Here is a 71,244-nt window from a genome sequence, read left to right as displayed (position 1 = left end):
TCTGCCTGTTGAAATGACAAAATTAGATGATTAATCTACAAGATATAAACTACCAAATAGAAAGAGGAAACAGAACCACTATAAGATAGTTGCCCATTTGTAGATTTCTTGACGTAAAAGGTGATCATAGAGTGACACATATCATTTTCCCAGAACTATCAGAAACGTAAGTCTAAAAAAAACTATTGTTTCTGAACTACCTCTAAACTCAAAAAGTCAACCACAAATCTTCACAGGAAGGCATCAATGCATTTGTTCCTCTAACATGGTGGTAAGAATGTATCACAGAATATTGCTTCTTAATTGCTGTGATCTTATATTAACTCCACTTTGCTTTGCACAATAACTCAAGTCTTTAATTACATCTCTTTGTGTGTGTACGTGAGTGTGTGGAAACAGAATAGATCTAGCTAGAGGATCTGCCTAATAATAATCTACATGTGTATGTCTCTTGCACATACATTATTTACAACAGCTGTGAAAAGGAAATCTAAAAATCTTATGAACTAGAGCATATAGAGTATTAACCTTAGCCAGCACAACCATTCTTTGATATCCTTCCTCACAAAGTCTTGTGAATGATCAATGTTTGGAGCAGCATGGAAATTATCACCACTACTTTTGTTGCCCCTACCCTGTAAAACAGAAGAAGGTACTTCTTTCTTATTCTGAGAATATATTGACAATATTCTGCCAGGAATATGAAACACAAACACACAAACTGCAGGTGCAAGTAAGTTTTAAAACATAACTGCATATTAGATACCTGAAAGTGTGGGTCATCTGCCACAACTGCCCGATCATCCCAATTTAAACGACCACCAAATAAGTTCCATACACCATTTTGATTTTGATAGTGTGCACAGCGGTGATTCAAAACAACATCTCCAAGAACTCGAATGCCAAGTTCATGGAATTTCTTTACAATCTCCTTCAACTCATCAATAGTTCCATATCTGTTATGTTGTAGCATGTCAAAACAGCAATATAGAAAACAGTATGAAAACTAACAGAAAAGGAATACTTATAATAATCGATAAAGTAATCTTTTGTTTGTAGCCATTCACCAAATGAGCACCAAGCAATGTAGACCTCTAAAATACTTGCACGTAGGAAGAGTCAGTTCAAATTATGTAAGATATGAAATGGACAAAAGAGTTAAGAGATAAATAAAGTTCTTTGGTACAGGATCATGGGAGTATTATTAATTGTTTTTAGTTCATACGGTACCTGGAATTTAGATTGTACAAATCTTTTGGCATGTACCCTTCAGGAGACACAGATTCTGTAGGTGGTGGCAACCAAATCACTGTGAAACCAAGTGAAGATAACTCTTCTGCTTTACTTTTGAGTTCCAAGTACCATTTACCAGATTTATGCGATTCCCAATTAAACCCTTGGCATACTATTTCAAACCCTGTGCCTGTCCCTGAGGATATTTTGATAGTGGCAGGACGTTTTGGTTCCTCAAATTCTGTCACATCTTCCTCTGTAAAAGTTGGAATCGAGCTTCTAAAGATACTGTAGGCTTCAGCAGCCAGCTTTTCAATTTCTTGAAGAATGCTTTCTTGTGCTTCTTTGGTTTTGGTCTTCAGAATTTCCTCAGAGGAAATGCCACTTACCAAATGCCTAATTTCTTTGATTATTCCATTGGTATATTCAGTAACAGAGCTTCCTTCATTCTCTTTCTCAGTTGTTCCAGGAACCTGTGCACCTTCAGGTTTTTCCTGTTTGGGAATAGAAGTGGACATACTCAAGCTTGAAAGGGGAATGTAAAAGTCATTTCCTTTATACTTCAACCAAGTATTCTCATCTATCTTGAGAACAAAAAGAAATCCTTCAAGTCCTTCTTCTAAAGTAAACAATCCATAGCATCTATTTCCACCGTCTTTTGACTGCAAAAGGTTACCCATTACATCAGAACCAAACCATACCAAAATCCTTGAACAAGAAACAAAATATAAATAAATATAAACAAAGACAAAATCCATCTTTTATTAGCTTGATGGTAAATTCTTGACGAAACACAAAACCAAAGGCATATTTCAAAGTTTCTAAAGAAAAAAAGAAGAGGGAAAGATAAAAGATAAGAATAATGCAATAAAATAAATGACGAAATCACCATATTGCATACATAAATTCTATAGCAAAAGCAAGCTCGCAAATACAATGCCGCAGCCCCACTTGAACACAATCATCTTCTTCAAACACTAACACTATCACAGCATCCTTGCAATGCACATAGGATAATGATGCAGGTAATACAAACAAAAATGAAGTAAATAATCACATGATTTAGAAAACAAAAGATTGCCCCATATTAATTTAGGAATTCCCAGTTTATTTTATTCTTTAACAATTAAACAAAGTTTTTCATTTGAAAATCTGTTATTGTGGTTCTGCATAAAAGAATCTATATCACAATTTTAATATTTAAAAAATAAATAAATAAATAAATAAAAAAGAAGAAGAAGAAAGACTCCAGTGCTAAACATGTTACAGAATAGAAAAATTACAAATCATGTATAATAGCAGTTAGTGGTATGTCAGAAATAGTAAAATATCTATGGGGCTTATGTTTTGGGCTTATGTTTTTAAAGAAATGGGAACATCAAAGTTTCAGCAACAAATAAATTAAATCAATTTTCAAGGAGAAAATCATTCCCTACCTGTAATAGAGTCCTCAGAGCCTTGTCCTTGAATACAACAGTATCTGGTGGATGTGGGGCAGCTGGAATTTCCCATTTTCGTGCATCATCCCTGCATACTCCCCAGTGAACAACTACATCTCGAGGTAGATCTGTTTCCAGGTATAGAAGATTTTTGTCTGTCTCAGGACATTTCCTAACAGAAACAGTGACTGAGTTATAAACAGGAACTTCTTTTGCAATAGCCATTTCTTCATAAAACCCTTCTAGGCGCCTGCTTTCTTTTCCAGGTTCTTTCGGTTCAATGTTGTTACTTTCATCTTTAGAATGAGATTCTTCTGCTTTGAGGAATATGTTTGAAAGTTGTCCCAGAGCTCCTAGAATTTAAAAAGTACCAGGAACTTGTCTGTCAGTTTGTAATCAAATATGGATAGAAGAGGAAGGTACTGCTTGTAGAAGAAGTGCACATCATAAATCCCTCATGCATGACACACCTCCTCCCCCAAACCATAGTAGGGATGCATGGATCTAAAAATTAACATAAGACAGCCAGTAGGCTCAATTTTTCACATTGATCCACTTATGGAACAAACACAGAAAGACATGTTGAGAAATAGATAAAAGTCTCAAATATTTGACTAGCTAATATCAATTATGACTCCACAGCTCAAGTCTGCAGAAGCTAGCAACAAATTAAAGTAGAAAAAGAGGCAGGAAGAGAACAGAAAATGTTTAAAAAAAAAAAAATAATCATAAAATTAAACAGCATCTAATGCCCATTTTCAGCAACTAATTGCATCTGATGTAAGGTAGAAACTCAACAGTAATTTATTAATGTTAAGTTTATTATAGTGTTAAGTGGATCTTTAGAAACTGCTTCCATCTGACAAATGTTCATTATGTTGTAACATATTGGACAAGTTCAACTCAAACGTTTGACTGGGGAAACCTCTCTATATTGCAATACACCATCTTTGTTATATATAAATCAGTTTAAGGATGAATACAAACATGGAAATGATTCCTTAGAACCCCAAATAAAACTCACAACATGTGGTGATTTCTACAACCTGGCAATACACCGAAGCCCCATTTTGCTCCAACCATATTGCCATCATCTTCCAGGTAGTCCACAAGTGGTATTTTAAAATCTCTCCCTCTGTGTTGATACCAAGCACCTGATTCTTCATCCTGCACCATCAAAATACCCCCAAAAAGGAAGAACATTAACTAATAAAACTATATTACTAATGAGCTTAGCGATTCTAACATTATAAACTGACATTTTCAACTAGTAACTGTTGAAAACCAGAACCTTCAAAACGAAATTTATCGCAGCAATCGCACTCTTGGAATCAAAATCAATCTTCACTTCTTGAAATGTCTGACCTTCAAAAGATGATGATGATTTTCGCAGGGGTGTCTCTATCGCATAGTCCTGGAAATTACTTTATATTCAGCTTCACACTTACAATCAAATTAAGGTCTGTATTTGAATGAGAAACCAATATGTACCTTGATACGCACTGAACCGTGGGGTATCATTCCTTTTGGAGGTTGATCCCATTCACTGCTAGTGTAGAATGATACATTATTAATCAATAATTTATCTGATCAGAAATCTAACTAAGGTATCCTATATTTCAAAATTATCTAAAATTCTATATTAATCAGCAAATAAATTTCAATGTTTGTTTGTGTGTTTTCTCTCCAATTGCCAGCATGACTAAAGAAATTAAGAATCATATATTAAACGAACACATACGTGCCAATGTCATCAATATAAGAAACTCCCCAATGAAGAATCCATTTTCCTGGAAGACTACAACCCACGGTGAGCTGCCATTTTCTTTCATTCTTACCATGACCTAATCTGATGAAGATCTTTCCCTCCACCTACAATTCCAAGTTGATCAAACCAATATTCCTATCACATTCAAATCTCAAATCCTGCTTTATTTTTATCTAACTAGAGAGAAACTTTAGCTCAAAAAACAAGCACAAGGAAAGAAATTCACATTCAAAACTCTGCTTGGTTGATCGAAAACAGAGAGAATAAATAACTAAAGTAAAGACGATCACTACTCATAATTTTTAGCGTGAGCAACACAAATCAATCAGCTAAAATCAAGCACTGCACATCCATGCAACTCAGAACGAATTTAAAATTCAAGAAAAAATTAACCCAAAAAAAAAAAAAAAAAAAAGCTTCAAATTTGATAACTCACTTTACTCCATAATAACCAAAGAAGTACGAGCTAGAAAATTCCTTTTTCCAAATACTTTCTCGTCAACCAAACAAACTCCACAAAAACGAAAGTATTAATTTAAAAAATAATAATAGTAAGTAGAAAAAAATAAATAATAAATAAATAATAAAAAAAAACAAACCAGTTCAGTTCTTTTGAGAGGAAAAGTTTCCTTGAAGAAGACATCAGTGGATTCAAAGGTCTCAACGACAGCTGTGACATTGGAAGTGGCTCTGATAGGAGGAGGAGATTTGGGAGGCTTGAAATCGCAGAAGAAGCTTCGGCCATGGGAGACGAACTTCTTGGAAGAATAGCAATCGAAGGAACAAGGATTGAATAGCTTCGATCTGTAAGAGGGCTTAGGGTTTTCTCTACGACAATGATGAAGAAGAGGCTTTATGTTAACGGTCGACATGGTCGGAGCCAAAACCAAGCTCCGAAGGACAAATACAGACGAGCTTCAGAGATTGCGTTCCACAAATTACTTTATTAGAAAAGGGATCAAATAATTATAATAAATAATAATTGCTAATTTTGTTTTTGTATTGAAGAAATTCCTTTCAGACTTGAACTTTTACTGACGTGGCAAGGATAAAGCTTTGTGCTTTTTGATCTAGATCCTTTATTTTAATGTTTTTATAAATAAAATACAAGAAAAGGTGAAAAAAAGTGTCCCTCTTAAATCATATTTCAAATGTGACGTCAATACAAGACCAAACATTTTTTTTTTTAACCCAAAAATTCTATTTTACAAACCAAAAGTAATACGTAATTTCAATTTGTTTCCTTTCTTTTGTTGTATTCAAATTTTAAAAAAATAAAATCCTTCTTGGCCTTTTTTTCTGTGATATTTAGACTTATTTTGGCGTCCTCAAAAAGAAAAAGAAAAAAAAAAAAAAAGAAAGAGCGCCAATTGTTATTTCTATGAAATATCTTCTTTGGTCTTGTAGAGTTTCTTTTTCTTAAAATATCTACTTTTTGGGAAAATTGAATGGCAATTTAACACTACTTGTACATCTTTTTCAGTGTAAACATCTTCTTTTATTTTATGTACGAGTTTTTACCAAAAAAATACTAATAATAATAATAAATTTCTAGACCCTTTTGTCAATTAATTTTTGGTCTTCTAATTTATGAACTTCTTTTAATAAGAAAAGTTGTTGGAAATTATTTTCTGACAAAGTTGGTCTGCACAAATTTAAGTAAGAATCTTTTCGTCAAAAAACCGAAAAGGTAACTGACTTTATTTATTTTGGAAGGTTAAGAGATACAATAACTTTTTCATTATTCCATTCAAGTCCAGTTTGGGCGGCAGAGAATTGGCAACATCTTTACGTTAATTTGAAGGGTCAATGTATGCTATCCCCATATGCTTCCCCCCACACAAAAAAAGACAAAACAAAGTGTACCATCCCCATAAGTAACACAAATTATCACTAAGATAATAAGTATAGCAATCCCAAAAGATTAATGTTTCATTTGATTAATGATTGGTTTTTGAATTTTTTTTTTCTTAATTGTGTACAACTTATTTATTTTATATTTATAGTTTTAGTTAAAATTTATTAAACATTTCAAATAACTATAAACTTAAAAAAAAAAAAGAAAAAGATATAATTGAATATAATTTGAGATGTTTTCAATTTTATGTCTATGCATTTTTTTCCTTTTAAGTTTTTAATTAATTAAGATACCTAATAAATTATAGTTGATATTAATCTATTTTAAAAATAAATAAGTTATACATAATTAAATAGAAAAAATGAACACCTTACCAAACCACATATTAATATATTCAATTATTATATTTCATTTTTTAATTTCATTCTTTCCATCTCACCGTATTTGTTGTGGTTTAGATCATTATAAAGCATGTGGTTGATGGAGTTAATTGAAAGGTGTTTATATTCACAATCTTTTTTCATTTAATTGTTTTTCTGGTGAAAAGTTTTCCATTAATTGTTGCTTCATTGTTGCTCTATGCTAATATCAAAGTTCAAAGATGCCTTATACATCTTTCTATTATTATTATTTCTGAAATTAGTTAAAGTTATATGTTTTATTTCACAACATGTTGTGAAAGAATTATTTTGATTTATTATATTATGATATATTAAATGAATGAGTTGGCATCAATAAATTTGGATATATGACCATATTAATTTATATGCATATATAGATATTTGAGGAAGTATTTGAATATGATGAATATCGGTACTATTTGATAAATTATATATATTGAATTATGAGTTGTATATTGGGATTGTAAATTATTGTGTACCACACTATATCATGATTATATATTTGTTGGATTATGATTGTGCATGCTTATTTAACCATCCCTGCGTAATCACTTATTTCTTAAAGTTAGATGGGAGGTCCAACTTTGCTACACCTTCGGTAGCCAACGATACACTGGAATGCTAGTGCGATTAGGTGACATGTTATGGTAATAGATATAGTACACAAAGATATTATTGTTGCACTATATTATAGTATATGGTTCTTTACATTTTTTATTACCGATAATTATAATTCATATCTAGTAAATATAATATTTTATTATAAGATGAAGGATATATTATGTTTTAAATTTTCTTATTTTACGATTTATGAAATTATTATGCTCGAGAAAATTTAAGATTTTGTGAAACTATTTGTCAAAACAAGCGAATTTTCAAAGAGTTAAGGTGAAATATTGAGAGAAATGATTTTTAAAAATAATATTTATTTTTGTAATATCATATTTATTCATTCATTGAGCTCATCTTATAGTTTTGTATTTTTTTATAAAGCTATTTCTCCTAAACCTTGATTGATAGTTAGTGCATACTATGTCTGGGCACCGTTCCATTATCATCACCTTCGCGTATTTCACTGTTATCGTATCTTCATATTTTTGCTACTACTTTATTGTCTTTTTCTTGCTTTTTTATAAGACTATTATATTTTATTTTATTTATCTTTAAATTCATTTATTTCTTTTAGTATACATTGGTAAATTAACCTAATATGTATGCTTATTCTTATTTTTCTTTTCTTTCGAATCAAAACCCTTGATTGATATGATCATGATTTTCAGAATTCCTATTAAAAATAATTATTTTTCTCTTTTATGCTATTAGATTATATCCAATTTATAAAAAGGTCTCACTGAGCTTTGGATATCAATTTAGTACTGTTTTCCTGGACGGGGCCATCTTGAATGCCCAAAAAAATCCTCAAGCATGGTCCAATCATATAACTATTGGATTTTAGTCATTATTACTGAATTTAGAGCACATTTGTTATATAGAATAATTATTTTAAATGAAATAGGAATACCTATTCATAGTAATTAAAAAAGATAAAAAGGAATAGTTATTCCTATTAATAATTTTGGTTATTAATTTAAATTTCATTTAATGTTCAGCTTTTATAAATATTTGTTCTTTTCAAAAATATCAAATTTGGTAAAAATCAATTAAAATCAAATTTTATAGTTATTTATATATTTTGATGTAGAATAATCAATCTATTCAAATATATTTTAACTATAATAAGTATGTTTATCCTTCAAATAAAGGAATACCAATTTTGAGTTTTTCAAAATAAATAACTATTTTTTAAAATAGAAAAATGTATTCCTATGGAATAAATATTCTTAAAATTAAAATATATCAATAATTGAAATGTTATTTATATAGAATAGTTATTATATTCTCATATCTATTTTTTACGCCAAACATATTTTTAGTAGTTTTAAAAATAAACAATTATAATTGGATCACATGTTCTTAATCTAATTTTATCTATAATTATTAATAGCGACTATTTGATCCACAAATGCATATATTAATTTCATAACCATCTTCAAGGTGTTGAAAAAAATAATAAAGAAAGAAATTGATCTAACTACAAAAAGTATCGCACACTTTTAAAATAATCTCTAAAATCTCTATAAAGATGTCGGTAACATTATCCTACAATTTTTAATTAACAGCAAGGCAAAAATAATAGCTAAACCTTATTTGAAAGTGAAGAATATTAACCTTAAATAGAATTACAAATCTCATAATTACATATAAATATATATACTAGGTTTCGCCCACGTACTTTGCAAGTGTGTTGATGTGTAACAATGTTAATCATACATATATATATATATATATATTTGACCTCCAAAAGCACCGCCGCTGCAAAAAGATTGGCAGATGTCAAATGGGTCATGGGCTCCACCGCCACCACCCATTCCTTAAGTGCGTCCTCACCATATTGGTGATTTAACGTTTCTCAGGATCACTCAGAACCTCATAAGCCTAAGCCAACTCCTTGAACTGTGTATACAAAAACCCCAATAAAATAAAATAAAAATAAAAATAATCACTTTTATGAATTTGAGAAGATAGAGATAAAGAACAAAGCGAGTATTGAAATTCATTGAACCTAATTAACCAAACAAATCCCCCCCAAAAAAAAAAAAAAAAATTCTACGTACATTCTGTTCCAGGACAACGCTCAAAAGGGAAAAAATAAATGGAATAAAAAATTTATTATCAATTAGAGATGGAAAGGGATAGTGTTAAAATTCATCTTTTTCTAGGTCTCTCTGACTTTACCAAAAACCACATGCAGAAAAAAACTTTCTTTTTCCTTTTTCCCCCATCAGCTGTGAATCATAACAAGACCCATTTGAGCTGAATAAGAAAGAAGAAGATGATGAAGAAGATCCAAATGAAGATGTAGATGTAGTTGACGATGAACATGAAGATTTGGTTCTTGAATACTGTCTCAGAATCACGCCAGAGAATGACCTTTCAAAAAAAAAAAAAAAAAAAGGAAAATTAAAAAAAAAATAGGGAAAAGAAGGAACACACTAAAAAATAAATAAAAAATAAAAAAATATATTTTTAGCAACAATTTTATAAGAACGCCGTCACCAAAAAAAAAAAAAAAGTAGACATTTTTCTGTAAAAATATCTGCTATTAGAAATTTTTTTAGCGACGCTCGACTTTTTGTTTTAGAGATGGTTTCTCAAAAAACCATCGTGAAAAACTAATTTTTTATTTTTTATTTTTTTTTTAGTTCTTGCTATTAAAAGTGCTTTACTAATTTTTTTTTCCCGATAAAAATTCAAATCAATCTCCATAAAAGAGGCTCTGAAATTTGTTGTTGTTGAATTCAAAGGAATCGACAATCAAAATGAAAAAAAAGTAAAAAAAAAAAAAGAAAAAAAAGAAGAAGAGAAACAATGCGAAATGGGAAGATAAGTGAGAGAAGAGAAAACATAAAGCAAGTTGGAAATTTGAGAAGAGAAAAAGGATCAGCTGCAAATGAAAGAATGAGATAGAAGGTGATTATTTGCAAGTAAATTCTCATAGTTATTTATTTTTATATCTATTTGCAAATATAATGGATTTTTATTATAAATTATCTATATTGAAAGTAATAATTATAATAATTGATATAAAACAATCAATAATTTTTTTTTTATTTTTTTCTCTCATCATCTTGTAATGATCGCATTTTATGAAAGGAAATTTGTCAATTTCCCTGTCTTGTTTCCTTCCTCAGTACATGCTTCAAATCCTTTGATTCTTTCTTTTGTATTTTCTTTTTATACTAAGATTAAAAAAGGAAAGACGAAGTAAATATAAAACATAAACTACCAATTTTAACTTTGAAAGGATACGAAAGCATAAATTACCGATTTTAACACTTACTTTAAATCATTGAAGTCTAAATTAAAAGGTTATTTATGTAATTTCAGGGGATTTGAAAGTACTAAACAGTTTTGGTTTTTTAACAGTGGTACAACATCGTTTTATAAATTTAATTAGAAAAATAAAAAGCACGAAAACTAAAGCCAAAAAACAGACCCAACCATTTTTTAACCATTTTAAATAGTAAAAATATAATTTTATATTATAAACTAAAGATATATATATATATATATATATAAAGAGAGAGAGAGAGAGAGAATGTGTGTGTAGGGTTCACATTAGAACAATTTAATGATTTTAACATCTACTAGATACATAACGAGTGCGATGCCCGTCATATATAATTATCATACATTTTTTGATAATAAATTATAAAAAATAATTGTAATCAAATCTATATTTGATAAATAAGATAAAATAAAATATTTAATTATTTTAAATTTATTTCAAAATTATACCATATATAGTAATATTAATTGTTTGATAGTTATGGAAAGTTATATCGAAAATTAATTTTATATATATTTGGTTATATTCATATATGGTAAGATAATGAATATAATAAATAATAACGGATAATAAAAAAAAAAAAAATAGTACTTTTGGAGGAAATTTGAATATAAAATATGCTGACATGTGTCACATATATATTTTTTTTATTTTTTATATATTATATAGAATATAGATTTACTCTATATTAGCCTTTAGATCATAATAAGTTTTAATTAAAATTCAAATAATGATCAAATATAACTTTAATGATATACCAAAATATAGTGATCAAATATAAATTTAATAACATACCAAAATCATATTTAAGAAATAATTTTAAACTTCCAAAAGTTGAAAAAAACTCTTAAGTTAGTTTTTATATTAAAAATTTTATTTGAACCTAGTCATATATGGTTCTAGTATCTATATTAATGTTAAAGTTTTTATTTCTTAATTTTTAAATTACACTAAGATTGAAATTTAAAATATTTATCACTTATCATAAAATTATGTTTATTAATTATTATATTAAAATGATTCATTTTTCTTGAATAAATTTTATATATAATATAAATTGATATTTGACTATTTTTTAAATTTTAAATCAAGATATCGCCTGATGAACAAAAAATTGAAATATGTTATTTTGATTTGCTGATAAAACTTATCCATTTTTTTTCCAATAGAAGCAAGCGAAGGAAAAGAGTTTTAGATACTTGCTTAATTCTAAGCATTCAACGGTTTTATTTTATAGAATGCTATTAGTACTTGCATTTAGAATTTAAAGAAAGACTATAATATTGAAAAAGAACCAATAACTGATGTAATACAAAAATTAATAAATAAAAATTTGAAATTAAAATCTTCAAATTATCTATACGTGAGTCTAACTATATATATATTTACAATGTTAATAAAAACAATTCCAATTGCTGAAAAAGACATTTACTTATTTTATTTTATTTTTGAGTTCAACTCGTTTGATTTTATTTTTGGCTGAATGACTCATTTGAATTTTGAGAAGAAAAAAATGTTATATACTTATAATAAAGATAAGATTTAGTTAGACTAATTATTTAGTAAGTGTTTAAGCAGAAAGAATATATTTATATTACTTAGTAAGTGACCCTTTTGGATCTCTCACGTGAAAGTTTAACGGTAAAATTGTGATTTCTGGAAAGGTTCATAAACCATATGGTATCCAAAATTTAGATGAGTTTTATCAAAATTTTCCGAGAAATAAATTATTTTAATAATAGGAAAATCATTGATCGGGAAGCTCGTGGGCACCGAGCAAGATTGTAACGAAACGGAAATTACCTTGCACACAAAAAAAAAAAAAAAAAAAAGAAAAAAGAAAAAAACCATGTTTTCTGAACGCAAGAGCAACACGTCAACAGGAAACAGAACCGAAAAGGCGAATATGCCCAGCCTTACTCTGTGTTCCGATTCTCGAGGTCATTAAACAAAAACTCTCAAAAATCAACGGCGGCAAGCCACGCCAATCGCTTCCCAAAATTCATGATCCAACGGTCTATATTCCTTCACCTTAACAAAATCTTAGGGTTAGCTCCTTCGTGCTCTACCATTTCTCTCCCTCTCACCAACTAAAAGCCAAAAGCACACGAACACAATAACTTTCTCTCATTTTCCTCTCAATTTTCTCGGAAAAAAAGAAGAAGAGAAATTACCATGGGGAAAGGTCCAGGTCTCTACTCCGACATCGGCAAGAAAGCCAGAGGTTCACCACATTAATTACTTTGATTTTTTTTTTCGTTTATTTTCTTCTTCATTTTTATGCTCTGTTTTCTAAATTATATCGTGGAATATATTGATTTTCAGATCTTCTTTACAAGGATTACCAGAGCGACCACAAGTTCACCGTCACTACTTACACTTCCAGTGGAATCGTAAGTTTCTATGATTCATTTCGATTATTATTTTTATCAATTTTTCTTTTTTTACCAAATAGATGCCTAAAATTTGGGAGTGCATACGAGGCTTATTTATTTTGTTTCATTTTGGTATGCTTGGCTGTTGAGAAAATCAGGAAAAGAAAGGAAAATAGAAGTTCTACGGTTTGTGTTAGATTTCGTTCTAAGTTTATTATCTCGCTTCAAAGTTATGGCATCTAGAGTAGCCACGAAAGTTTGTAAATATATATCGACTATATGCTGATTATATATATATATATATATATATATATACCTTAATGTTTTTCTGTAATTCAATGGACAAGAAAAGCAAGGAAATCGTAGTTTCATTTTTATTTCATTTCATTGTATGTCCAGTTGTGTCATTATTTGGTGAATATGATACGCTAACGTATTATTATCAATGACATAATTTATGTTGTAATTTTCTTCACTCTTTATGTATTTTTAGTAATTCGGTTAGGGTAATATTTTTGAATTCATTTTGCTTCTATAAAGGAATTTGTATGTACGTTTATTCTGTAATTAATTTTGACTTTGTTTTATATTCTGGTTATCTAATTGATTGCACTTTCTCAATTCTCAGGCAATCACTTCAACTGGAATTAAGAAAGGTGAGCTGTTTTTGGCCGATGTGAGCACTCAGTTGAAGAACAAGAACATCACAACTGATGTCAAAGTGGACACCAACTCCAACGTGAGTTACAAAAGCCAGTCCCACATATTTTCTTCTTTTCTTGTCTTTCATCTGGAATGTCACCTTATTGATTTAAGTTTTGTTTATATAAATTAGTTTTTATGTTAATCTGAAGCCACATACTCATGCAGTCACATTTGGTAGTGATGCCCTTGGATAGAAGCGACAGATCATTATGGTTTTCAAGATTTTGATAGTTGCAATTATTGCATGCCTGTGAAGACAAGTTAATATGTTATAATTATCTCATGATTTTGGCTGCAGATGTTACATTTCATAATGTTCATGTTTCTTCACCTGTTTATTCAATTATATACACAATTTTTTGTCTCAGTGTTTTAACTAATTATATCATGCTTAATGTCCTTGTATGTAATTTGGCAAGTGGTAGAAAGTTGTTTTGAATAAGCTGTACTAGAATTCTTATTTGTATTATACAAGTAGACATATTTCCCTGCTGACTGTTTATTTCATTTGGAAGTGAACTTTCTTTTGACTAGTAGACAACCCATTACTAGATATGCATAATGGAAAGTTATCTCATAATGACTATATAAATTTGAGTTCTTGATCTGTCGACTAATCTTAGTATTTGAACATGTAGCTTCTCACAACCATTACTGTTGATGAAGCTGCACCTGGACTCAAGGCAATCTTTAGCTTTATTGTTCCTGATCAGAGATCTGGCAAGGTGAGAAACATCTCTACTTCGGTGTGAACCTGTTTGATTGGCACACTGTACTGGCTTATAAATAAATGCATATTGACGCTCTCTAATCTAATCTATGTGATTTTAAAAACAGTTGGAGCTCCAATACCAGCATGAGTATGCTGGAATTAGCACCAGTATTGGATTGACTGCAAAGCCTGGTATCAACTTCTCAGGTGTGGTTGGAAACAATTCTCTTTCTGTTGGAACGGATCTTTCATATGATACTACCTCTGGGAACTTCACCAAGTTCAATGCAGGGTTGAATTTCACACATTCTGACCTCATTGCTTCCCTGACATTGTGAGTTTTCTTCCTGTAACCATTTTATGTATAAAAAAGGGTTTATTTCTGTCTACCTGAAGTTATTTCTGTTCAAAATTAGGACTTGCTGATCGTGGTCCCACGTGCATGTTCAGATCAGTGTGCTTCCCCTGATTATTTGTTTTGTGATAAATACAGGAATGATAAAGCTGACACTCTTACTGCTGCATACTACCATTCCGTGAGCCCACTGACCAACACTGCTGTTGGTGCGGAGCTCTCCCATAGCTTCTCAAGCAATGAAAACACCCTCACCATTGGCACACAACATGCACTTGACCCATTGACCACTGTGAAGGCTCGTGTGAACAATTATGGGAGGGCAAGTGCTCTAATTCAGCATGAGTGGCGTCCGAAATCTCTATTCACCATCTCGGGTGAGGTTGACACTAGAGCAATTGAAAAGAGTGCAAAGATTGGTCTAGCCTTGGCACTCAAGCCTTAGAGTAATCAACAATGTGCTACTGCTGGGAAGTTGGTTGTGTTTTTGCATGGTGGAGGGCAATAAGGTAGGTAGAATTGCACAATGTCTTCTCGAATGAACTTCTGTTGATGTGCTATTGGTTTCTTCATATCTTGGTGGTCATGGGTTGTATAAAATAATGGGCACAGACCATTGTCAAATTCCTTTTTCGATTTTCGATAATCCCATTGTTAATGGAGGGCATATTTCATTTTAGCCAAAAAAAAAAAAAAAAAATATTATGGAATTTTGATTACTTACTGGTGGTTTTTTCTTGGACTGAAGTATTTGTGCTCAAAATCAAATATCTGTAGTTTTATTTTCTGCCTTTATGTCCTGAAATATCTTGAACAACGAAACTTATGTTGTTTGATGGGAAAAAGCAAATATGAATATTACTTTTAGGTATGCGATTCAGCACCATGTAGTTTCTTTGTTGAGTGTGTAACTTTTTGATTTAACAACTTGTAGTGGATACTGGACACTAAGGAAAAAAAAAATGGAGAACAAATTGTAATTAATGTAGGTTTTGGTCTTTGTATTTTAAGTCTTCAGCTTATGAAATTTATCTGTTTAGGAACCCTATGAAGGGCTTACAAGTTAAAAGAGCCGTTTGAGGGGCATTGAAAGGGTTGTAGATTAGATTGCCCTTTCGCAATGGGAAATTGGCATTTTTCCTTTAAAATAAAAAAATGCTTATTCTTAATCAAAGCCCTTTTATTCTTATTTTCCTAAAATAAAAAGTGAAAAATAAAAAAGCCCTTTACTTTCAAAAAATAAACAAATAAATAAAAAGCCCTTCCATTCATACTTTCTAGTGCATGTTAAAAACTACATTTTGCCTGCGGTTTTCTCTCGACTGACACTTGCCCAAACCGTGTAACCAATTGTAAATAAACAAGAAACCAACAATAATATTTCATGATTAAAACGACAAACTTACAAGTGGTAGCACTAGTTGCTAGAAATACTTTGGTACATACTCTCATTAAATCTCGCATCTAATTTATACATCAATACTTATATGCGCATAATAAAGCAAAGTATTAAAAAGGAATGCACAAATCAGACACCAATCCTGTATACCAATACTCTCGACTTTCAGAGTTGCGCTAAAGAAAAACACTAATTGGCTAAAGGTGGTAATAGAAATATACACGCAAAATAAATCTCCTAATTTATTTATTCACACCAAGCAACGTCTTAAAAAGGAAGCAAAAGAAAATTTCTATTTGGCTTTAGGTGCTAATAGAACCATAAAGAAATATCACTAATTAGCCTGATTAGCGGAATTTCCCTGAAGGAGACCATCTCTTATCTGCGAGGCAATGTCTCTCACAGCACCAGGGCCATGTGGGATGAAAACCGAGCTGGACTTCGAAGATGCACCAATTTCCTTCATCGTGTCAAAGTACTGGGTCACAAGGACCATATCCATGACATCCTTAGATGTTGTTCCAGGAACGTTCTCGGAGAATGCAAGCACACTGTCCCTCAGTCCGTCTACAATGGCCTGGCGCTGCCTAGCTATACCGAGCCCACCCAGATACTTGGACTCTGCTTCTCCCTCAGCTCGCTTAATCTGCAATATCTTTTCTGCTTCAGCTTTCTCATTCGCAGCCAACCTTAATCTAGCAGCTGTTGGTCAGGAACCCATAATAAGCACGTTAAACTTTATGGAGAGACGAAGATAAAAATCAGTTAATTTCCTTGTCATCTTCTATAAAAATTATCCTTGGTCTTAGAAATGACAAGCCATGCTGAATGGTATGGTGTTCATATGTCAGAAGAGACCGAGTAATTCTACTTCATATTTGTCTTAAAATGATACAAATTAAAGACATCACATGTGAAAATACTTGCTATAAATATTGCTTAACAGGAAAAATGAAACTTGTAATATTGCCAAACAAATGACAATTATATGAAATTAATAATATTTCTAATGGATTGATTTGTAATTATCAGGGAAAGTCAAAGAAAATAGCATCCTGAGAGAGTCAATCACAAGTTATACCTGCATTGATCTCATTCATTGCTCTCTTCACATGCTCATCTGGTTCAATATCAACAATGAGTGTCTGGACTATCTCGAACCCATAATGCGACATTGCCTATGCATACAAAAAAAGGTACAATAAGTCAAACGTTTGTAGCTTAACTCTGAACCAAACAAAGCAGACAAATATATTACCTTTTCAAGTTCGTCTTCCACAGTTTTGGCTATATCATTTTTCTGTTCAAAGGTGGAATCAAGGTCCAACTTCGGAACACTTGCCCTGATAACTGAGCAGCAGACAGATATTTCAGAAGCATGTAAACTTTATTTGCCACCAGGGTAAAATGCAAAGCATTAGCAAGAAGTGCAGACCATAAACCTCAGCCATTGTGACATTACAAATTAAAATTACTGTAAACAACAAGGAGAGGCAAAAAGAGAAAAAGAAATAAAGAAACCAAAGGTTCAAATGTTCTTTTTCCTCTATGTTTCTTAAAAGCTTCATGAATTAGAAGAAGAAAAGAATTGCAATCGACTTCCGTGAGAAATTAGACTGTAATGAATAATTACATATTATTTTGAAAGTTGTTCATACGAACCCAATAGATGGTACCCAGGAAAATGGTTGTAATGACTCACAAGTTACATTCTTTGAAATCTAAATCTGCAAAAAAACTTGCATCAACCACTACTTTGATGAAATTACTATCAGTTTCAGAGCATCAATGATACCACTGAACATTTTACTTTCTGAAAACCATTAAGTCTGAAATATCTGGTTTCAAAATTCGTAAGGATGATAATGGCCTTGACAAAACAGAAACATCAAAAATTATTTTCCAATAATTAGCATGAATCTAAAAATTAATCTGTGCTGTGCTCTAGAACGGAAGTTTTAACATCATAAGCTCCCAGCTGCAAATCACCATGCATCAACCAAAGAACAACAACCACAATTCTCCACCATAAGGCATTTTGTAATTTCAAAATATAACTAGAAGTCTAAAATCTAGCTATGGATATGAAATATAAACCAAAAGGCAGACAAAAACAGAAATTCACTAACTTCCTTTATCTTATTTGAAGCTTAGGTTGCAATTCATACCATCAAAAACATAAGACTGGATCTGTGCTCTGGTATTGCTGAGCTTATAGAAAGCATCTGAAGCCTTCTCTGCTAAAGCACGGTATTGAACAGACGCAACCACATTCACAAAAACATTATCCTGATACATTCCATTAATCAGAAACTACTGATTAAATGCAGTCAAAAACTATAAATTGTTATTTACCATACAAATATACATGCTTTTAATGTAAAGAAGCAGGCTTTCTGCCTCCAAACTATCTATGCACAGAAAACTTATATTTTTTGTTAAACAATCAAATATTTTCAAAGGTCAAAGAAAACTGCTTCTTAATTTGTTTGTAATTCTTACCGAAAACTTAAAATGGCACAATTAAAATACTAACTAATTGTTTTAACATCGTTAAAAATGTTAAATGATCAAATTCATGTAAAAAAAAATTCATAATGCCACCCACTCAATGGCTTTGATAAAATATCATGTTTCTACCAAATTTTCAGGTAGTTAATATATGTTACAAATTTTATATAACTTATAGTAATTCAAATATGCTTGATAACTAATTGCCCAACAAACCTTCGTTTTTGTTTCACAACGAACATCCAACTGCTGCACACGTAAGGACAAGTGACCAGCTACCTGTCTCCCCACACACCAGGGCAAACAATGACAACCAGGTTCAAGTACCTGACTAAACTTCCCAAAAGATTCTTCAATAGCTACCGTAGATTGGTCCACTTGAAGACAACCAAGAGCTTGTCCCATTTTTTGTGCTATCAATTATACAAACAATAAGAAGATCAACAATTTGCATGCAGTTTTTCAAAGGTCACGATACCTGTACATTAATAAACTACACATAGTTCTCCGGGTGATCTTGTCATGAAATCAATAGATGTTTTGAAAACATGCAATAAAAACTGTCAACATTATAAAACATTTTCAATTCTCAATATCACCACATTCACCTAGGTAGTAACATTTCAAATTAAGAAGTACCATTTTAACTGCAATTTTACCTCCACAAAATAAATTTTTACAATGAACAAGTTCCAAAAGATACAGGTTCCGTCCAATCTCCTACTTTAAGGAAAATTGGTTCACAAGTAAGAATAAAAATACCCACTATTCCATTAACTGCGAAGACAGAGAGATCTTAAATTGCAAACAATTCAAAATATCCAGTAGTGAGAGTGAAACCAACACTAGAAATACATACTCATAAAATTTCTAGAACACACCAGGATCAGGGGATAAGGGAATAACCTTTTAAAATCAACGTGAAACTTAATAAAGGACCCTAAACAAAATGAAAACAAAAAAGAGAAGAGAAGATGAAGAAGGAGAAGAAGATTATTACAAAAAATTGAAAATAAAAGGCATTAACCAGCCTGTATTTAGAAGTCAATCCAAACAAGAAGGCATGATAGGAATAATAAAATGAATCTGAAAGGTTGTGTTATTCCTAACTAGATGTTGACATGCATATATAACAAAATACGGAGCCGACTATTCAACATTCCCCAAAAAAGAACTAAAAGGTCAAAGATAAAAATTAGGATAAGATACATGAGGGCATCAAATGAAACATTTGGCTATAATTTGAAGAAAGGACCAGTCAACGGTAAATCACCAACTCAACAGATAAGCATTGTATCAATCCAAAAAACAGAAGAAGAAGAAGAAGAGTACAACTTTTGATGAATAATACAGTTAACTTGCTAAAGCGAAGCAACCTCATAGAAGTTCTTAACCAATGGACATTTTGTCCCTTCCATCGTTCAAAATCTCATATAACTCAAAATTAGAACTTATAGAGACACAGACTACAAATCCATTCACAAAATTCAATATGATAATTTCATCAATTTTCACTGACCCCTTACGTTTCAATTTTCTTTTCCCATATAATTCACTAAATTCAAAACATTTTTTTTTTTTTTACTGTTTCGACAATAAAGAAGCCTTAGTTTTAATATTGTGTTTTTCGATTAATTAGCTCACTATCTTCCTATTTCTCCTGCAAAATAAAAACTGCCAAAAGATCAAATTAATATTTTCTCTACCTCTTTCTACCTCAAGAACAATTTAATTTTCCACGAATTATTTAACATCATCGCTCACACGTACTGAGAACACTTCCCCTAGTACTGGAAAAGCTGGAAAACCAAAATAAATAATTAAATAAATGCAACTATATATAATAAAACCGCAGGATTGTGGATGAGAAAAGAAGACAACGAAGAAAGTATAAACTAATAAAACTAACAAAGTATTATTTTCAACGTATCCTCCATTATTATAAGAATATTGTACCTTAGATAAGAAGCACAGTACTATTCCATTCAAAAATTCCAAGCAAATAAAACAAATTCACATACAACTCAAAATCTAACACCAACGTACGCTTCCAAATGGCTGTTCAAAATTAATAAAAAGTAAGAAAAACAAAATCATAGCGAAAAATTGGAACCAGAATTGTTGCAAGAAACGCGCATATTGAAAATTAGAAAACCTAATTCATAGCAAATATATATATATATATATATTTAGATATAATTCAATTCACCGGAAAACACCAATTCGCGAATGAAAATTCCTAATTCTACCATGTTCTTTTCGAAAAAAACAAAGAAAATTGGAAAAATTGAAAATGAGAAATGCAAAATTGAGGACATAGTGGTAAATCACCTAAAAGAAGGCGGAGTTCGAGAGCGCTGGATTGAGAAAGTGAGGAACAAAAGAGATAACAGAAAATCCTTGTGAACTGTGTTGAGTGTGTTTGGAATGGGAATCGGAAGAAAGGTTCAGGAATTTATAGGCATTTTTAATAACGCAAAAACGGCGAAGATTCCTAGCACTTTGCGAGACGTTTCTTCGCCTCTCCCAACGGAATTTCACGGACCCAAAATCATAAAATTTTCCGTTACTGCCGTTGACGGAACAGCCTTTTTTTTTTTTTGGGCCCGATTCGGGGGTTTTTTCGACATTTTGTTCTCCTCACATTTATTTTGCTTGTAATTCTGGTGATGTCCGTAACTCGGACAAACTTTGGAGTTTTTATTTTTTCTATATTTTGAGGATATGTCATAGTCGTAGTAACTCACAAGTTGCCTTCCAATTTGACAGTTTCGTCCTCTAATGAGCCAAAAAAAAGGGGTTATTTTTCTTCTAAATTTATATATAATTATGATCACACCAAAACATGATTACTTTTTGGTATACCTACATACATCTATATATATGAATTCTCATATCGAATTTTTTTTTTATTGATTATTAAATTGTTTTAAAAGTTCAATTTAAATATACACTAAGGATTTATATAAGTTTATAATATACATTTAATTTTTTAGGATTTTAATATTTTATTCAATTTATATAAATTATCATTTTTTAAGTTTTAATCTTTTAATATGTTTTTAGATTATTTAATATAATATATTTAAGTTCAAACCATTTAAAAATAATAAAATAATAATAATAAACTATTCAATCCAACTAAATCAAATCGCATCAAATCAAAATAATCAGTTGGATTTAGTCTTTATGCATTTTTTGGTTAGGTTAAAAAAAATTAATAAATAATTGTCCAAACTGACACCTACCCTTTATTCAAAAAAAAAAAAAAAAAAACTGACACCTACCCTTATAAATTATATAAATATATTATTTTTCTTGAGCTATCTTCTCAATTATAATGATGTTAGAAATGTCTAAATATATAAAAAAGTTGTTTTTTTTTCTTGGTGAAACAGTAAAATATTAAAATCTTTATAAAGAAGTTACAACATTTATTGGTATACCATAACCATATATGTTTATCAATTATATTTATCAATTGATCATCAATATTATATTAGTAAATAAAATGTTATAATCTTTATAAAGAAGTAACAACTTTTATTTGATATATCACAACCATATATTACTATGTTTAATTATATTTATCAATTGATCATCAATATTATATTAGCATATAAGTAAGTAAACAGTGATAAAAAATAAAAAATAAAAAACAAAAAACAAAAAAGATAGTAACTTGTTAAACACATGATTTAATGTCCTTAGCATTACTTTATAATGTAAAGCTGCAAAAGCTTTTGATTTAGTTCTCTTATGAACAAAACGATACAAGCTTTTATAGGGATACAATGAAAAGAGTTTCGATGACGACAAAAAGATTAAAAAAACTTAAAAAAAGAAAAACCCTAAAGTCAGCCGAGTGATTAATAAGTTGTATGACTTACCCAACATGTACGAATCACTTTTAGATGATTTTTTTTTTTAAAATCATCAAATATGTGATTTCTCTAATATAAAATCTATTATATACATACATATATATATATATATATATATATATATATATGTTGTATTAAACATCATAAGAAGTGATTTTAGCCTCTATGCAATGATTTTAAAGCTCTAGGATACTCCCAAACAGATTTGAGTTTTTTTTTTTCTAGAATCACCAAATGCAAAAATTTTCAAGAATAAAATCAGCAAAAATTGATTTTATAATTTTTTTTTTCTAAACATTATAGGTGATGTATAAGCTAATTAGGAAAGTGATTAATGAGTTATATGACCTACCAAACACTTTGGAAATGATTTGTAGGAATCACTTTAAGTAATTTTTCCTAAATCATTAAATATGTGATTTCTCTAAAATAAAATTATTAAAAATCACTTTTATTTATTTTTTCCTTTTTTTTTTTGGCAAACACCCTAGGAAATAGAATACTCCCAAATAGGTTTGAGTTTTTTTTATAGAATCACCAAATACACATTTTTTTTTTTAAAAATAAAATCAGCAAAAATTGATTTTATAATTTTTTGCCAAACATTATAGATAATGTATAAGCTAATTAGGAAAGTGATTAATGAGTTATATGACTTACGAAACAGTTTGAGAATGATTTGTAGGAATCACTTAGGTTATTTTTCAAAATCATTAAATATATGATTTTTTTTTTAAAATAAAATCATTAAAAATCACTTTTAGATTTTGTTTTTTTTGGTAAACACCTCAGGAAACAGCAATTGCTTTTAGCCCCTCTGCATTGCTCTTAAAAGTTCTACGAATTATTCCCAAACAAGTTTGAGTTTTTTTAAATAAAAAAAATATGAATATTTTATGTTTTTTTTACCAAACACTATAATTAATGTTTTTGTCATTATTGTTTTTTGTTTTGAAAGTGACCTTAACCATTTTAAAATTATTCTCAAATGAGCAACAACTTCGTTTATCAATTTATTTTTTCAAGCATATAATAAATAATTTCACATCATTTTATTACATTAAATGATAAATAGATTTTTTTTTTTTAAAAGCCTAGATAACAATAACAATTGAAGATAATTTCATATTCTAAATTCAATCATAATGTTAAAATTTTCCTTTCCAATTTATAATAATAATAATTGATAGATGAAGTTTGTATATATTTTAGTGTATTAGAAAGTTTGTAAACGTTTTTAGCGTCTATGGTATTGGAAAGCATCTGTACATACGTATTGTATAGTCATTTTAGCATCAAAATCGTTTGGATGGAAAACTATTTAAATCTTTATTTTAATTTCTGATTTTCTTAAATGGCCAATGTTTAAATATGCCTTTCAAATTCATAAGAGCCTAGCAAATACGAAAATATAGTAATTTAAAAGGAGGTCCATATGAACCATTATCAGAACTTCTACCATGCTGATCTGTTGTCCGATTCCAAAGTGGTTGTTGACCACTGACTAGTCATCCGGACCCACCTAGTGTCCAATAGAAAAGCAGTATTGTGTATATATCCAATCATGATCAGCAACTTTTTTTTTTTTTTTTAATAGTTTACACGCCAAAAATATCACCATCGAAAATTCCACGCGGCGGGAAAACGTGAAACACATACTTCCTCAGTCCATCGACTCCATCCCACCATCTTCTATGAGTCCCACTGAGCTAGGCACTTGTTTGCCTCTCTGTACAAGTCTTCGTGCTAATTGATGCTTAAGGTGAAAAATAACAGACAACTAACAAAGCACTTATGACGAGATTGGCTAAGGTGGCATTCGTAGGCATGGTTCAATGATAAAAAATATACCTCTAAAGTTATAAGTTGGATGAGATCGGTTCAATGAAATTTCATCTGTTTTAATTTAGAATACATTAAAATACATTATAATGTCTAATAATAAATACAAAAAGTAATTAAGGTGGTATATGATAATTCATTGGTTTCCTATTTTTGATTTTTTCTGTTTAATTATGTAAAGTTATTTCCTTTAAATATGTATTAATGTTAGTTAGAGTAATTAAAGTCAAATTGTTTTTCAATAATTTTTTTAAGCTTAAATTTGTAGTTGATTAAGACACTTAAAAAAATTAAATTAATAAGCAAATTGCAAACAATTAAAAATTAAGTAGAAATAACTTAAAAAAAAAAAACCAACTCAATACCAAACACCATTTAAACAAATTAGATATAATTAAAGTAAAATTCAAAAAAGTGATAAAGTTGAGGAATAGCAATTGTTAAATTATCATTGAATTAAAAAACTTAAATTATTAAAAAGTAAATTTAATATGCATATCTAGCCATTGTATAATATTTCTCCTTATTTATAGTTTATTTTCGTCCTTACAACTTATAAGTGTTACTTCAGTTAAATAGTTGATAGTATAATTTAAACCTAAATTTTTAGGATTTTGATCTCTAATATTATATTGAATTACTACTCAACTCAAAATCTAGGGGTCTTAACGATGGTCAATCCATCCCAATATCTCTTATGCTTTTCTCAATTGAGATGCTAGGGGCTTGTATGTTTCCATACAAACTTCTTGCTAATTGATTTTTAAGAAGGAAAAAAAAAATATTAAAGTACTCTGACAAACTAGAACAATCCAAATGAATATAATAAAGAATAATCATTCTAAAACCTTGGCTCGATTCAACATAAATTTCTTTACCGTCAGTATAATTTTCTTTTCAACATATTCATATTCTAATTTAAACAATTTTAGATTATTTTAAATTTTTTCATTTAATTATATTATTTTTAATATATGAATAATCAATATTAAAAAGAAAAACTTTTTGCTATGTGGAATGAACTATAAACTAATAAATTAATAATATATGCATCACTTTGTTTACCAATTTTTTGGATATTAACTGGTGTAACTAATATTGTACTTATATTTATATATGTTTAAGGTTCATACATATTAACAATAATATTAGAAGGACCAAAAAGTTTATAAAATAATTTACCAAATGATATGACTTAATTCTATTAATTAGGTATTAAGTTACATTTATCTCTTAAAATGTTCACTTATCTATATCTAGGTTATATCTATAGATATATATTTATTTGTTAACTAATAAAAAAAATGATATATTATCTTTTCCACATCATTTGGTAAACTATTTGGTGAATTTTTTAGTGCTTATAGCACTCTAAATATATTAATTTCAATAATACTAGAGTTATCAAAATATTTATCAAATTTATTTACCAAATGATGTAGCAAATGATGTGACAATATCTAATTGGCTTATTTTTTTAATTACTTATAGGTTCATTTTTGCATATTTATGTTATATAAATATGTCAACTAGTAATATTTTAAAATATATTATTTGGTAAATATTTTGGTACTTGTAACATTATCCTATTAATTTATAAACTCTATATATATATATATATATATATATATTTAGTCGTTATCCAAAATGTAAGTATTTATAAGAGTACTCATTATGTTAAGTGGAGTTAGCTTAATTGTTATGCCACTTATACTTACATCTGAAAAGATGGTGGATTTGAGATATCTAATAAAAACATTGTTGTTAATGAAATATATATATATATATATATATATATATATATATATAAAATAAAGTGAATATTTCATAAAGTTAATACCAATTCCATTATTTTGATATGATTGAATAATTGTCAAAGGAAATTACAAAGGATTTCATATTTTAGGCTTTCAACTATTTTTTTTTAATATAAATATAATAAATATTATGAACTATCATTTTGCCAGATAGATTTTTATATTTTAGTTATATATTAAGGTGGCTATTATAGTAGAGTTTACCGCTTGTTTGATAATGACAGCATCGCTCTTGAAACCCTTTCTAGATACCTGAGATAGCTCTACCTAGAAAAATTCTATTGAATCGGTACCAAAGAGTTTAGTGGGACTTTCCCGTAAATTAGATATAGATCAATAGTAAAATAGAAAAACATAAATGCTTTTCATAGAATTAATGTAACCTATTATCATATCCATTAAAGGTTTCAACTCAAGATCCAAGAAAAAAGTATAAAAATAAAAGCATGTATACTAGGTTAATTCATCAAAACATACTAAAAGAAGTAAATGCATTTGAAGATAAATAAAACAAACATAAACAATAGTCTCATAGGAGTGCAAAAAAGGAACAGTACATCTGCAATGGAAATGTAATAAAGATAAAGATGCGAGAGCGATAAAATATACGAAGGTGATAATGAATGATGCTTAGATATAATATGCACCAATTATCAAGCCTAGGGGAATAATTTATAAATATAAAATTATAAAACGAATTTAATGAGTAAACATGCAAAATATTATGAAAATAAATATTATTATTAAAAAAAATTTCTTTCAATATTTCACTTTCACTCTTTGAAAGTTTTGTTGTTTTAACAAACATTTTTCACAAAATTCATAATTATCCCTAAAACATAACAATTTCAATAAATCATATGATAAGAAAGTAATACCGATCAACTCCATAAGTTTTCATGAATAAAATAACACTTCAATAACTCATAATTTATATAAAAATTAATAACCATAAATATTATATCTCAATATACCATAATCTTTACCAAATCTATCATACACCCATACCTAGCATTGTTAAATATTGTAGACCTTAGTGGAGGGAAAAATTCTATACAACCCTTGGCATCTCAGAGGTATCGAAGGTGAAATCTCACAAGAACCTCTATATCATGTAATCATAGTGGGGGATGACAAAATATATAAAGCACATATAATCATATCCATCATATACAGTACTACAAATATACTAATGGTACACAACCAAAAATTCAAAACTTTATAAATTCAAAACTATATTCATCATAAACCAAAATATTATTTTTTCACTATTCCATCACATTAATAAAACCATAAATACCAAAATACTTGTACCCTCATATATAGATAATAACATACGAAACCATATTACTACCAAAATGTTACCACAGTCATTATAGAAACTAACAAATCATATAAAGCATTTATCATGTAATATGAAATCATATAAATTTATACTTCCAAAAAGGCATTAATAATATAAATGATATTTATAACCCCAAACATCAGAAAATAAAGTTCACTTAAAGAAATATAGCTCGCTTCTGATCCGCAGTCAGATAAACTCAAATCTCCATTCCGATGTCCAAAATATTTTCAAAATTACCCAATTAGGCATCATCATTCAATAAAATAAATTGTGTGTGTGTGTTCAAGGCCTAATTCGCCCTTACAACCTCAAAATCTTGATTTCTAGTGCTAAGAACCTAACTTCCCAAGATTTCCAAAAACCTAACCCTAGGAGTTTTGGAGTTTTTCAATCGAGGATCCAATTACTGAAATTAAGGCTTTCAAAATGTCCTAACAAACTTCAATTACACTTTTACAACTCGAGTCTAATCCTAGGTCGTCCAATTACAATCAAAATTTTATCCACTAATTACCCAACTTACCTGATTAAATCAAAAATTAGAAAACTATCTAACAATATAAAAAACTTGGAAATAGTATATTGTAGGAAAGCCAACAAGACAAAGATTATGATGGTGCACTCACATTGCTAGAATTTCATCGTTGGGAGCCAGAAAATCACCAAAAAACTACTACAAAGCTTGAATCTTCCGAGACAAAAAGAATCTAAACAAATGGACGTCAGGTATTGATTCAAGAGAGTCAAAATAGATAGGGTAAGGTGGTTAGTGGGTCTAGGTTAACCGGAAACTAGCTAGACCAGGGTTTGGCCGGAACTCTACTGCTGGTGACAATAATTGTCAGCACATCGCCGATCGAAATAGCCTTAGATTTTAGGCGTTGACATATCGGAGGGTGGGCAATCCTCTTGGCCAACGTGTGTCGTATAAATCCAATGGAAAGGATGTCATTTTCCAACTAGCAGAAAAATACAACTGTCAAAATTTAAATGACCACCGCCAACACATCAATGATCCAATCACCGTGAAATTTTATGGAGTTTCCAGAAGTCTTGTGGGCCCCTCAATTAGGTGTCACGTGTAGCAAAAATATGGTAGGAGATGGGTCAAACGGAGTGAAATCGTGGTGGTGGGTGGTAGTCTTGTTAGGTTTAAAATATTGATGATTTTATGTCATATTATAGCTTAATATTTGTTAGTTTGTGTTAATTTGTTATGAAAAAATACTTAATTATGTATTTTTCTTAATCTAGGTGAAAAAAGAAGAATTTTAAGAAAACAACCATAAAAATGGATTCCTTGGGTCGAATTATGGTGGAAAGCAAGATTGAGTTTGAACGGATCAAGCATTGAAAAGATTCTAAGAAGATTCTTTAAAAATTCTATAAAGATTCTATAGGGAATTTTATGATGGAAGTGGATGTCATATGAATCCTCACGATTTCAAATATTACATTAGTTTTGGATTTCGAGGTGCGACTAAAAAGATATCATCATTTAAAGTTTGAAATTTATAAAAAAGAATATTTCTAGTTAAATATCCACCATGGATTAAGAGAGAGAATCAAGGCAATCCAAGGGCCAAGATTAGAACAAGCGGATATAATTAGTTAATTTATCATTAATGAGGCATATGTCATGTCACATGCTTCATTTAGGGTAAATTAGACTAATTAACTATTTTTTTAGAAAGAATTAGAGAAAAGGAAAGTATTGGAGAGCAAGTAATATCAAGTTTCCTTTTTACACATCAAAATTCGTCAAACCCTTTTGATGGCCTAAAAAAGATATCTTCCAAAACTCTCACATTGAAAATAAAGAGAGAAAAAGGTTCCCAAGGTCCTATATATATAGCCCCCACCACATTGAAGGGAGATATACAAGTTTAGAGAGTTATTTAAGAGCTTTTAGGAAGCTTAAATAGAAACAAACCAAAATTTGGGAGTTTCTAAGGTTCTCTTAAGGGTTCTAGGATTTTAAACTTTTAGAGTTTTAGAAGATCCATTGAAGAGTTTGGAGAGGGTATAGAGACGTGGGCTTGCTTGGAGAAGAAGGCTACAACTTGGAGAGCTTTTGGAGGAGGATTTCTTTAATAGTTTTTATTCTCATTTCTTTCTTTTTAATTGTGAACATTATTATTATGTTCTTTATAATTATGGATGTTGAAATTATTTTTGCCATGAACTAATTTCATAGCTAGGGCTATAATGTAGCTCTAACTATGAAAGTCTAATTATTTTAATATATGTTGAATTTTATTTAATTAGTAATATGTTTTGTTAATAAATCATTGGTATGCTTAATGCTTTCATAGGCCGGACGGAATAAATGATTTTAATAATATTTGAGCTTGGAAAAGGATAGCATTATGGATCTCCAATGATTTACATGAATGCATAATTGGTTGGAAAATAGTTATGTCTCATGCCATATTATTTGCATAATCTATGCTTAATGAATTTGCATGATTTAATTTATAGATCGGAAGAAATGAATTAGGTTATATGAATATTATCAATTGTAAGTGGAAACTACTTTTGATTAATTTTGTGATTAAGTATGGTTAACAAAATTACCAGTTAATTAAATTCACATATTTAAGTAATTGAATTGGAATAGTTAGTGGTGAAATCAAATGCCCTAGTATTCATAATTATTAAACTCACTCTCTTACTTGAAATTGATCTAATTTAAATTTTTTGTTTTTTTTTAATTTAGTTTATTTAATTTTCAATTGCCATCTTAATTGCTGTTCAAATATTATCAAAACCTAATTATCTTTGGCACTTAATTCTTAATCCCTTGGGTACGACAACCCTATTTTTTTACTTTATTACTTGAAAACGATTCATGCACTTGCGAATTGATTTTACACATCAAGTCCAAAGTGGTTTTCTACTAGGGTTAATGTTTCTTACAGTTTTTTGGGTTTTCTAAGGGGTATTTTGGTAATTCTTGTCTCTCGTAAAAATTTTCAGATATGAGAAACCCTAAGCATTAATTTCTAGGCCTTAGAGACCTTGGCTCTACTATAGGACAAAATTCATAGATTTGGATATTGTAAAAGTTATACCATACGTGTAACTTTACAGAGCTATAACTTTCAATCTGTCACTGAGAATTAGATGTGTCGCTGGTCTACAAACTCATATTAATGAGCTCTACATAAATATACAAGAGTTAAAACCAAATTTCATCTCCAAGAAAAAATCAAACTTGATCCCACTTAAAAGTTCAATTTGATCAAACTTGATTAACTTTAGTCAAACTGCTCAAAAGTTTAAATTCAATATATCTTATGGGGGTAGGCCATCACAAATAAGGTTTATAATGTTTCAATAATAATAATAAATAATAATAAGATAAGGTTTATATATTTTTGGGTTTCAATTTTTTTTATCACTATAATAATTTCTTTTATCACCCCAATGTTTTGAATATATGACTTCTTAGTCACAGGTGCAAATGATTTATCAATTGAGCCAACATTACTTGATTTTTAAAGGATTTACTTAAATTGTATATAATTGGTTTATATTTTAAATTAGATTTATTATCTAGCTACAAATTTAAGGAACAAATAAATGGAAAATACTAGATTAAAAACATTTCAAATTGTTTATAAAAATGAAGCTCATCTTAATAAATGCTTTTGTTTTTACCGTTATAAATGGCTATCATATAGTAGGCATTTAAAGTTTCATTTGTACCGTTATAAATAGCTCATTTCTTTTTCTTTTCTTCTTTTTTCTTTTGGGTCAAAATCAGATCTAAAGACAACATCATTCAATTCATCACCACTTTGATTAATTACCTTTTTCTTATATTGTTTTGATTAATTACTTATTTCATTTCCTAGCCAGAATCCACCATAGACAAGATACTACAATTCCCTTCCCTCTATACAAAATATTTATTTTTTCTATAATTTAAATGATTGGTAATAACTCTCTATTCCATTCCTTCCTTAAGTCAGGAATGGCAGGGCGTATTCTCATATCTTGCTCTTAAGTTTAAAGCCTAACATTAAAATCCCTATCTTCCAGTTTATCAAATAATAATAATAATATATCACAAACCTTTGGTAAATATTATGGCCCAATAAAGATTTAAATAAATAAATACTAGTTGACAAACATCATCAAATTGAAAGAGTAAGCCTATTTGTCATGGGTGATGGTTTCTATTGGAATAAGAGATACTCTTTTTTTTTTTCTTTTTTTTTGGTAAATAAAAGGTAGTCATTATGAAATAAACTGAAATATTACATAATAATAACAATTGGATTTTTTATTTTATTTTATTAAACAAATATTTATCAAAAGAAAAATACTTAGGGCTTGTTTGGTATCCTGTATTGTATTGGAATGTATTGAATTTAGATTGGAATGAATTGGACTAGAATGAATTGTATAATATTATACTATACTACGTTTGGTATTATAATGTATTATACTATATATTTTTATTTTTATTAAAATAAAAATATTCACCATGCTTGAAAGAAGGAGAGAGAGAGAGAGGGGGGGGGGGATCGTCTCTTCTCAAAAACCCCAATCTATCATTCTTCTGGTCATCTAATCTAGATCAATGAAAAAAAAATTCTATTATTCTTGATAATCCAAATTTTATTCACTCAAAATTCTTAAACCATTTTTTTTTATTTAACATGCTTTTGCTTAATCAAGAACCTAGAAATTCAAGGAAAAGTTAAAGGAAATTGCTTTGGCTTTGGTGGTTGTCATTTTTGAATGAATGGAAGTTTGCAGTTGAAGCTCAAGGTCTTGAACACAAACTTCTTGCCGTCCCAGATTCTGATTGAAGAAGAAGAAGAAGAAGAGGGGTCGTTGACTGTAAGATTAAGGAGCTTGGTGTAGCTCAAGGCATGGAAATCCTTTGGGTGGAGGATAGAGGTGCGGGCCTCGAAAGTATTGCTGGTAACGTTGACGGTGGCCATGCGGCTGCCGACGAAGCTGTTTCCCTCGAAAATTGGAAGTGGGATTGGGAGAATAAGTACAAAGGAAGTGGGAAATGGAGGAGCCGCCGATGTCGACGCTGATTATGCAAACAATGGGGGGGCTTGGGGGTTGTGGTTATGGTTATGGTGGGAGTGAAAAGGAAGAAGACAGTGGGGGGTTTGGCTTTTTTCTGATTTTTCTCTCGTGTGTATGAGTTTTGTATTAGTTAATACAATTCATTGAGGTGTATTGGTTAATACATTGCAGGTTGTATTAAGGGTGGAGAAGGGTATTAGATAATTCAACCCATTTGCATTATCAAATACTATATTGGATAAAATAATACTATATAAAACTTTAATACACCGCACTAAATGCACCCTTAGGGAATTAAACTATTTTGTAATAATGATATATCACTTTACCAGTGTAAATATTAAGATTTTAATTATACAGCGAAGTCTTAGAAACTTTTTCATTATACGTAAAAAAAAGAAAAGAAAGAAGAAACTCTCTCATTATAATCATATTAATCAGTATTAATCCTTATGCGCTACACGGTATGTATAATCACATTAGATTATTTTAAAAATAATCTATAATAATTAATTATATTAAATATAATGATAACAAGTGAAATTTTTTTTTTACTAATTATCTTAATTTTATATATAATATAAATAATATATATAGATAATATCATAAATAATAATTAAATAATAATATTTAATCTTCGATGTTATTATATATTACATGTACGTTTACATATAAAATTTTAAATTATACTATATATTTTGTTTCAGTATATCTAATTTCTATTTATTCTTAATTTCTATGAGATTCGAACTTTAAATATTCACTGCATCTTGTTAACAGTAATCTGGTTGATAAAATTAACTTGTTTGGTCATATTTAAAAACTTATTTAAAAATTGTATTATTATTAAGTATATTTGGATTTTAATTTTTTTTTTTCAATCTATATTGCAAAAGTTTATCAAGAACTAAAAATTTGACCTTTATATATAATACTATTCATTTATGGAATTCAAATTCAAAAATATTTATATATCTAATTTTTTTCATATACATATCATTTTCATACCCTTTTTTTTTTTTTTGGTTCATTTATAGAATTCAAATTTAAATTCCAATTACTATACAATGTTCTCCACCTATGGAATTCAAATTCAAATTCAAATGCATTATTTGATTCCTTGCAAATAATTAATCTCTCTATATTAAATCCTTATAATATAATTTTATTATTATTATTATTATTATTGTTATTGTCATTGTTATTATTATTATTATTATAATTAGCATCATCATTTATCCTATAAACACATTTTTACTTTATACGATAATTTATTTATAGAATTTAAATTAAAAATGTTTATCTATTTATTTTTTTCCATCGATGAAATTCAAATTCAAATTTAAATGTTTTATTTGATTTCTTTTAAATAATTAATTTTTCTATATTAAACCCTTATAATATAATATAATTATTTTATTATTATTATTATTATTATTTAATTAACAATAATTTGGATTTAAAAAGAGATGTATCTATATATAGTTTCACTACCATATATGTCAATTTGTACATTATGATACAAATCAGCATCAAATTATATATAATTTATGGAGTATTGTATATATTTTATTTCAATATTACAGATAATTTGATTATGATTTACATTTAATATGCATGCCAATATTCATTATAGCAAAGTTTTCAATATATAATATATATTATTACAACAATATGTATAATATATAAAAGTAAAATATATATAATATATAATCTTATAATCATATTCGTATATGTAAAAATATTTAAAATATATTTGATTAAGGAACCGTATATATATATATATATATATATATATGCAAATATAATTAATATCATATATAATATTATAATAATAAAAAATACATATTTTATTCTTTCACTTTACATTTGAGATATATGATATTCAACTGATCAACTTACTGTTCATTTATCGTTTGTGGTAATTATATTTATATATTATAATAATAAATATATAGTTATTTATTATTTTATATATTTTTTAATACATTCATAAGAGATAAAAAATTTCATACTGTTTCAATCTATTATATAATATTATAATAGTAAAAACATATATATTTTAATATAAAATAAAAAATTTCGTATTTTTAAATAACTATTCTATGATATTCCATTTGATATTGATTAATATATTGATAAGATTATAAATTATAAAAGAAAAAAATATATTCTTTTATTGATGATTTTGAGGATAAATTGAAAGAATATAAAAATAACACGTGTCACTAATTATTTTATTTTATATATTATATAAATTTCCATATTATAACAATGTATATTTAACGAGAATCTGATCCAAAATTGTGGATGGATAATTTTATTTTTTCCTTTGTCTACTATTAACCTTTGACCTTGATCAAATTTGGTAATTTAGTTTTTGTCCAATCCTCAATTAGTGAATCTCTATAATTTATATGTATATACATTGGTGTTCAAGTGAAAGTATTCTCAATTAAATAGACTCCAAGCATGGACTGGACCAAGTATGGACCTACCCCTCAATTTTTTTATTTAAATGTTTAATATATTTTTTTATTAAATTGCAAAACTGAAAATATGCCCTCCTAATTTTACTCCCACACACCCCAAATTTAGTTTTACCGTTTTTTCTTCTTCTTCTTCTTCTTCTTCTTCTTTTTTTTTTTTTTTTCCCCCTCCTATTTCTTAGTTTTAATGCTTTTTTTCTCACTTATCTTTTTTCTTTTCATCTCTTATTTATTTACAATCATATTTATTAAATATAGTTATAATATTTATCTACAATATAATACTTTTTTTTTTGAAATAGAAAATATACTTATTAATAACAAATTTTAAAAAATAATGATCATTTACAACTACAATGAATACAATTAATTAATAACAGAATAATTATCTAATTAAAACAAAAAATTATAGTTATTTATAAATAATATTTTTTTAACTAGTATTTTATGTTGTTTTAATTATAGAGATTATTTTTGGTTAACTAATTTCTAACAAAATCTAAAATAACTTTCCTTTTTTTTTTTTTCTCTTTTTGCTTTAAGCTATGATTTTTTAATATATTTATTATGAATATCAAATCATTATCAAAATATTGAAATCATATTATTCTATAAAGTAGAATTAGAGGAAAATAAATAAAAAGAAATGAAACCTATTCAATTTATTAAAATAATCTAATCAATTGGGCTACCTACAATATAGAAAAAAAAAGTATAAAAAAATGTCCAAAAAAAAAAAAAAAAAAGATAAAAATGCCACTACATTACACAATGTGCTTTTTTAATAATAATTTTTGAATTCAACACTGATGGACTCAATAAATATTTGAAATTGTTGAATTATATGTATTTAATATATTAAATTTAATGCAACATGTAAATCAATGTTTCTAGGTAATCAAATCCATATATGCTCATCCGAGCCCGACTATATATGTAAAATGTAATTCCAGTACATTTGACCAACTTATGTCCCAAAAGAAAAAAAAAATAATAATAATAATAATAAAAATGGCAAATAGTATAATTTGTTAGTCTTCTTTCTGTTTTATTTTTTAAAGAGAAACGTTACCCATTTTCAAATTATCAAATTAAAACCCAACCCAACAAGTAATAACCGAGACTTAGACAATTTAGGGAAGGATGAGCTGGATGGTTGTTGGATTCGTATTATGGATAAGGATCACCAAGCCTTCCATTCTTGGAAGCCTAACATGTTAAAGACACTGCCACATTTATCAAAAAAACAAATAATAAAAGTGCCACGTGGATCATCATCCAGCTTTATCACGCAACAAGCTCCCGGCCCATCAAGAAAGGAAGGCCCATTTAACAGCTCCAAGATCTTTGTGGGTCCCACTCTTGTTATTCCCCCCTTCCAGGTTTTGTAACAAAATATGTATGACGTGTCAGTGTCACCTGCTGTAATAAGATACAGACTACAGAATAGAAGCGTGTGGAAGCAAAACAGAACAGAGGTCTGTGTTATCCATCGATCAAACAAAACTAAAAAACAAAATTCATGAAGCTTTCGACCATGGCGTCTCTCTACTCTTCAGCTATCAAAACCAGATACCAAAATTTCCCTTTTCTCGCTTCTTCTTCTTGTTTTCCTTCTTCTTCGTCCTCTCATTCCCTACACAATTCCACCAATTTCTTTTCGCTCCGTGGATCATCCTCTCCTGCTATTTCCATGTACAGCCAGAAACGAAACCTCTCTGCTGTTTCTTGCTCAATTTCCGATAATGGGTTTCAAGATTCTTCTTTCCAGGTTCCCTCTTCTTTTTGCTTTTTGGGTTTTATTCTCCTTTGTCATATAAGTCATCAGCGTGAAACTCAAGTCCAGTTGGTTTGAAATAGAATTGGATTGTATTGGTTAATTATTTCTTAATTGATATATCTTTTAATTTGTTGAAGTTTTTATTTTTTGTTATTAGTTTTTTCTAGATGCAGGAATTCGCATTTAAAGCTAGCAAACAAGCTTATATGTAGGCAATGATGTTTGTAACTTCACATAGCTAACATTTTGTGGCTTTGTAGATATGCTTAATGCATTTTTCTATGGAAATTTCAAGATTTTGTGATAATATATGCTAAGGTAGTGAATTTAGGCTCTGGGTTCTACTCTCTAGCTGATGACTTTAAGGTCTGGTCGATTCACTGGTCTGGTTCATGGATGAGATGGTTTTTCAAGTGTTTATCATTGAATTTCTTAGAAGTTGTACATTCTTGTGTCTAAATGAAATCATCGTAAAATGCTTAGGAATTCTGATTTTGTACTTCTTTAGAACCTAACTCATCCTTTATGCTGGTTGATTTGAACAGTCTTAAGCTTTTCCAATGCTGTTTATTTTATATTTTATTTTTTATGCAGGGAGGTGAATCATTTTTCAGAAGTGTATTGGCAAGTATGGAATCCGTGTACTTAAATAGGAATCCAACAGCGAAAGCAGTTTTGGAACTTGTTCATTCTGTTGATGGTGACCAAATTTGCTATGATCATTTTGCATTTAGGACATTTGGGGTATCCTTTTTCTTTTACCATTGTGTACCTATTTACTAAGATTTTCTTTTTGTTTTAGGCATTTGCGCTTGTTAGCTCAATCTTCTTCCCTTTTTTTTTTTTTTTTTTTGATATCGAAATTTCCTTCAATTTGGAACAATAGGTGAATGGTTATGGGATTGACTCCATGGCAAGCTTTTTCTTGGATTTTGGATACACCCCCAAGGAAGAGTTAAGATTTCCTGCCAAGAAATTGAAAGCACAATGGTTTTCTCCTCCCAGTACTACTGTTTCTGAAAATGGTAGCCGTGCTGCTGGACCTTTTCCAAGGATATTTATATCTGAGCTTCTTGTAGATCAAATGAGTCCAGAAACTCAGGTATGAAACTATGTTAAAAAACTAGATGAGAGAATGGTATGCACTTTGCACCAATGCTCTTTATACAAAGCAATTGTTCTATGATATCGAGTTTTTTTTTTTTTTTTTTTTTTTTTTTTTTTTTTTTTTTTCCTATTTTAAGTTTAGTTTATAAAGAAAATAGAATTTGCTATATCATGGCTGTGACTATAAATTAAAGTCGTCTCTTTTCGTGAAGAGCATAAATCAAAACAAATTGATTCAACTTTGAGGTTCATGATCAACATATATAATCTACCTGAAATGCAAATTTGTGTAAGACCATTTATGATGGTTATTTCCATCGTATGAAACTCTCTTTTTGTTTCCTCGTCTGTTCAAAAGATGCACACTAGACTTGTTACTGTTCATTGCTTGATGCTGTTCATTTCAACATTCAGGAAATAATCAAAAAGTATACTGAATTATCTGGTAGTGGAAATAAGCATGCTGCTCTAGCAAGTGCACTTGGATCTTTAACATGGGGAAGACCATCATATTCTGAATTCCAACAATTGGCTAGGTACTTAAGTTTCTTTCAACTTTGAGAATAATTAACAATTTTTATGAGCAAAATTTCATATTCTTGCTCTCAGAATATTGGATTTGGATATTGTCAGCTGCATATTGTTATTATTTATAGGATTGTATTTATTTGTTGGTGATTAAACTTTGCACATGTTGGTAGGAGCTTATCCTTTTGATTTGTGGAACAGGGAAAGTGAATACGCTGCCTGGACCCTTGTCAATGGGTATGCAGTGAACCATGTCACTATCTCCACTCATCGGTTGAAGTCTCATTTAAGAGATATCAAAAGCCTCAATCAGTTCATTGAAGAGAGCGGATTTAAGTTGAATTCAGAAGGCGGGAATCTGAAAGGTTGTTCTTTCTAAGGTTTTAATATACATCAGAGAATGATATAATATATGCAGAAACTACTAATGTGCTAGTAAAAGTATTTGATTGGAAATTAATGAATACCATTAATTCAATTAGCACAAGATGCATCAAGCTGAAACTGAATCCTAGACAAATGAAATTTCTTTGAATGTAAATTTTTACTATCATTATAAGTAGAATGTAACAATGAAAGTTGGTTATTTTTAAATGTTCTTCATTTTTCCATTACCAGTGAGTCCTGATGGTCTTCTGCTGCAAAGCTCAACTGTTGCGGATTCGACTTCATTCAAATTTTCCAATGGTACAACAGAATTAGTTCCCTGTTCCTACATCGAGTTTGCTGAGCGCTTGGTGCTGCCTCAATATAAGAATCTACCTGACAATGAGGTAACCAACTTTTCTGTTTTTATTTTTTTATTTTTATTTTTTTTCATGCTTTCTAGTTTTTCATTTGAAATGTGCTTTTAGTACCTTTATGCCACTTCTAAGAACTCTTAATTACTTGGTCAGGTTAAAGAGTATCACAGGCGAGATGGATTTGAAGTTGGAAACGCTGACAAAATCTTTGAGAGCACATTCATGGAGCAGCTGACCAGGAAAGCTGCATAAAATACAGACTAAACTGCTAACCAATGTCACAGTGAATGGACTTCACTTTTTGGAAGGAATTCATCAATACAGGAAGAAAAAAAAATGTAAATAAATAAGACACTCATTATATGTATATATATATATATATATATTGGGATGGGAAGTCGAAGTTTAGGTAATTGTCAAAGGAAATGGTGGGAACTGTCCCTGTACAAAAGAAACTCTTTTAAGAGATTAAGAAACTTGAATTATGGAATATTAAAATAAATATCTATATTTTACAAGTAATGGTTGAATTCTAGGTGTCATTTGATATCTAATCTTACAAAAAGAGAGGCAGCTTTTATTGAATAAAATGGTTTCATGCTTTGACTCAATACTCATCCCTTTTGAATTTTAAAGGGCTAATTGCTCTTTTATCCAAAAAATACCAGAAATTGAAAAAGAAGGGAAAGAATAAATTAGCGAGAAGCATTATTTTCCTTGGGTTTCACAACTACTATTGCATCTTTTGTCTTTTTAGTTTTTTTGTTTTTTTGTTTTTTTTTTGGGGTGGGGGGGGTGGAAAAAAACAAAGAATTAATTAGTAGTGGAAGAAAGGATTAAAATACGTTTTGAGTGTAGATAATATCTCACTTTCTGTGGATGATGTAGAAACTTTTCGTTGTCTACCAGCTAATGTGTAGGTGATGTGTCAAGAAGATGACGATAGTGTTATTTTGTTATCCAACTATTTTGAAGATTAAAGTAATAAACCATACTGCTATCTGAATGTGATCCAACCAACCCTGCTCAATCCACGTTTTGTTTTTCTTCTCGTCTTTCTCAAGCACTCCACTTTCTCCCTTTCCCCGCTTTCTTTTGTTTGTATTTCCTATGTCTCGGATCTTTTAAAAAACAAACAAGAAAAAAGTGGGCTTGGGAGAATCGGGTCAATCTCTTCCTCGAGGTGGAAGAATTTTTTAAATACAATGACATACAATGTGAACCCAAAAAAACACCCTACACTTACATGCAACATCAAAATAAAATAAAACATACAATGCCTATAATACATTTATTGAGAGTCCAATTATAAATGGTATAAAACATACAAAGCCTATAATATATTTATTGAGGCGGCACCTTGTCAACCGTGCATCAAATTATAAGTTTTTTTTTCCGTCAAAACACTGTTCCTGGTCTATCATCTCCATCTTCTCCTTTTTGTGGGGTTCAACACCAAGGAGCTTGAACCCCATACTAATCTTCTCAAAGTGTAAAACAACCAAATATAGACATTTTCAGGCTGTGGAGTGAAGCATTCTAAATAGTTGAATAAAGATGAGTTTTGTATAAAGGAAAACAAGGAGTTGTATTAACCAAGGAATAATAAGAAGATGACAAAGTATACATATAAAAAAAAGTAAGGGGAGGTAATAATCTTTAATACTTTCAAACAATGTGATGGTTAAGGCACATTTTTGCTCAACAAGCTTTCTCCTTCCTACCCTTACATTTTTTTTTTTTTTATCCCCTACTGGGATTTGTCACCACTCTCTAAGCACAACATCAAGCAAACATGTTTCTCTGTTGCTTTTTTCAGTTGTCCAAGAAGAAATGCTTTAACAAGAGATACATCTATACGGAGGAAGAGAGAAAAAAAAAAAAAAAAAAAAAAAGATAGGAACGAAAAAGGGTAAAAGAAATGAATGCTGAGATGGGGTGGAGAAAAGAAACAAGACAGCTGCCAACCCTACTGTTTGCCCTTAGGTTTTGGAGATTGATGGTGATATTGATGGTGATATGGAGAAGCATGGGAACCATTTGGTATTGAAAGGCTCCTTTGTTGCTGCCCATTCCTCGTCAGCAATCCTGCTTGTGTTCTGACACCATTTCTAGCATTCGGGCTGGATCCTACACGGTCTGCGTTCATGGTTTGGAAATAATACGATGAGCTTGCCATGTCCTTAAGGTTTGGCAATGGCTTCAAGGCTTCAACAACTTCACTCATTAAGGGCCTGGCTTTTGGATCCCGACTGAGGCAATGTGCAGCTAGCTGTGCGGCCTTTTGGGCTCCTTTTATTGAAAAGTGGCCTTCAAGCCGAGGGTCTATCAACCGATAGAATCTTCTTCTCTCCCCTAGATGTGGTCGAGCCCATTCTACAAGGTTATGCTCACCGTTAGGTCGGTTTTTATCCATTGATCTTCGACCAGTTAACATTTCAAGTAAAACCACACCGAAACTATAGACATCACTCCTAGATGTAAGATGTCCTGCAACAGATATAAATGAAGTTACTTGAGCAAGAATAAGGAGGAAAAGATACTATAAATAAAAATGTACTGTCAGCAGTTAGGCATCAATTGCAATTTAAACTTTCAACCAAGCTAATTAATATAACATATATCAACATGTTATCATGTTGAGTATGACTTCTCCACGGTCAAGACATAAAATTAGAGAACACAATAATCACAAACTAAAACAGGTAAAATGATGGGTTTGATATAGCAAGGGACATATGGGAAGGGATTATGAGGGACAGTCATTCACAGCTATCAGAACACGCATATCATATAGATATGATGGTTGTGGATGTTGTCCCTCACAGTGCCTCTCCGTAAGTCCCTTGCTATATCAAAACTGGGTAAAATGAATGATCAAAGATGCCAAAAAATCACACAATCTCATAATAAATGGATACTAGCAGATCATCCGCCCGAGGGTGGGGGGGGACAGAAAAAAACACTTTCAACAGCCATATTTAACAAGACCGTGGAACAATAAGAGTCCATAGACAATAAAAATAGCAAAACTCTGCTATGCAATATGTACAAAAAAATCAGTTAATCCTTCAGTTATAAAAAGAACTTGTAATTTATCAACTTAATGCCATCAGCTGTGAGCCAACAAGAAGTAATCTAATATAAAACCAAAATAAGAATTGTTTATTTCTATGCAAGTGGTAAACTTCGCAAAAGAATTCCCAGTACTTTAAGCTTCCTAGTAGTAAGGTGATTTTAAAAGAACCAAACAAAATCATTAGTATATGAGGGACACGTGCTGGACAAAAAGCAAAGGAACGGGCATCAGACAATATCAATATCATAACAACTGAATATGAAAATGATAAAATATACTAACATCCTACTCATTAATATATTCCCATAAAAACAAACATTATATGCTGGAAGCCCTTTTTTTTTTCCTTGGATAAAAATTATATGCTGGAAGCTTAAGAAAGAAACAAGCCACAAAAATGAGTTTCACTATGCTCACCAGTCATGACATATTCTGGGGCTGCATAACCATAAGTTCCCATCACACGGGTAGACACATGGGTTTTATCACCCTCAGGACCATCTTTGGCAAGTCCAAAATCAGAAAGTTTTGCGTTGTAATCCTGAAATAACATTTATTAGAAAGATGAATAACATGAAGGGAGATGAACAATATTTTGTTAGATGGATGAATTGTACCGCATCCAATAAGATGTTGGAGGTTTTAAAATCACGATATATCACGGGCCTTTCTGCTTCCTCATGAAGAAAAGCAAGACCCTTTGCGGCGCCCAATGCAATTTTCATCCTAATAGACCATGGAAGAGGCAATGACCCTGCACATAAGCATAATTACATCAGAAAATAAGATAAAGAAGAAGGCCACATTCCTGTTAGGTTCAAACTATCCTTGTGAAAAAATCACTATGATCAATCAACACAAAAATTCAGATATAGATTAAAACTGCAATCACTCAACATGTTATGTCCCTTGAGCACATATCCAAGTCATTAATTTTCCTAAGCTACTTTCAATTTGGTAGCATGAGAAGAGTAATTGAAGCACATAGCTTAGCAGAATTTTAGGCTACTCTCAAGTTACAGCGTACACTTTAGCAATATTTTCTGCCTATTACCGGATGCTATGCTGTGCTTGTGCATGATGCCCCCTGTGAATGTTATTTCTCTAATATAGCCAATATGTAAGTAAAATAATGGAGGGATACAGATAATTCTTAACCATTCTGCATCAATTAATTACAAAAAAGTATTTATCATTTCTACTGTAGACAAGCAATTTTTTAAAGTAAACATGTGGGTAATGGAGAGGAAACAAATGTGGGATAAAGGAACCTAGGTAAAATGATCTGAAATTATTAGTAAGAGAAGTTAAGACTTCTCTTTACCAAAAGACAACAAAGCAGAGGAATGAATGAAAAAAAGGTAATTGAATCATTAAAAGATGCATACTCCTGAATAGGTGGTTCTCCAAGCTCCCTCGAGGCATGAACTCATATACTAGCAGCCTTTGATCATCTTCAATGCAGTATCCTATAAGTTTAACTAAGTTGGAATGAACAAGGTCACCAAGAAAATTCACTTCAGCCTGTCACATACAATAAGCTGGAATTAAAAATCCCAAATAATGAAAAGAGATAATCCAAAAACTAAAAATCTAGATAATGAAAGTTCCATACCAGCCATTCCTTATGACCCTGAAGCCCATCATGGTTGAGAGTTTTAACCGCAACAGTAAGCCCTGTGCCTGGTTTTACTGGAGCAGTTCCATTTTCTTCAATCCACCCCTTGAACACACAACCAAAACCACCCTCACCAAGAAGACTTTCCGGTCTAAAATTTCTTGTGGCCAACTTAAGATCATTAAACGTGAATTTTCGAAGCCTTGAAGCAACTTTAAGTTCCTCTTCAAGTTTGGACATTGATGAGTTACTCTCCGCATTACTGGTGGTTGTGGATGAGACTATTGCAGCTGTTGGTTGATCTCTGCTCGTATCATTTGTGGATTTAGTTTCTGAAAATTCAAACAAATTAAGATATTAGATATAATCTGATTTAAATAATAAACCAGTTTATCTTTTAACAACCCATATTGCACTCGTGTCACCTCTAAGCAGATTAGAGGTTTAAGCATACACAAATTTGATATGATAGAGAAGACACACTTTATCAACTCAATCACACAAGAAGATAATCCCCAACTCCATGAGTTGAAAATAGTATGAGGAGCTAAGCAAAGCAACAAAATCTATAAAAAACAAGAAAATAAAAAATCAACTGTTCTGTAACTGGATATGTGTTCTCAACAAGAAACTAAAGGACTGAAGTTAGCAACATAGTTATAGATAAATTAGTTGACATAAGCATTAATAATCTGGATTCACAAAAAAACAATATTCAACTCCTAAGGAGACCAGAAATATTCTATAGAAGACATTCTTTAATTCGTAACGACAAGTGATTTAAGTTGAGACAGCTCCAAGCCTCCTACACAAGTATTTCGTTTTCAGTTGGTTCGGCCTGCAAGTTTACCATCCCAGTCACATCTACAAGATATCAAATTGAACAGATTTGTAAACTCTATGTTGAGCTCCTAAATTGCTACCATGTTTAGTTCCTTGCATTCCAAACAATATGATAGGTACTCTATTTGAAAGACAAACAATAAAATCCCGGTGTTTATAAACAACATATAAGCAGGTTATAAGTGCAAAGGTTTTAACTTGATAGGTGTATGACAAGTCAAAAGAAAGAAGAAATAGAAAGAAAAAGAGCACAAAAATCATAAAATTCAACATCCATCCACCTGTAATTAGGAAGTCAATCCTTAACAAGAATTTAAATATAACTTTTATTTATCTAATTTCGGGTATGCTTTCCTCTGACAGAAAATCAAAAACGACAGTTAGATTACTTCTCTGAAAACAGCCTCTACATCCAAAACTAACCTAGGTTTTTGTCGGCAAAGTCAATAAAATTAATGGACAATTCAAGCTTTTATATAAATCCATCATGAGAGAAGCTTCTTAGATAAACCTTAGTTTTGATGCAGCAAATAAGTAGGATTCTCAAGCAGAAATGAATGTTTGTTTTCCATTATCAGAGATTTTAAGGACCAAATTTGTTTGTCAATGGTAACTAAACATGCACCGCCTACAAAAGATAAAAACTTCACCCACAAAACACAAGCCTAAAATGAAAACAAATAGAACATAAAAACAATATCTTTAGGCTTTGGAAAAGTCAAACATAACCAAAACCACCAAAAAACAAGTTTCGAAGAATAACTTGAAAGGCATAACCATTGGAAAACTTAATAGTAAGGAAAAAAAAAAAAAAAAAAGATTTACCATAGTGAGTGCTGGTCCCACTGATTGAGCTATCAACTTTGGATCTTGAAGAAATGCAGCTGCCAATAAACCTCAGCCTAATCCAACACCCAGTTTCCTCTTCTTCCACTGAAACTTCATCTTTCTTCTTCTTCTTCCTTCCCTTTGATTTACACACATCCCAAGACTCCACTTTACCATTCTCAGCACCTAATCCCATATCAAACAAGCCCTAAAGAATCAAACCCAGATACCATCAAAAACCTCCCCCAACAAACCCCAAATATCCCCCTCCACTTCCACAAACCAGTCAAACTTTCTTCACACAAACCACATAAAAAACCATCATTTCACCCACAAAATTCAAAGCCTTTTTTTTTTTTTCTCCCCTTCAAAACCCAAAAAAATCAGCTTTAAAAATAAAAATAAGTAAGGAAAAAAAAAAAAAAAACAGTTGAAAGAAGAGCTAGATCACATATAAGCAGATCACTACTAACGAATCCTTGCTCAAATTTGATCAACTTGTCCAAAAACCAAACAAACTTTCACAACCGAAGGAAAAAAAAAAAAACACAAAAACAAAAAGGCTTGGGTATTTTTATTTATTTATTTTTTTTTCAGCAGATAGGAAATCACAAGCTTCAGTTCGACCCAGAAAATGTCTGTTCAGGGATACAGAAATCTCAGAAAATGGGACTCCAACAAGCTGACCAGTTTAAAGTTGGGCAAAAAATAATAATTTGGAAAAATAATATTATCATATATATATATATAAATAATAATTATTAATACCCCCAGAAATGCGAATTACCGAATGCTCTCTCTTTCTCTATCTATCTTTCTCTCTCTCTCTCTCTCTCTCTCTTTCTTTCTTTTTTAATCGAATCGACGACTAGAAAAAGCAAATCGAGCTGCCCGGAGAAAACGGGCAGGGAGGAATGAGCTGCCCGAACTGCCCGTTGTGCCGGTGATGGTACTGAGGGCTGTTTTTTTGGCATAGCATTAGACTAGGCCTTGATTGGGTGCGGTTCGATTAGTGAAAAGGAAAAAACATAAAATAAAAAATATAAAAAAGGTGAAAGCGGGCAGTTCGGGCAGGTAGAGAAGTGGAAAAAATTTGGGCAGTTCGGGTAGGAGAGAGAAAGAAGGGCGGGACCCACTTTGATGGTGACGTGTCTAGCTTGGGTGGGCGGAGGCAAACGCGCGCGTCAGATTGATATCATCTGTGCTGTGCATGCATCTTTGTTTGTATTCATTTTATTTTTATTATTAATTATTTAAATTTTGGTTTTTTTTTTAATTTAAAAAAAAAAAAAAAAAACAAAGAAACTCTATTTCTAATTATTTGGTGGTTTTATTAGGTGCTTCTTAATATCTTGGATTTTTTTTTGTTTTTTAAGATAAGACAGTTGGATTAATCAAATTTTTTTATGCCATTTTTAGAACTATATAATTATAAAATTGATTTTTTAAAATTTAGATTAATTTTTTTTTATAGTTTTACTTCCCATAAAAAAATAAATTTCTTAAACATGTTTCTAAATATTTATGCAAATGGAAAAAAAAAATGAAGAAGAAAAAGCAATTTAGATTTCTGTGTTAGTTTTCCTTTTTTATGTTCTATTTACCATGGCTGTTTTGATTCCATCATTGTAATGATTAAAGTACAAGAAGCTAGTAGATTATTTCATCCTTATCAACAACATGTGCAGAATTATTATTAGTCCATTTGTTTTACTAGAATTAAATTATTTAAGTAATTAATAAATTTATTATTATCACTTATCTTATCATCAATAATTATTAAATTTGTAAAATCTATTAATCAATTATGTATTTAAAATTAATTATGAAAATCATATTAAAATATACATGTGAACCAAATCAAAAGGTAGGAAAAAAATATGGCCATCAAATTTTTTATTTTTTATTTTTTATTTTTTTCCTTATCCACCTCAGTTAGGAGAAAAACTTAGGAGGCTAGTATTTTTATTACTATTTAGAAGATTTTATTACGACGCAAGAGGTTTTTTCAAAGGAAAAAAAATAAATAAATCATTCCAAAGAGGGTCATTGTCAAAGATAAATTGGCGAAAAATATTCAATACGCATATCTTTGGAAAGTTTATCCCTCCATATTAAACGTAAAAGAACATAAATGTTAAACCATATAAGTATGAATATAAATTACTTTTTTATAATTGTAGTACCATATTAATGCGACTATAAAAATTACTGTTATTAGAGGGCGCACTTGTTGAATGGGACTGGATTTGATTAAATTAAACTATTTATGTATAAATATTTTGGTTATATTATTTATTATTATTATTATTATTATTTTTTTTTTTTGAATTAGTAATGTTTTGGATATTGCTATTGGAACAAAATATATATATTTTGGATGTTGTTATATTATCTATTATACACGTCAGGACATAATTTTCATAATTATAATTAACAGGTTCTTTATAATTTTATATTTTAAAAAATGGGTGTGAAAATTTGAATTTGGATTTTTTTATTTTTATTTGTTTGGATTGCAATACATTTCTGTGCAAAAGGGAAGGAATGATAACTTGGTGACTTAAATCCTAGCATTACCAATGAGTTGTTTAGAATCTTGCAAATTTATACAAATTTGTAAGTCTCATATGCAATTTATTAAAAATGAATAATTACAAATTACTCCTTCAAGTTCAACTATATTACTTTTTATACTTTGTTTGTCAAGCTATAAAGCTTTCAAAATTTCAGGCTGAATTATTATTTTCCTTTTAATTTAGTCTAATAGTACAATATAGCAAATTAATCATGCATACTAAGATAGTCTTTTAAATGTCTTTTTCTTTTTCTTTTTTTATGAAAATCTTTTAAAAGTTGTATTGTATATATTTCATTTTATTAAATTTGTAAATCAAAATATATTGGATGGAAATAATATAAAAGTAATAGTTCAAGGGCAATTAAAGAGGTTTTGGAGTATTAAGAGGTAAAATGCAAAAAAATAGTATAATTAAGGCGATGAAATGTAATTATCCATAATAAAAAAACTATTAGTAGTTTAGTGACTTCTTTTATTTGATTTTTCATTTATTACTTGTAAAATTTTAACATAGAAGTTATAATTTATATACCATAGTTAGTAATTATGAAAATAAAACGTGAATAATACATGTACATACTATATTTTTGAAAAAAAAAAATTTCATTTTTCATTTTATTTTCAAATGTAAGGAGATAAAAAGAAAAACATGTTTTTTTTAATATAAATATTGAAAACACATATTAAATATATTATACACATGAAAAAAACACATCTCTTGGAAAAGATAAATATTTTCAATTATTTGTTTTTTTACAAGAACCAAAAAATGTTTATAAAAAAGTTCTTTTTTTTATTTTTGTCTTTAAATTATTTACTATTCTTTATTTGTTAACATATTAAACTACTATCATCTTACTGATAGATATATTTTATCATGTATATTAAAAGTAATTGATTTTAATATATATTCATTACTTGTACTTTTAGTCCTATATTTTTTAATCTATAATGTATTACAAATGTACATACCAAATTTATAAACTATCTAGTTATATATTTTTTGACTGAAATTTTACTGCATTTTTGTTAAATGATTTATACGCATTGATACTTTTTATGTATTTTTGCTGTTATATATTTAAATATTATGGCATGTACCCAATAAAGTACTGGTTCCACAAATCATTTTAACAAACATCATTTTGAGTGAATCTTCAAAACTATTATAATTTCTTTTCTCTTTTTTTTTTTAATAAAGATATATGATGCAGAAGATTGGATTTTCTTGGACTTTCTATTTCATAAAAAACGGCAATGGGGTAGTTAATTAGGGAAAGTTATAATTTCTTTGAATTTCGTGTTTCTGGACAATGATGCATATTGAAACAACTTTTAAATAAAGTTACATGAGTTATTTGTATATGATAAATAATAAAGTTATATAGGTTGTATATGTTTCATCAAATTCATTTTTCAAAATATATATATGATTAGGTCTAACTGATAGGAAAGTAATAATTCAAAAGCAACATAACAGATTTTAATAACATGGAAGGTAAAGAACAGAAAGTGGTAAAATGTTATTATTCCTAAAAAAAAAAAAAATTAGAAGTAGTTTAATGACATTTTATTAGATTTTTCATATGTTAATTGTAAAAGTTGAGCATAAAAGTTACAATTATTAAAGTTATCAAGATGTACGTATACCCAACCCAATAAAGTGCTGGTACCACAAATGATTTTACCAAACATCATTGTTGAGTGACTCTTTAAAACTATAATAAAATTTTTAAAAAATATGATTTTTTTTTTTCCTGAAAAAAAATATATGATGTATAAGATGGGATCCTTTTGGACTTTATATTCATACAATGGCAAAGGATTAGGCAATTAAGGAAAGTTATACTTTTTTTTTTCAGCAAAAACAAAAAAAAAAGGGAAAGTTATAATTTCTTTGAATTTATAGTTTTCGGACAACGATGTTTTTGGTGTATGCTAAGAAACATGAGGTGTAAGTAGATGATAAACCCTAGAAAAAGACAACAAAAACTTTCATTCATGAAAACGAAGTAAACAGAGCAACATTATGATTGGAAAGATGTCCTATAATGGCGAATTATACTCCTTCTTTTTGGTGAATTATACTCTTTGATAGTGTTATATATTATATATAAATTTATGCAGATTAAAGCGATTATCACAAAGAGTCTTTGTTTATGAGCTAGCTTGTGAGTTTAAGAAACCACCATTTGACTTTCTAGTACCAGCGTGCCACACAAAGATTGACTTCCATCATGCTAATTAATCATGCTTATTAATTTAAATATTTCTTGAGATATCACAATATGCTCATTATAAACAATTTCCATTATAAAATGTGATAGTTTACTAGATAATAATTTATATTCCAACAACATATGCTCGTCCCTGGGTTTAAATTATTATTTTCCTTTTATGAATTTAAAATTTATTAATTATTATATAATTAATTAGGTGATTAATTAAAAAAGAGCCAAGGTAAGCATGGTCAGAATTCGATCCCAATCATGACTTGATTAAATTAAAAATTATTTTAAGTTGATCTGAGCCAGTTTTATCAAAGCAAACTTGACCTGGAAATTCACTATTCCAACAGAAATTGGTTGACTTACAGCTATTTGCTTAAAAACTTCATCCGAGAGCAAGACATTTGTTCACTTTCCACTGCCAATATGCTTACAATCATTCATTCTTTTTTTTGTGTCAACAATTTTCATGAACCACAAAGACCCAAATCCAGCGGAAAAAGCCACGTTATCCCAATCAAGAAGATGACCAGAAATCACAGTATGGACATCTTACTTGAAAAGGTAACATTACAAACAATGAGACAAAAGGATAATAAGCCAAAAATAAAAAGGATAAAAAGATATGATTTAGTTTGAAGGCTGCAATTGGAAAAGAGAAAGGTTGGGTCACACAAACGCCATCTATTAATGGAAAAAGCTATATGATTCTTCTGCTTTACTTCACGAGTATTAAATGAGTATATTCACACTCTTGAGATTCATCTACAAAGAGTACAGTCTTTCCCAATAAAGGGTACATAACAATTGACATCTTCAAGGCCTTAGTTTACAATACAAAATGTGAGGTCATATTTTCTAAAATAACTTTGACATGGAATTTTCAACTTCACACTAAAGCAAAAAGGAAAGAATACCTTGTTGCCTGTCGTTAAGAGCCATATACTGGACAACAAAAGGATTAGCACTTCAAAATTTCTTCCATAGTCCAGGTAAAATGTATTGAGAGAAGCATTTTGAAATCAATTCGTCTATATAATCCCTGTCGATATGCTGGAAGTTGCATTTATCATGAGTGAGTGCTCAGGGATGTAGGTAAGACCTGTTATGCCAAAAACACTAGAATTTCAGTTGATAATCGATTATTGACTTGTTGGACTGACGATCCAAAATACAAAAAGTTTTGGGGAAGTGAAAAGAAAAAGTAATGCTCCAAACCTGCTTTGTAATTCTACGTATAAACTCTATAGATAATCATACAGCTCCAGTAAGTATGGATCGACTTACCATTAAGTTGACTATAACTACTTTAAATTTTGGTTCAGTATCTAAAAACTACAATCAAATGTTACAATAGAAGTTTGATAGATTAGGTTTCCTTTTCAAAGCTACCATAGATTCGTGGCGAGATTGTTGATAACCATGATAAAAGACTACTATATACATGATTGTCTACATTCATTGGTTTGTAGCCCATGAAGAATCATGCATATATTTAAGCAGTAGAACAAGCCACCATTTATCGACCTGTCAATCAATGTCCAACCTGCCCTTTATCTTTGTTAGAATATGAATAAGCATGAATAGGTAAACAGGCGGATGCTTACCTTTTTCCTTGACATCAATTTGTAAAGTGTCCAGTGTAATTATGCCATCAGTCAACGGAAGTAACTCAAGCTTAATGGTGGCCGTCGATTGAGAAGGAACACATCTGATGTGATCAGAGCAAATTTTAATAACTAACATAACCATTTATAGTTTCAATTTTATTGGATGTCCTCGAAGGAACATCCTAATGGAAGGAATTGTATTTAGATATGACCATGTATCAAGAAAAAAGGAATTCTAAATTACCCTAATGGAACTCTACTATGTAGCCATAGATGCGTACAACCCAGTCCACTACTGGGAAGGACATCAGACAATGGAGAAACCTGCTCATCAAAAGAAGCTGACCGAGATCTGCCATTATCATTCTGTTTCTTTTTATTGGATGCAAGAGGTGCTGAACCCATCCTCTGGATTGCAGTACTACGCTTATCACTGCTAAATCTTCCTGTAAACTCAGGAAAACCAACAAATGGACTCATTGGTGAAGTGGGTGAAGAATTAAACGAGACCACCGAGGGAGGAGAAGTAAATGATGCTGGCGCAAGAACCGTCAACGTCAGATCTTGAGAAGTCAAATTTGAAGCTTGAAGAGTTAACACCTAACAAGTTATACCGTTCAGATAAATAATAATTATTAATGGCATAAGTACATGAAACAAGGAAAACACAGAGAGACAAGCACATATGGGAGATGAAATTCTCTGTAACCTGAACAGGAAGCTGAGAAGCTCCTTCATTGGACATATGCTGTCCAGATATTTCAGATGCAACAGATATCATGAGATCCCTTGAGATACGTGGTTGCCAACTTGTTGGTTGTTTGAAAAACAATCTTGACTCTACATGCAAACAAGAAGATAAGGAACAACTGAATACTTAAGGCATTTAAATAGCACAATATAACAAGTGGGAGCCAATCACCTGTATAGTTGCACCGACAAGAAACCATAATTGCATATTGCTCCCCAGAAGCACTCCTCTTTCCTTCGACAGTCTTTGAGGGAAGACGCAAACTAGATGCCACATTTCCAGCCTGTGATTGCAATGGCTGGGTTTTTTTTTCATTATTAACCTTAAGGTTTTTCCACATGGATGTTGCTGGTTTAAGAATAAAAGAATGCTCTTCACCCTGCCTGCCATGACAAATTCTAAGGTGTTAATGAACTTGTGATGGCATCCCGATAGAACCTTTTATGTACTTAGTGTACAATTTAATAGATTTCAAACACTAACCACAAACTTCAGTATTTTTGTCTTTTTCCAGGCACCAAATACAACATTTACTACAGTTGGCAACTCTTAATACAATTTGGCAATTCAATATATAACTAAAACAAGGTTGTTGGGTTTGGGCCCTTCAATTGCCTGCTAACTGACTTCATAATATAACCTGCATGATCTGGAGATCTCTCTTTACTCTACTTTTTCCCCTCAAGAGTAAGAAGTCATATGACCCAGTCAGAACAATGAATAAAGAAATTCTCTGAACCTGGTTGAAGGAGAAAAGAATGGTCTGCCTTTCTGATTTTAGGCATCAGATAGCTTTTCTCCCATCAATTTGTTCCCAGAATTTCCTCCCTCTTTTTATTGGACAAAACAATAACGATTTAAGAAAGGCACCTTTTTAGGTTCCTTCCCTCCAAAATAATGTACTCATTTTCAGTTTTTGCTTTTAGCATAGCGGATAAGAAAATAATAACACTTAAGGAAATCATTTTTTCATCTCTATGCATTTGACAAGTGCCATCTAAGTTGGAATAGTTGATGTTAACAAATTTTGAGGACATTCACATTGTAACAAACTAAGATTTTTCAATCCTCACTACATCACAACTTACCGGATTACTAGCTACTGACCCCTTTAGAACCCTCTGGTCTCTTTTCTACCATACATCTAGTATTATTTGCCTTGTCCAACAAGCATTAGCATCATAAATGGATTTATTTATTTCATGGAAGGAGCTATTGCAGCTTTCTTTAATAGCCATCGGCTTACTTACATCGTAGTAACAGCATTAAGAGTTGGAAACCATTTTTGAAACATGATATGACAGAAAACTTTTTTACGAATTGAGCTAGCAGCAAATCGGCACTCAAATTACCCATCAATAAACTAATAATAACTTTCTTTTCTCCAAGAGAGAGTGTAGTTACTAAACATAAATGTTAATGCTGGCAATCACATGACAGAAATTCTTCATTTTGAAAGTCAACAAAGCAACATTCAATGCCTACGTTCATGAACAAACTTTTGGAAAGCAATTTAAAACTAACTGTGAGGGGGGTGAATATGTTAACATCTCCAATTTTTGTTTTTGCTGTACATTTAAGTTTTGAGATAATTCTTCTGCCAGCCCCTAGGCTTTGCTCGTTTTTCAACTAGACGCACACTAATTTTAAAAATGAAAATTTCTACCCATCTAAGCTTTAGATAATATCATGTCTATATTGCTAGAACAGCCACACTAATTTTAAAAATGATAATTTCTACCCATCTAAGCTTTAGATAATATCATGTCTATATTGCTAGAACAGCCTTATATTTTTATTAATCATTTTAAAAAATTTAAGCTAATATATATTCTTAACTTTCTGATATATCCAAGTTATTATCAGTATATGGCAAAGCTCATTCTACGAGGTCAAGAATTCTCTTAATTTCTCAAACAAGCAAGGCATATTCCTATTTGAATACAAATTTCATATTAATCAGTCCTAAATTGACTTCATCTCAACAGCAAGGGATTACCCACAAAGTTAGTCTAAACTTTTTTCTATCAACAATTAATACAACGACCGCCAAAAGTAGCCCTTTTTTCTCTCTCATTTTTTTTTTTTTGGTTTTTTTTTTTTTTTTTTTTTTTGTGGGGGGGTGTTGGAAATTACAGAGAGACAAGGGAAAAAAGTTCAAAAAGTAAGAATTAAAGAAGAACCTGAGTGCTAGATTTGGCAAATTGTGGTCATCTCCTGCTTCAATACATGCAATTGGCAATGATAATGGTTGCCCACCTTTTGAAGCCTCCTCAAAAACAATTGTTATAGCATCTATGTATACCACAATATCTGGTGCATGTGCCGGACAAATATTCTGCCAAAAACAAAAATGATGGCTACACACATGGAGCAACAAGAAAGACAAACCTAAGAACTTATAAAATATGCATATGTAAAGGGAAACTTGATAATTGCTACCTTTATCTGGACACACAGTAGGTCATCTGTATTACAGTCGGCAGCAAAAGAATGAATTTCTACAGGTTGTATAATTTCCAGTTTCCTTCTCCACCTTTTTCCTGGTATATATATTCCTTCCAATCCACAACAAACTGAAAATCTTTCTCGCTCCAGTGAAACTCCTCTAAAAGATAAAAGCCCTTCAGGACCAGCTTTTTGGGTCTTCCAAATCTTTTGAGATTCATACTGATCCCAATCTTCAAGATTGAAGCTTGGCTTAGAACTTGCAGCTTTGACAGGAGCAGCAGGAGGCGTAGTATTTTGGGGTAGTGCTGACATGGAGTAACTCCTAAAATGGCCAAATGAGAAGAGCTGAGAACCTGATGACGCACTAAAACTGGATTTATAAGTTGTGTTTCCATATCCTGAATTGGAACTTAGAGGAGGAGATAAAGGACGAGCAGGTGAAGGGACTGTGTTATCCAAAGGAAGCAACCATTTTAACAGTTCTCCACATGGGTCCTGATTTGCACTCTCAAGGTTCTCAGAAGTCAAATTTCTCTCACGGTGTTTCTCAAATTGAAGAACTTCAATGACAGGGTCATTCAAAAAATCAACACCAACATTCACCTGTAAAAGCACCTGCACCCTTCCAAACAAGAAAATGGCATGAGAATCAGCAGTCAGAAAAACTGGTTCACCCAACCACAATAGGGATGGACATTAACATTTCGGACTGGAAAGTTCTCATATCTAAGTAACAGGATAACCAACCAAAACACATAAACAAATAAAAATATGAATTTCAGCGCTGTAGAAGTATGCAAATCTTATCGGACAATTTTTAACATATAATTTCATGGTAAAAGTTTAAACAAAAACAAATTGTAGAAATACTAACCAATTATAAAGCTGAATATTCAAACTCTTTTATCTTAGAAAGATGTCAGGCCCATAGAAAGATCATATCGAATGATTTACATCTACCATCCAAATTTTATGGTGGTTGGTGAATAAGAATCAAAGAAACTTAAACTTTCCAAATGTAGGAGGTATAATATATGCAAAGATAAAAAATAACTTCCTGCAATTTTATCATCAAGAAAGTATAATAATAATAATAATAATAATAATAATAATAATAATAATAATAATAATCATAACAACAACAAAAAAGAAAAGAAAAGAAGCTATTATTATCAATAACCTAGAAGCTCTATTAGACATACCACTATGTCTCCACTGGACAGAGAGCAGCACTTTACAGTATTTCTTGCTGCCCCACCAGAGAGATTGGGATCAAAGTTTCCTTTGTCTATAACTGCATTAATGTGAGATGTGTCTTTTGCAGTTTTCAGGGTTTCATTTTCAATAGACTTTTGGCCATCCATCACAGAAGGTTCTGTAGACTTCTTTTTAGTGTTCTTTTTTGACCAAAGCGGCTCTCCTGACTCCGCAATTCGAACAAAAAAATGGGACCTTTCAAATCTATCCAATAATATTTCGGTCTGCCTTTTGTGATCTTCCATTCTAAGAAGGGATTCTCCAGTAGGAACATTCTTGTGTTGATTCTCTTCTGAAAGGTTTTCACCATTCTGATGAACAGACTGACCACCTGGACTCATTTCTTCTTTTCTGGAGTGTGGATTACTATCATCTTCTACATTTCCATTTCGTTTATCTGGGCTTTTCCCTATGCCATTTTTACTCATCACTGCAGCAACCTTAAATGGAGTTATAATTTCAGTGTCCTGCTTACATGCTGCCAAGCAAGCCAGTATGTGAACCTGTTCACCTGGATAAATAAGGGCCAGAGCTCATTTAACCACCACAATACCTTCCAAATAGAAAGATAATTCATGCATTCAGGAATGAAAGAAACATGATACTCAACAAACAATTACCAGGAAAAACAAAGGGGCGATCCAGACTGCGTAATGAATTTATATCCGCCACATCATTCCAATTACCAGGGAGTTTCTCTGCAAGAGCATAATTAGTATTATGCATAGAAGAAAATAGCATCATAAAATCCATGCTATATAGCTTACGTAAATAACTTATTCCAGCTCGCCAGTGCGTAATCTAAACATGAAATTTATAATAGCTTCCCAATATCACTCATAGATCACAATCAAACTAATCTGAGTATAGCCAAAACTTAGCATCGTTTAATTATAGATAGAATACCATAAACCATGTCACGCAATTTATGCAAACAACTCATTTCAGCAAGTCAAATGCAGAAACTAAGTGCAAAATTTATAATAGCTTAAGTTCTAGATATTACTCAAGGAGGATGCATATTATACTCCCCAAAGAGATGGTATAGAATCTTTCCCAACAGCAACCAGAACTGAAAGTAGGAATGATGTCTGGTTCACAGCATAATTCATACTCCTACTAAGGGCATGTGGTAAGAAAGAGTACTGCTCATGAGGTTCCAGCACTAGATCCAAGAGCCCCAGTTCCAAATAATTGTTGGCTCAGCAAAAGACTATAGAGATTTCATGGGACTACCTTGACTAAATATCTATGTAATATTTTTTTCAGCAGTCAACTAATTGTTATACCCCATCAATACTACATCCTCTTCCAAATCAAAATTTTGTGCATTATAAATACATAGAAATAGACCTTTGTATACAAATCAGCATTTGATCATACTTATTATGAGATCATATCAAGAGGGACAAGTTTCCTATAAGACTACAACGGCGAGGCCATACTGTATGGAATGGTAATCCATCCTTCCTCTTCTGAAACATCCGAATGCTTTGCAACAACAGAAGACTCATTTTTAGCTTCTGCACCTGCAATGCTGCCATTTTCAGCTACAATTCCATCAGTCTCTTCATCTCGCTCTTCAACTGTGGAAAATTGTGGATATGGATCTTCAGCTATAAGACCCTCCAAAGTTACTGCAGGTTTTGACGTTTGTGGTGTTTCAGCAGGTGCTTCTTGAAGAGATGGCTGTTCTGCAGCTACATGATGAGTAGACCGCAGCAGAAAGTTCATTGTTGCACCAAAAAGGTATCAGCAGAACCAGAAATATGCCTTAAAACTGAAATGTGGGATGTGTTAATTTTCCTTCCAAAGGGAAAAGGAAGCAGCTCAGCTGTCAGCCTGGCTAGGAACAGGAAAACCTGTTTCATGAAAACTCATTTCAAATATAATCCTCAACCTAAAAGATAAAAGTTAACTACCAGTAATATGAACTGCCGGATATAATTAGAAAACCATCAACTGAAAGTTTAATATCAATGAAATTTAAATAGTAAACTGGAAACCAATTTATATATAAATCTCAAAAAGGTAATTACGGATCCAATGACATTAAATTTATGATTTCAAGCTAAAACTCATAATAGACATCTAACAAATGATATAAAACAGAAGCCAAAGCTCAGGCAAAACTTGAAATGAATTCTGACAACCAGACCATATCCCGTGAAAACAATTTAGAAGCCAAAGTAAATCAAACTGCTTTAGACAAGCAAGCTACAAACAAAATTTATACAACTTCTACTTCAACTGAAGCTCGTTTCCTTGTCTGCAGATACAAGCAAACCAAATACCAAATACGAAAAAAACTGACACTCAAGTCAAAATTCCACTAACAAACTAGCTAGATAAAGGAAATCTAACAGTACGACTAAACAACCTGAATAGAGTTCAATCTGAATTACCTCTTAGAAAGTTACAACAGGTTCTCTATTTGATAATGAAGTTTTTTTTTTTTTTTTTTTTTTTTTTTTTTTTTTTTTTTTTTTCTCCGTAACTTTTCAGACAAATAACAGCGAACCCAATTAATTTCCAACTTCACTCACACTGTTTTTCCCAACCACAACAGATTTGGTATTGGATTTTGAGAAGTGGAAAGAATTTGAGTAATCTCAAGAGTCATAGATAGAATTAAACCCATAAAAAGCAAAGAAAACCAAAAGCAAACGTAGACAGGTGGTGGTTATGCAATTCTTGAAACTCTAAAACCTAATTGAGACAATGCATCCCAAATTAGTGAAATTTGATCTGATGGATTACATATTTATCGCAGATTGAGGCCGTCTAAATGAATAATATCGATATATATATATATATATATATATATATATATATATATATTTCATTTTAAATACAAATGATCTATATTGCGTTGAGAACCTAATATTTGGATGATTTTTCAAATAAATTTAAAGAAAAAGAGGAAGGAGGATGAGAACTTGAACGGTACCTGATCGGCGATAACGCCGGAGATTACAGAAATGGAGTGGATCCACACTGCTGCAGATGCAGATCATGCCACAAACGGCTTCTTAATACAACTACCGGCCTTCACCCTGTTCCCATCTGAATCCCCACTCCTAACCAGTTGGGCCTCGTCGATTCCATTCTCACCATTGGGCTCGTTCAGATTTTGGCCCATTGGAACTTTCAAGTTGGAGTTCTATAAATTATCAGAATTTGGGTCTTTGTTTTATTTTTATTTTTTGCAATCAAGTACCTTACACACACTTTTTTTTTTTTATAAAAGGAGGCTTCTTTTTTTATTATATTTTATTTATTTATTCAATTACAAGAGGAGGCCTATAAATTATCAGAATTTGGGCCCTTATTTTATTTTTATTTTTTGCTAGCAAGTACTTTACACAGACCTTTTTTTTTTTTTTTTTTTTTTGGATAACAGTGGAGATTCATTGAAACAAAAAATAAGGCTTGTACAACAGCAAAAGCCTAGGCTCGAGAGATTTTCTCAGGTACACTCTCCCGAGCCATACAAAAAGCAAAGATAGAAGGCGGGAGCCAATTCGGGTCGATAGGCCCGTATACTTCTTGGCTCGTTGCCCATTGACAAACATAATGAGCTAGCATATTTGATTTCCTAGGGGCCCAGCTGAAGGAACAGTGAATGAAATTAGAACCGAGTAAAATGACATCTTTGAAGATAGGTTCCGAAGCCCAGTGAAGAGATTGATTGTTTTTGTGTTTAAGGGCTTGGATTACTGATAGTGCATCTGATTCCAGAATAACATTGGGCCAGTCAAAACCCTTTGCAATTTGTATGGCCTTTAAGATTGCTTCCAATTCAACTGTTTCAGATATATTCGCAGTTGATTTGAAGGTCTGAATATGGAGGATCCTACCCTGTTCATGCCATGCGATCACAGCAAGATGACTGCCTGTTTCACGCACAGCTGCATCAGAGTTCATTTTCACTACACCTCTTGGGGGGGGGGGGGGGGGTTTCCATTTTGTGTTACCAATTTCTATGGTGATCCGATTATGAAATTGATCCCTCCCATCTCGCCGGATAGCATCCTTCAGTTTTGTATACCGAGCCATTATAGTTCGCGGAGACAAATCTATGGCTGTTAAAGTTCCTTCATGAAGCTTCTTGTTGCGTAGACACCATATATGTTCCATGAGGATTGCGCTATAGGTGAAGAATTCATCCTTATCCTCTGAAAGAATTGGAAGAAAATCCGATGGATTGGCTAAACAATGAAGAAGATCTAAAAGGTCAGAACTGATCACTCCCTCCCATCTAAGTCCCCATGGACTCACAAACCAGAATCTTTTAGCAACCTCACAGTGGAAGAATACATGAAGCTCAATTTTCGTACATTGGCAACCATGCATGCACTTGGTACTTTCTAATTGCAAACCTTTAGCAGTAAGGTTCGATCGCAAGGGTATCCCAGCATTTGCCAACTTCCACATGAAAAATTTAGTGCGTTCATGCAAACTACTTCTCCATAAAGTGTTCCACCAGCTGTTGTCCCACTCCTCCATCTTCTCTTCCATTTTATAAGCTGATTTGACAGAGAACACACCTGATCTTGTACCTGTCCATATGACCTTATCTCGGTGATCGGACAGGGCCCAAAACATTTGCTTAATACACTTGATAAAAGCATGGTCGAAAAGATCCTCTAAACGTTTCTCATCCATACTCCATTATTCAATTTTAAGGAGTTCACCATTCCAAAAGGAATGTTATCTGGATTTTTTGGCTTAGGTTTAAAAGTAGGAAGGATTGGAATTCATGGATCTTCCCAATAATTCACAGCATCACCTTTGCCTACTCGGTAGCATAGACCCCACTGTAATAATGATTTGATTTAGAAAACACCCTTCCATAGCCACGAGCAATTTCTTTTCTTTTTGCTCTGCATGAATGACGTGTGGGGAAAGTATTTTGCCTTTAGAGCTAGCACCCATAATTTACTTTCCTCTGTGGCTAGGTTCCATCCAATCTTACCTACAAAAGCTTTGTTGAAGTTCCAAAGGTTCCTAATTCCCAGCCCTCCAGACTTCTTAGGTTGACACACTTTCTTCCATGCCACAGGATAGAAACCCTTGGACACTTTCTCTTCATTTCTCCACAAGAAAGCTTGTGCCATTCTCTCCAAATTTTCACACCAATCTTTCGGAAGAAGGAAAGAAGACATGGCATAGATCGGAATTGACGTAATCACATGTTTGATTAGGGTAACACGACCTGCTTGGGACAACATCTTCGCTTTTCACCCCTGAAATTTAAACTCTACTTGCTTCTGCAGCTCCTCAAACCTGTTGTTCTTGTTTTTCTCCATAAACAGTGGCAAGCCTCAATGTTTTGCCCTCTTATCTAGCTCTCTCATGCTGAGGCAACTCTTGATAGTTGCTTTAGTGTTCCTTGTGATATTGTGAGAGAACAAAACACCAGATTTGTCTTTATCAAAATTCTGACCGGTCCACTTGCAGTATAGTTGAAGACATCGATGTACATGTCTAATTTCTTCTATATTAGCTCTACAAAAAATTATAATGTCATCTGTGAACATTAAGTGGTTAATTGGCGGGGAGAATCTACCAACCTTCACTCTGTGGAATTTGTTGTCAGCTTCCCATTTATGAAGCATCCGAGACAGTAACGCTTCCATTAAAATAAAAAGGAAAGGGGAGAGTGGGTCCCCTTGTCTCAAGCCTCTCTCTATGGGAATTTTGTCACAAACACTACCATTTAGTAATAACTCCATAGAGACCGACGAAATACAATTGAAAATGAGATTTACAAATTTCTCTAAGAAACCAAGATTAAAATTCTGGATAGCACCACCTAATCCACTCGGTCATAGGCCTTCTGCATGTCTACTTTAATACCAACTATGCCTCTCACACCTTTTTTGATTTTCATGGAATGAAAAATTTCATTGGCTAATAAGACATTTTCTTCGATCCACCTGTCGGGAACAAAGGCTAATTGATTAGGTGAGATAATCTTTTTGAGCAACGGCTTGAGTCTATTTGCCAGTATCTTAGAAATGATTTTATATAACGTATTGCACAAACTGATAGGCCTCAGATGCTTGAATTCTGAAACACCTTGCACTTTAGGAATCAACACTACGTAGGAACGATTAATATCTTTCGGGATATGACCGGAGGGGAAGAAATTTTGAATCATGTGAGTAACATCACCTCCGACAATTGCCTAGTACTTTTGGAAAAATATCGCTGGCATTCCATTAGGGCCTAGGGCCTTTGTTGGATGCATGCTTTTCACCACTTTCTAGATTTCTGTTTCAGAAGGGATAACTTCTAAAATTAGTTCTCTTCCCGGGAGATGCATTCTTGGAAAAAATCGCCCAATTGCTTGCTCCTCCGTAAATCTTCTGCCATAAAAAGCTTTATGAATTCGGCAATAAGCACCTTACCTATATCCTCTCGGGACATTTTCCAATTTCCATGATCATCTTTTAAAGCAGGGATGAATAACCTCCTTCTATTGGCAATTGTTGTAGCGTGAAAGAATTTCGAGTTTCTATCTCCAGCTGTGAGCCATAACTCTTTGGACTTCTGCCTCCATAGAATCTCTTGTCATTTCCTCCATTCATCAAGCTCCCATTGACTTTTCTTAATTTCCAAAATAATATTCTCTGTTGGAGCTAGACTTTGGAGATATTAGATTTGATCTTCCAATTCCTTCACTCTAGTTTGGCAAAAGTCAAAGGTATTCTTGTTCAATTTCTTTAGTGCTAAAGCAGTATTGAGAAGTTTATATCGCACTGTAGCTATACGGCATCCTGTGTCAGCGTTTTTCCAAGCTTCTTCCACTACTTCTTTACATCTGGGGTCCTTTGTCCAAATTTCAAGAAATCTGAAGGGTCATGGTTTGGTTGGATGATCCAACGACAGACTAAGTTGTATTGGAATATGATCCAAAGCCCAGTGAGGAAGATGAATCACTTCGACCTGTTCAAATGAAGTTCTCCATTCTGGGCTTATTAAAACCCTACCCAGACGTTCTCTTATGTTTGCCCTTCCTCCCTGCCAATTGCACCATGTGTAAGTATTGCCACTATAGCTGATATCTAGAGCACCTGAGTTGAACATAAAGTTCTTGAGAAAACAATTTGACTTCTCTTATATGCACCGACCTCCTAATTTCTCCTCCTGGTTAATTACGTCATTAAAGTCGCCAATGCAGACCCACGAGTGTAGGCCTGCGCTCACTTTTCTTTTGAGTTCCTCCCAGAACTCCTTCTGTAATTTTCTCACAGCTGGGTAGTAGCAACACCACAGCATCCAGTTTCCTCCTGAATTAGAACTCACTAAAACACCAATAATCCATTGTGAGGCAGAAATAATTGTCCAGTTCCATTGGTTTGCCCAAAAAAGAGCTAAACCTCCTTTATGATTCTCTACCTCTACCACGAAATGATTGTCAAAGGGGATTCTTCTCTTGATCGATTCTATTCGGTTTGTTAAAGATTTGGTTTCACAGAGGAAAATCCCTGTTGAGGAGTATTTCCTTACTAAACTTGTAAGACCTCTAATTGTCGAGGGTCTCCCCAGTCCTCGATAGTTCCATGTTATAAGGTTCATTGGCTAAATGGGGACTTGATAAGGCCTGCCTCCTCAACCATAGATTGATCTGGTAAAGACTTTTTGGATAAGACATCGGTATTGCAAGAGTTGAATCTTTCTCCCATGCTTCTTCTACGTGCCCATTCTTTCAGTCGAACTCTAGGAGAAAGTGAGCTTGAAGAAGGAATAGACAATACTTTTGATGATGCATCAGTATGGGGATTCTCTTTGGGCACGACAACAATTTATAACACATGAGAAGAAGTAGGATCACAAAGGATGTTCTCTAAACCCAATTTGGCTTGTTCAACATTCTCTGCCATTGGGATTGTCAGGACTGCTCCATGCTGGGCCTCAGCTTTAGAACTCAAAGGACCATCATCCTTAGGCCTGATACTAGAAAAGGCTGGGCTTGAACCTTCGACCTGACCAGTCTTTGGGCATTTAGAAATGGGCTTGGACTTACTTGTTCATGCCTTTCTTTTATGGCCCACCACAGTTTTTCTTTTTCCTTCTAATCCTTTGGATAAGCCACTGCTAAAAACCAGAAAAGCTAACAAATCTCTATCAACATTTCTTGTGAGTATGGGAGGTATGATCTGTTGTCTAGAGTCATTCACCAACCCAACCCTATCTGCAGAACCTTCTTTCTAACTGAAAGTGCTATCAGACTCTTCACTAACCACTCCTTGGTTGGAAGAAGGAAGGGTTAACAAAGACCTACCCGCAATGCCAGAGAAGTAGATTGTAGACTTTACCTGTTCCCTAGGATCAGGGTGTTGAACAGTGTGAACCCCGCTCCTAGTACAGTCATCTACCAACTCTGGTGTACTGAAACCCATTTCAAATTCGCCGATGACCATCGTCAGGATGTTTCCCTTTTCCGTTGATATTCGGGTCGCATCTGATGGTTTTGGTACTTGGATCTTCTCATTTCTTAGGTTTTTCTATCGAACATTCTCCTCGATCCCCAATTCCTCATTAGAGTATGAATCAAAGTAGTCAGATCTAGGGTTTTCAATTTGTCGAAAATACCTGCCTTCCGTCACCACCGTGAAAGCACTATCGTCTGCTCGGAGCCATGCGCCATACTTATCGCCCTCCTCTCCGGTCGAGTCATCTCCCTTCCGTTGACAATCTTTCTGTAAATGGCCCAGAATACCATAGTTATAGCAAAAATCCCCTAATTTTTCATACTAAAATTGTATCCAGGTTTTGCCTTTGCTTATTTTTTGGAAAAAACCAGTGGGTAGAGGTTTGGAGGTGTCCAATTCCACTTGTAGCCTTAGGAATTTCATACCCAGTAAGCTCTTTCTGGAGCAATCCTCACATCGAACCACCTTTGTAAACAGACCCCCAATTTTGTAGCCATTTTCTTTAGTCATAAATTGTAAGGGCAGCCCATGGATTTGAATCCAGAAGGTGGAGTGGGAGGAATTGAAGTCCTTCAGAGACATCTCAGGGCTCCATTCTTTGAGGGCCAAATGATCGCCGTTGATGGTCCATGGACGTCGGTTCCAAAATCTGTCTCTGTCTGACACCCGTTTAAAATAGAAAAGGAACATGTTTGGTCCGATCTGATCCACATGGATCGGCTCCTGCGTGACCCAAATCCTTTTAACAATCATTTGGACTGTAATATTCTTGAGCACGCATTCAGAGATAAGCTTGCCCACCAAAGTTAAGCTGGACTTCCTAACTGCTTCAGCTACTGCGGCCGTGAGCTCCAGCTGAGGTAAACTTCTGCATTCAATATCGAAATTTTCTCTAGTATCCATCGTCTCTGGGACGAAACCGAAGAATGCTAATGAATTGATATTTTGATCACACCGCTACATAAGATTTGAGTTAGAACCATAAGCAAAAGCTCTAAACTGTGTTAGAGAGAAACTCACTAAGGAGCTTACACACACTCTTTTTTTTGTATAAAAGGAGGCTTCTTCTTTATTTTATTTTATTTATTTATTTATTTATTTATTCAATTACAATAGGAGTGAAGATTTTCAAGAGGGTCAAAGTTTGAACCTAGAGCTAGAGGCATAATCTCAATTATTTACCACTGGCCAAGCCTAACCAAACGGCAAAGATTCAACTGTTCAAGTCATATTATTGATGTCCACTTTATTATGTTTTCTATCAAAACCAACCCTTCATTTCCTAATTGAAAAAATATGTTTACAGTATTACTAATATATATATATATATATATATCTATGTATATATGTTTAAAGTCCAAAAGATATTTCAGATAGAACAGGCTTGGAACTTAACTAGTCCACTCCAAACTGAGCACGTACCTAATTTTTTCCATGGATTTGTGCAGTTTACCTTCATTAACAATTAAATTTTTGAGCCTTTAATTATTATTTTTATTAAATTAAAAATATATTACATTTTTTTTTAATTATGTTCTAGTTAAATTATATATATATATATATTACTAAGAAAGAGAGAAACTGTAAATAATGTAAAATTCAAAAGAAATTTATGTTAAAAATGAAAATACAGAGGTAAGCATGCAAAAATTTTAAACTATTGTTGGGAGAAAAAACGTAAACATAGACTAAGTTGGGTCCTAATTCGGCAATATTTGGAATTGGTGCCTCTACTTTGAAACGAGCCTTGATGTTTCCCTTAAATTCTTTAATGCTAAATCAAGGTAGTGAAAGAATCTACAATATTGTTACAACACACATAATCATAAACAAATAAGCTATAATAGTAATCCAATAAAATTAAATAACCAAACAAGGAAATTAATAGTGAGTAGAAAAGGATTAATAAATAAAGAAAGGTGATAGAAGCAAAGACCAATAACAATCTTTTTTATGGCATTTAGATTTAATGAAGGCTTATAAAAGGAATGATTCAGTAGTTGAAGAACTTGAGAGTAAATAGAGATGATTATGATGGTTGCATGGTAGTCATAGTGAATATTACTATAGATATGCAAAAAGGTTGCAATTTCATGGGGTTTAAAGTTGAGTGATTCTGGTTTGATATGGGGGAAATGACACCCTTTTATATAGGCAAGCCGCAGCATACATCTCCTCTTTCATTCCTTTGTTTAATTCAATAATCACAATTTTCACCTTTGGTTCCTTCACGATTCCTTGCCATTTAAAAGATATATCTAAAGGTGTCCTCTAGTCCTGTTGGAATAATATCGGAAATTTTCCAACAATCTATCGTCTCCTAAATTTGAGAGCGTGCCACTTCAAATCTGTAATAGTTTAAAGAAATAAAAGAAAATGTGTGCCAATTAAATCAAAATCCTCAGACAATTGTGTTGATTATTGGAGAACATAAATAATCTTACAAGGTCCGATTGCTTTAATGAATAAAGGACTTTTAAAAAAAATAAAATTTCAACTAGAAACAAGTAAGAACAATAAACTAAAGAAAGTAAATTCTAAAGAGAATAAACTAATTAGTCTATATTCTTGTAGTCATTTGTGGAGGTGTGTAGAGATCCTTTTTAAAGGCAATGGAGTTTCAATTTATAAATGTAGAGAACTTTGAGTTGCTTCACACCCTTCTGATGTGGGACTTTTCAAAAAACCAACTTCAAAATCATAATCTATACATGTGCAAGTTTTGTTTCTCTATCATCTCCAATCAATGTAAGACCAATGCTATTTAATTGATCTCCCAAAAAATAATATTGCAATGAAATAAAAATATTAATTTGGAAAATTAATATTATGGTCCAATCAAGTCCTTAGGCCCAATCCTATCCTTTTGGTAAAATTCCTTTTGAATCTTAGGGGGATGTATTCAATCTAGAGTTTAATAGATTTAAAATGAGTTATAGATTTTAAAAGATTTGATGGATTGTAATGGAATTCTATAGATTTCATAAAGAATTTATAATAATCCAACGAAATCTTTGGGATTAAGGATGAATTTCATATTGATAATTTTCTTCATAATTGCACTGTTAAAATCCTTTTAAATCCATTAAAATCCATCATTTTTTAAAATATTTTAAAATCAATGACTTTTTGAATACCATTAGATTTCAAAAGAATTCTACAAAGTTCCAATTGAATACACTTGAATTTTAATAGACTTTTATAAAATCCATTAAAATCTGAATTAAATATCATTGGATTAGTATAGACTCTTTTAAAATGTAAATCGAATACCTCTAAACTTTTAAACACTTTTAAAATCTTTCAAACTCTAGATTGAATACACCCTCCTTAATGAATACTTGAATCTAAAATAAGATTTTAGGAGTGATTGCTGAATTATTCAAAAGACAAAGTAAAGAGTCAAAGCTTGGGAAGTTGGGAGATTCTCTCCCACCATTCCTGGCAACAAAACAACTTTCTTTTTGGTTATGTTAAAATAAGATAACTATTGGGGTCTAAAATTGTTATTTGGGTCTCATGCGTGCATCTAGATATGAGCTTGTACGAATAGTCCTTTCATGTGCCCAAATGGAACCACTTGGGTTCTTAAGTGGTTTGAGCCAAGTCAGATATCCTTCAGCTTGGTTGTTTAGAAAAGACACCTAGACGCTAACTTAGAAAAAAACAGAAAAAGGAACAAATAATTCGAAGCCCTGCTCACCAATGAGAGTTAGTAGAGAATAAAATATTTTAAAAAGACAAATGCATTACTTTTTTATATAGTATATAAATGTTAATGTGACAAAAAAAAAATGCCATATCAAGTCCATGTTTAAGTATAATAGAAGAAAATGGTATTAGGAATATACGGGGACATAATATGGTCAAGAATAGTCCTTCCTAAAATAGTTAATTAAGGATGGTAGCTTATCACATTATGGCCATTGAGGAAAGCATGAATTTCTCATGAATGAAAATAAGTGTCTGCCAGTCCTATGGGGTTTTCCGAATAGCCATGCAAATGATTTGTGCTTATATTAAACTTTACTCTAGATGTTTGGAAAAGCTTAAAGTATGTATCAAGAAAAAAAAAAAAAAAAAAGAGTCCCTACCGAAAGGAATGCTTCCCCTTTAAATAGTGGAGTTAAACATTCTCTTAAATTACTTTTTTAACTAAGAAAAATATTTTATCAATCAAATAAAGATAAAACTTTAGTAATGATGGTGATTAAAAAAGGAGTAAGATAGTAGGTATGGTTTGCCCTCTATATTGGGCAATAAGAATGATAAAAAATGGAGGATTAATGCATAAAAATGGTCATTTGGACAGGTCTGATGCAATTTTGATCCTGATTTGAGCTGGGGAAGAGTATTAAATGGGACTTCTTTCCTCTCTAGGTTTTCTTTCCCCATCAGCTACAGCAACATTCTAGTTGGCAAAGGTTTCTTGGGAAGGTAAAAGAGTTTTTCCTTCTTTAAAGGGAACGAAAGATTTGAAGGAAAGTTTTCTCTTTGGAAAACTCAATTTCCACATAAAATATTATTTTCTTTTATATAAAAGATATTAAAATTGTACTTTTGAGAGATAAGTTGCACATAAAACATTTATGTAAATAGAGTTTTTCAATGGTCAGGAGATCTGACAAAAATGGTGCGGTCTAAAAATGTAGAAAATTGTCCAATCATTGAATTTCAACTTATCCAATGAACGACTTAGATACTTTTTTGTCACACATGAGAAAATTGCAAGTTCAAAAAAATTTCGTTCGACCTTCCCGCTTCAAAATATCATTTCCTTTCCTGCTCCCTCAAATTTTTTTTGTTATCTTTTCAATTTTGTAATTTTCAATTGGTCCTCAATTTTTTTTTGTTAAGTTTGAATTTTATTATTATGAATGATACTTGTAAAAATATAAAAAAATTACAAAGAAATTGAAAAAAGAAAATAATAAAAAAATTTAAAAATTGGGGGACCAAAGCCAACACTGTTGGGATGTAGAAGCGTTGGCTTTGATCCCTCAATTTTTTTTTTTTTTTGGTTATCTTTTCAATTTTATAATGTTTAATTGGCTCTCAATTTTTTTGTTAAGTTTGAATTTTATTATTTTGAATGATATTTGTAAAAATATAAAAATTACAAAGGAATTAAAAAAAAAGAAAATAAAAAAATTTTAAAAAATTGAGGGACCAAAGCCAATGCTGTTGGGATATAAAAGCGTTGGCTTTGGTCTCCCAATGTTTTTTTTTTTGTTATCTTTTCAATTTTGTAATTTTCAATTGGTTTTCAATTTTTTTTATTAAGTTTGAATCTTATTATTTTGAATGATACGTGTAAAAATATTAAAAAGTTATAAAGGAATTAAAAAAAAAGGAAATAACAAAAAAATTAAAAAAATTTACAAAAGTGTTAAAACTTCCGGAACTCTACATCCTCAAACCTCTTTCTTTCTAGCATTCAATTCAACTCACAACACCGTCATCTCAATTCTTGTTCTCTGAAACCCCCCCATTCTAACTCCTCTATGATCGCTTGGTCATCCCTCACAGCTTAATCGAAACTTTCCAAGTAGGAACTCTTCAACCTCATATCCGATACAGTCACTACCGGGACTTTGCTCTCGGCCATATCAAGACTGCTTTGGACCACCAAGAAAGAGCAGCTCTTAATCTAGAGGAAAATGCCCACTTGTTTGGTACCTAAGCCGGTGACGTTTTGCAGGTCATCGATGTCATTGTTTTTTTTTTTTTTTTCTTTTATCTAGTTTTTTGTTCACACTTAAAAAAAAAAAAAAAACAAAGGCTCAAAAAAAAAAAAAAACAATGGCTCAAAAATACTAACCTTTAGCCTAAGCTCTAAATGGATTTTGGATTGTATAGGAGAAGGTCCGGACGGTAGAAGCAATAGAAGAATATCTAGGGCTGGAACGGTGGAGATGGTGGATTTTATTTGAGAATTTTGAAATGGTAAAGTCTGTGTGAAACAGTGATGCGAGCGAGAAAGGAAATGATATTTTTAAGCAGGAAGGTTGAAGGAAATTTTTTTGAAAGTGCAATTTTCTCACATGTGACAAAAAGTATCTGAGCCATTCATTGGATACGTAGAAATCCAATGGCTGAGCAATTTTCTATGTTTTTGGATCGCACCATTTTTGTTAGGTCGGTTTTGACTACAGAAAGATTATATATATATATATATATATATATATATTTATTTATTTACACATTTTGAAATCTAAATGGGATATATGTATCAGTAAGATATAATATAATTTTAAATACAAATATGCACAATGATTAATGCAAGGGTAAAATC

The 71,244-nt window shown here is 31.3% G+C and overlaps 7 protein-coding genes across 12 annotated transcripts in view; 2 read left to right on the top strand and 5 right to left on the bottom strand.

Annotated features, from left to right (window-relative positions):
- Nucleotides 1-5,476, bottom strand: part of LOC107428855 (alpha-amylase 3, chloroplastic) — an 8,107-nt gene extending 2,631 nt beyond the window's left edge. The window contains exons 1-9 of one of the 4 annotated variants that reach the window (XM_048462317.2): nt 5,040-5,476; nt 4,414-4,544; nt 4,164-4,221; nt 3,964-4,086; nt 3,719-3,839; nt 2,670-3,025; nt 1,231-1,895; nt 767-956; nt 529-635 (exon numbers count right to left, since the gene is read on the bottom strand). In XM_048462317.2, the coding sequence (XP_048318274.2) occupies nt 529-635; nt 767-956; nt 1,231-1,895; nt 2,670-3,025; nt 3,719-3,839; nt 3,964-4,086; nt 4,164-4,221; nt 4,414-4,544; nt 5,040-5,312 (2,024 nt within the window). In that variant the 5' untranslated portion in view covers nt 5,313-5,476. Of the gene's footprint in view, nt 1-528; nt 636-766; nt 957-1,230; nt 1,896-2,669; nt 3,026-3,718; nt 3,840-3,963; nt 4,087-4,163; nt 4,222-4,413; nt 4,545-4,876; nt 5,020-5,039 lie in introns of those variants that run through there. The other 3 variants (XM_016039449.4, XM_025078067.3, XM_025078066.3) reach the window with 3 other exon arrangements.
- Nucleotides 5,477-12,440: 6,964 nt separating this feature from the next.
- On the top strand, nt 12,441-15,543 carry LOC125418570 (mitochondrial outer membrane protein porin of 36 kDa). The gene is made up of 6 exons (XM_048462227.2): nt 12,441-12,833; nt 12,935-13,002; nt 13,613-13,723; nt 14,328-14,414; nt 14,527-14,735; nt 14,895-15,543. The coding sequence occupies exons 1-6, from the start codon at nt 12,785-12,787 to the stop codon at nt 15,199-15,201; spliced, it is 831 nt and encodes a 276-aa protein (XP_048318184.1). The 5' UTR covers nt 12,441-12,784; the 3' UTR covers nt 15,202-15,543.
- A 570-nt stretch (nt 15,544-16,113) lies between these two features.
- On the bottom strand, nt 16,114-21,259 carry LOC107428856 (hypersensitive-induced response protein 2). 2 transcript variants are annotated; one of them, XM_016039450.4, is made up of 6 exons: nt 20,998-21,259; nt 18,883-19,079; nt 18,324-18,444; nt 17,414-17,505; nt 17,237-17,333; nt 16,114-16,857 (listed from the first exon to the last, which is right to left on the bottom strand). In XM_016039450.4, exons 2-6 carry the CDS (start codon nt 19,069-19,071, stop codon nt 16,490-16,492), a joined length of 867 nt encoding a protein of 288 aa, XP_015894936.2. In that variant the 5' UTR covers nt 19,072-19,079; nt 20,998-21,259; the 3' UTR covers nt 16,114-16,489. The 2 variants fall into 2 exon arrangements, with proteins under 2 accessions (XP_015894936.2, XP_024934022.2); XM_025078254.3 differs by lacking the exon at nt 20,998-21,259 and adding an exon at nt 19,573-20,912.
- A 15,280-nt stretch (nt 21,260-36,539) lies between these two features.
- On the top strand, nt 36,540-39,781 carry LOC107428848 (2-oxoadipate dioxygenase/decarboxylase, chloroplastic). The gene is made up of 7 exons (XM_025078401.3): nt 36,540-36,872; nt 37,476-37,625; nt 37,768-37,983; nt 38,403-38,524; nt 38,718-38,881; nt 39,135-39,289; nt 39,413-39,781. The coding sequence occupies exons 1-7, from the start codon at nt 36,624-36,626 to the stop codon at nt 39,509-39,511; spliced, it is 1,155 nt and encodes a 384-aa protein (XP_024934169.2). The 5' UTR covers nt 36,540-36,623; the 3' UTR covers nt 39,512-39,781.
- Nucleotides 39,782-40,889: 1,108 nt separating this feature from the next.
- Nucleotides 40,890-46,437, bottom strand: LOC107428853 (serine/threonine-protein kinase PBL34). The gene is made up of 6 exons (XM_016039445.4): nt 45,625-46,437; nt 43,954-44,288; nt 43,727-43,862; nt 42,956-43,092; nt 42,756-42,879; nt 40,890-41,749 (listed from the first exon to the last, which is right to left on the bottom strand). Exons 1-6 carry the CDS (start codon nt 45,821-45,823, stop codon nt 41,229-41,231), a joined length of 1,452 nt encoding a protein of 483 aa, XP_015894931.1. The 5' UTR covers nt 45,824-46,437; the 3' UTR covers nt 40,890-41,228.
- Nucleotides 46,438-51,123: 4,686 nt separating this feature from the next.
- LOC107428854 (uncharacterized) lies at nt 51,124-59,612 on the bottom strand. Of its 2 annotated transcripts, none has more exons than XM_048462522.2 (11): nt 59,456-59,612; nt 57,951-58,367; nt 57,126-57,203; nt 56,451-57,016; nt 55,240-55,863; nt 54,981-55,135; nt 52,969-53,180; nt 52,756-52,886; nt 52,291-52,646; nt 52,044-52,147; nt 51,124-51,538 (listed from the first exon to the last, which is right to left on the bottom strand). In XM_048462522.2, the coding sequence occupies exons 2-11, from the start codon at nt 58,237-58,239 to the stop codon at nt 51,468-51,470; spliced, it is 2,586 nt and encodes an 861-aa protein (XP_048318479.2). In that variant the 5' UTR covers nt 58,240-58,367; nt 59,456-59,612; the 3' UTR covers nt 51,124-51,467. The 2 variants fall into 2 exon arrangements, with proteins under 2 accessions (XP_048318479.2, XP_048318480.2); XM_048462523.2 differs by lacking the exon at nt 59,456-59,612 and adding an exon at nt 58,911-59,258.
- A 343-nt stretch (nt 59,613-59,955) lies between these two features.
- LOC125418457 (uncharacterized) lies at nt 59,956-61,173 on the bottom strand. The gene is made up of 2 exons (XM_048461990.2): nt 60,483-61,173; nt 59,956-60,401 (listed from the first exon to the last, which is right to left on the bottom strand). The coding sequence occupies exons 1-2, from the start codon at nt 61,171-61,173 to the stop codon at nt 59,956-59,958; spliced, it is 1,137 nt and encodes a 378-aa protein (XP_048317947.2).
- Nucleotides 61,174-71,244: the final 10,071 nt, after the last annotated feature.

Source organism: Ziziphus jujuba, chromosome 12 (assembly GCF_031755915.1).
Source record: "Ziziphus jujuba cultivar Dongzao chromosome 12, ASM3175591v1".
NCBI classification, from domain to species: Eukaryota; Viridiplantae; Streptophyta; class Magnoliopsida; order Rosales; family Rhamnaceae; genus Ziziphus; species Ziziphus jujuba.
This window is presented reverse-complemented; position numbering and strand designations above follow the sequence as displayed.

What these genes read in the sequence shown, in the direction of transcription:
- LOC125418457 (XM_048461990.2), bottom strand. Translation starts at nt 61,173, where the DNA reads ATGGATGAGAAACGTTTAGAGGATCTTTTCGACCATGCTTTTATCAAG. An exon ending in TCGGATCACCATAGAAATTG is followed by an intron (nt 60,402 to 60,482) that starts GTAACACAAAAT and finishes TGCGTGAAACAG; the next exon opens with GCAGTCATCTTGCTGTGATC.
- LOC107428848 (XM_025078401.3), top strand. Translation starts at nt 36,624, where the DNA reads ATGAAGCTTTCGACCATGGCGTCTCTCTACTCTTCAGCTATCAAAACC. An exon ending in GAATTCCAACAATTGGCTAG is followed by an intron (nt 38,525 to 38,717) that starts GTACTTAAGTTT and finishes TTTGTGGAACAG; the next exon opens with GGAAAGTGAATACGCTGCCT. An exon ending in AGAATCTACCTGACAATGAG is followed by an intron (nt 39,290 to 39,412) that starts GTAACCAACTTT and finishes TTACTTGGTCAG; the next exon opens with GTTAAAGAGTATCACAGGCG.
- LOC107428856 (XM_016039450.4), bottom strand. Translation starts at nt 19,071, where the DNA reads ATGGGACAAGCTCTTGGTTGTCTTCAAGTGGACCAATCTACGGTAGCT. An exon ending in GTTGTGAAACAAAAACGAAG is followed by an intron (nt 18,445 to 18,882) that starts GTTTGTTGGGCA and finishes GGAATGTATCAG; the next exon opens with GATAATGTTTTTGTGAATGT. An exon ending in TGGAAGACGAACTTGAAAAG is followed by an intron (nt 17,334 to 17,413) that starts GTAATATATTTG and finishes TTGTATGCATAG; the next exon opens with GCAATGTCGCATTATGGGTT.
- LOC107428853 (XM_016039445.4), bottom strand. Translation starts at nt 45,823, where the DNA reads ATGGGATTAGGTGCTGAGAATGGTAAAGTGGAGTCTTGGGATGTGTGT. An exon ending in AGGGTCATAAGGAATGGCTG is followed by an intron (nt 43,863 to 43,953) that starts GTATGGAACTTT and finishes TGTATGTGACAG; the next exon opens with GCTGAAGTGAATTTTCTTGG. An exon ending in CCCAGAATATGTCATGACTG is followed by an intron (nt 41,750 to 42,755) that starts GTGAGCATAGTG and finishes TATCTGTTGCAG; the next exon opens with GACATCTTACATCTAGGAGT.
- LOC107428854 (XM_048462522.2), bottom strand. Translation starts at nt 58,239, where the DNA reads ATGAACTTTCTGCTGCGGTCTACTCATCATGTAGCTGCAGAACAGCCA. An exon ending in TTGTCGGTGCAACTATACAG is followed by an intron (nt 52,887 to 52,968) that starts GTGATTGGCTCC and finishes GTTTGCATGTAG; the next exon opens with AGTCAAGATTGTTTTTCAAA. An exon ending in CTTCTCAGCTTCCTGTTCAG is followed by an intron (nt 52,647 to 52,755) that starts GTTACAGAGAAT and finishes ATAACTTGTTAG; the next exon opens with GTGTTAACTCTTCAAGCTTC.
- LOC125418570 (XM_048462227.2), top strand. Translation starts at nt 12,785, where the DNA reads ATGGGGAAAGGTCCAGGTCTCTACTCCGACATCGGCAAGAAAGCCAGA. An exon ending in CATCGGCAAGAAAGCCAGAG is followed by an intron (nt 12,834 to 12,934) that starts GTTCACCACATT and finishes ATTGATTTTCAG; the next exon opens with ATCTTCTTTACAAGGATTAC. An exon ending in AAGTGGACACCAACTCCAAC is followed by an intron (nt 13,724 to 14,327) that starts GTGAGTTACAAA and finishes TTGAACATGTAG; the next exon opens with CTTCTCACAACCATTACTGT.